The 72,089-nt window shown below is 40.2% G+C and overlaps 1 protein-coding gene across 2 annotated transcripts; it reads right to left on the reverse strand.

The window, feature by feature from the left end:
• Positions 1-50,826: 50,826 nt before the first annotated feature.
• Positions 50,827-55,212, reverse strand: LOC147884054 (pentatricopeptide repeat-containing protein CRR2, chloroplastic-like). Of its 2 annotated transcripts, XR_015543674.1 has the most exons (3): positions 52,561-55,212; positions 52,307-52,420; positions 52,185-52,202 (listed from the first exon to the last, which is right to left on the reverse strand). XR_015543674.1 is itself a non-coding variant. In XM_087398743.1 (2 exons), the coding sequence occupies exons 1-2, from the start codon at positions 55,123-55,125 to the stop codon at positions 52,397-52,399; spliced, it is 2,589 nt and encodes an 862-aa protein (XP_087254869.1). In that variant the 5' UTR covers positions 55,126-55,212; the 3' UTR covers positions 50,827-52,396. The 2 variants fall into 2 exon arrangements, 1 of the variants encoding a protein (XP_087254869.1); XM_087398743.1 differs by having other exon boundaries at positions 50,827-52,420.
• Positions 55,213-72,089: the final 16,877 nt, after the last annotated feature.

The following is a 72,089-nucleotide window of genomic DNA, read 5'->3' on the forward strand; positions in this document are numbered from 1 at the left end:
CAGGAGAATCTCCTCAAAGCAATGCAGATAGTGGTATGCAAGTATCACGAAAGGGAAAAGAGAAAGTAGAGTAGCCCATGGTTGATGTGAATGCAGGTCGCTCTTATGTCGATGGTGAATCCAGTTGCTCAGAACAGAGCCTTAATGATGAGTTGGGTATTCCTCTTGTTGTTACACCTAGAGTAAGGAAGACAAGGGATGTTTTGAGAGCACCTGGTAGTGAGCCTATTTTGCAAAGGTCTACCAGAGTTAAGTATCCTATGGATAGGCTGAAATATGATGGATTTACAGCCATTCACTATGCCTATATGGTCAAAGTGATACACGAACCAGAACCCAGTTCTTTGAGCAAGTCATGGGAAAAGAAAAATGGGAGAAAGCCATGGATGAAGAAATGGATGCCTTGGAAGAAAATGCTACATGGGAATTGGTGCCTTTGCCTAAAGACAAGAATGCAATTGGCTGCAAGTGGGACTATAAGGTGAAGCACAATGCAGATGGTTCTATGAGTAGATACAAGGCAAGATTAGTTGTCAAGGGGTATGAACAGACATATGGCATTGATTATGAAGAAACATTCAGTCCGGTTGCAAGGATGGCAACCATAAGAGCAGTCATTGCTATGGCTGCATCAAAGGGATGGTCTTTACATAAGATGGATGTAAAGAATGCCTTCTTGCATGGTGATTTGCAAGAAGAGGTCTATATGGAGCAGCCACTAGGTTATGTGCATGCTGTTCATCCTGAGTTTGTTTGCAGGTTGAAGAAAGCCTTGTATGGCTTGAAGCAAGCACCTAGAGCATGGTCTGACGAGATAGGATAGTATCTTGTCACTATTGACTTTCAAATTTCCACGGTAGATTTCTCACTTTATGTGAGAAAAACAAAGAAAGGAATTATGCTGCTTGTCATTTATGTTGATGATTTGATCATCACAGGTGATAGTGATGAAGACATCCTTCATGTGAAAATGCTATTGAAGCAGAAGTTTGAGATGAAGGATTTGAGAGAGCTGCACTACTTCTTGGGCATTGAGTTGATTAGATCCACAAGTGGGATATGGCTCTTGCAAAGACGGTATGGATTGGACATGCTGTCCAAATATGAAATGATAGGTTGTAAGCCCATTTCAGTTCCTTTGGAGCAAAATGTGAAGCTGAGCACAGATGCACGTGAGCTTTTGGAAGACCCTACTATGTACAGACGCATAGTAGGAAGTTTGATTTATATGACTATTACCAGGTCAGATTTGAGCTATGCTATTGGGTTGCAGTTTATGCAGGCTCTAAGGAAACCGCATTTGGATGTGGCTAGACGCATACTGAGGTATGTGAAGTCCACATTGCAGTATGGACTATTTTATGAGACTGGGGTTCAGATACAGTTGCATGGATACACTGATGCTGATTGGGCTGGTAGTATTTCTGATAGGCGATCTACCAGTGGATATATGTTCTCTTTTGGGAGTGCTGCAGTCACTTGGAGTAGCAAGAAACAGCCTACAATTGCCTTGTTGAGCACAGAGGCTGAGTATAGGGGTGCAGCAATGGCTGCATGTGAAGTAGCTTGGTTACGTAAGCTACTTTATGATATGCATCAGTTTACAAATGGGCCAGTTGTCATTTATTGTGACAACATGAGCAGTATACACTTGGCAAATAACCCAGTCTATCATGGTAGAACAAAGCATATTGAGGTGCATTATCACTATGTGTGGGAGAAGGTTCCAGTAGGTTTTATTGATCTGGTTTATGTCAGCATAGAGGATCAGGTAGCTGACATATTCACGAAGGCATTGGGTGCAAAGAAGCTGCACAAGTTCAGAACCTGCCTGGTGTGCAAGAATTGGGATTGAGCTCGAGGGGAGTGTTTAGATATCGAGCTCCACTCGTGATATGCCAGGGTGACCGTTGTGCATTTATGTCACCGACTTGTTAGCTACAGATGCGGTTGGTACACCGCCCATGAATAATAGCTAGATGACAACTATCTTTATCTACTCTAGTTAGTGGCTCAGTTAGTATGCCACCTAGGTTAGCTGAGTTTGGTTTGAGACCCACATATAGGGTTCACCTATTCTTTTTGTACTAAGAGAGAGTTCTTTTTGCTTTCACAACTAAGAAGAGGAAAATTGTTTTCAGCCTCCACCTTTGTGTGTATTTCCCCATTGTGTATGTGAGAAAGCTGCAAGTGAGACTCCTTACTTCTCTCCCACTCTCTTCACAGTAGGGGCCATGCATCATGATGTTTTGGCCTTAATAGGAATAAATTCAAATATTGTGATGATAATGCATGTCTAACTATTGATAATGCATGTATTTCTTCCTTTGGAGGGCATCTTTCATTTCCAATACAATACCTTCATATCTATGTGCAATATGCTAGAAATGCATCTTTTGGAGTCATTTCTTCTTGTTGTTGTGCCTTTGACTACAATCTATTTCACATTGTGCATAGAGAATTTCCCTCAAAAGGAATGCATCTTGAGGGATCTCATGATGCAAGGGGTCCATGATTCCTTGAGAAGAAATATGAGTCACCCTCTTTCTAAATATATGTTCATATGAACTTGAGTGCTACATGCATAGATGAGTATGATGGGCACTTTTGCTATGAGAGTTCAATTTCTAGAAAATACATATTAAGCTAGGGAAGGCTCCTATAGGCACATACTATTTGTCAAAATTGCCTATCAAGCAAGTAAGAAAACTAAGTTATCAACAACTCATCTCTTAGATGCAGTGGATGCACATGATCTAGAATACAAAGAATTGCTACAATACCTCATATCTACCACATTACTCAAGCACATACCTTGAGAGCAAAGAAGGAAAATAGTTATAAGATCTCAAAGGCATTGTATCATCAGTGGTGGACAACTCTATGAGAAGAAGCCAATTGATTTCTAAGGAGATGGGTCTTGTCCATCATACATAGCACATTATGCTCAAGGATGCACATCAAGTGGTTGAAAGTGGTCATTTTAGAGCCCAATGTGCTCAAGGAAGAAAGGTTCTAAAATCATGCTTATGGTGGTGTACCCTATTTTTGGATGCTTATCAATATTGCAAGAGGTGTGATACCTATCAAAGAATTGGATATGCCATCTACTTAAACTTTATACGCCCTTAAACACAAGTCAACCATGAGAGCATCAAAAGTAGTAATAATGTCATCCTTCTACAAATTTAGGACGGGCCCTATTAGAGAGCCCTTGGGCTAATGACATGGAAGCATAAGGTGAATAAAACTGAGTATAATATTGGATAGTGGAGGGAAGTAGAATATTGGACACTTTGAATTTCCTATTTCTTTATTCAATGGACCAAATTTTGATGTAGTCCTCCCACTTGCTTCCTCAAATCTCCCATCACCATTTTGAACTATAATAAAGTTGAAAAATTGATTTTCTCAATCATACTTGTACCATTTGTCTTGAAACCAAATCCTCCCATCCAACTACCACACTCTTTTCATCACATGTTTTTCTCTTTCTTCTCTTTCATTTTTGAGTGCCATTTCAAAATTTTCTTGATCCAACCCTAATTTTCAAATTTTCTTATTTTCTTTTGAGTAGGAGGCTCATTTCTCTACTCTATCCACCCTATCATGGGATAGAATTTCATGTCAAAATCTCATCCGTTTTCCCACTGTAACTATGTTTTTGTCCCGTTCCAATTTCATTCTTTCAAAAGTCTCAAGATTTTTGAACGAGATTCACGTTGGCTTTCCTTGATCCATTTTGGGAGCTTCTCTTTCAAATCTCACCACTTCTTCTCCCATCTAAGATTATCCAATCATTTTCACTCGAAAACTCAAGGAAATCAATGCACTAGATAAACCATGAATGATGCAAGGTGTTTTGAGCTAGAAGGAGATATTGGATGGGATTCTTTGAGAAAGGAAGAAATAAGATTGATGGTCAGACACTAGATATTTGCATGCATGAGAATCAATCATTTTTCATCAATCTCTCCACACCTGCCACTTTCCCTACTGCAATCTCTAGGGGGGCATGATTTTGAACCATTTGTGAATGTTTGGGGTAGTTTTCATGGAGGTTGAGGATAGCTTTTGCAATAATGCAAGATAGTAAGAATAATGAGATTTGAAGCTTTATGATGCAACTTTAAAGAAACGGTCAGTTCATAACTTTTTATGTGTAGTTGGGAGGCATTGGAGGAGTACTCGGGCTAGTTTGTGTGGGGAAGGGGAGGCGAGATGGGATTGATGGGTGATTGAGGAGGATTTGTGGTGTGTGTGGGATTGGGGTTAAAAATATCCATGGGTGGGGCGATGGTGTTGAAGACTGAGATGGCGTGGTGACCATCCTCCATCCTCCTCTATGACACAGTGCACTTGTAGCACCTTGTTGAATAAAATAATAATTCCGAGGGGGTGATAGGTCATGGAGTGATAGACAGCTAAATGGCTTTGAGTTTGAACTGCTGCAACCCAACCATAGGTCTGCATCCAATCGATGTTAGCTCATATGCTTTCGAGAGTAGAGACCCATGGGCTCAATTCTTTGGGCTTAGCTAGCTGCATCATGTCATACTCCTATGGAAGATTAGTGGACTCAGTGATTATTCTACACGATGCCTTGAATTCTAAGAGAATGAGGTGGGTGGCTGGAGTCTGAAGATCGGAGGGATAGACTAGAGATAAGATAGCAGGTTGAGGATCTAGTGAAAAGTAGGACATAGCTAGAACAGGATGACAGTGATCGAGATTTCAACGAAGGATGGTAGGGATTGTGTTGGGTGGGAGAGGGGTGGTGAGATCGATGTGAAAGATAAGATTTCATGCACAAAGTGCATCTGCAGGGTCTAGGGCATTGTGCATGGGGATAGTGTGTAGGTGGAAAGCTGTGCGAAGACCAATTTGTACATAGTGAAATCATGTTGCTCTCTGTCTTCTACTAAGTTCATTAATTTGCTCGAATTTTTTTTTTAATTCGAAAAAACACGAAAAATCATGATTTTCTCGATTTAAAATGAATCTAATGATTTTTCCTAATTTATTTGTACGAATATGTTATTCGTACAAATAAAGTTATTCATATGAATAGATGATGTTATTCGTACGAATAAACGTAGTATAAACTTGCAACCATTGCCATTTTTGGTGTTCGTATGAATACATCCACCTGTATTCCTTGCCACTTGAGCCACCTGCTTGCCTACCTACCACCTCTTGCTTGCCTACCTCCATACCTACCTCCTACTTACTTCCATACCTACCAGCTCTCGTCATAGGTACCTTACTGCACCCTTACTTGTGTTATAGTCTTTCGTTAGTAATGAATGTTTCTTTTGTTTTGTTTTGTTGAGGACTGGCACTCATCTCTTTTAAGAGAGTTGTGTGTTGCAGTCTTTTTAAATTCTTTAATATTTATTTTGTATTGTATTTAAGTGTGTAGACATGATGGCACTCATCTCGTTTGTATGTTTACATGACATCATAAATGATGCGATAAGTAATATTTAAATATTGTTTGTATAAGTAAATGATGCAATAAAAATGATGATCCAATTGTCAAATATGATAAATGATGCAATAATTAACGTTTAAATATTATTTGTATAAGTGAATGATGCGATAAAAATGATGGTCCAATTTTAAAATATGATAAATGATGCGACAATAAATATTTAAATATTGTTTAAATATTTAATATTATTTGTGGTTACAAATTAATTCTATCTTGTTGTCATTTTTTAGGCTAAGTGTGAGCATGGAGGGAGAGAACTTAGAGAACATTCTCCCACAAGATCCTCCCCAACCAGAGCAACCTCTAGTCCAAGAGGGCCCACAAGGTGCTTTTGTGCCTCAAGAGACTGATTTAGCAGACCAACTAAATCACGCCAAGGCTTAGGCTATCTTACAAGTGCAAAGAGAGATGCTAGGTATTTTCGCTGCTGGTCCAGTGGATGATAATACCATGCAAGGCGACCCGGTCTCTCTTCGACAAGTACAGAGAGACTGTCCATTAGAGTTCCTAAGAAACACATTGTTTCTTCATTCAGGAAGTGCTAGGAATAAATATGCATAGCCCAAGTTGTCAGAATTGCAGCACAAAACCCTAGCCCACATCCTTCTCCAACAATTCATAGAGGTGGAAGGAATCATCCCCAACAACCAACAAATACCCATGTATTTCATTCAACAGGTGTATGTCTATGACGTCTTGCATTGACGCATGGATTGGAATGACAAGCATCACTTGTCAAGAACAAGAAAGGGACGTCCTGCAGAGTACAAGCGAGCAAGGATAGAGAACAGAGAGACTGTGTCTCAGAGACCTCGTGTGCTAACTCCCCAAGCACACAGTGATCTTGTTGACTTGGCCACATCTGCCATACCTCTCCATCAACAAGGTGTTACCTACTGAGGAGTTACAAGATCGCGTTGCATAACAAACCAAAGAGTTTGAGGATCTACAAGCATGCGTACAGATGTTGGAGAGTCTGAGCTTGCACGCTATAGGCAATCCTATAGAGATTTGGATGCAGTTGAGGATACTGATATTTTTGATTTTGAGGACCTCACTAATATAGATTCGCAGGGTGCAGGACTAAGCACTTAGGGAACAGCAAATGTGGATCCTACTGCATAATTAGGTACATTGTAAACTTCATATATAACTTTATAATACTCTTCTTCTACAATAATGGTTCAAGTGATATAAGTGAGTTAAGTGATTCAAGTGGACTAAGTAATATAAGTAACTTAAGTGATTTAAGTGGACTAAGTGATTTAAGTGGACTAAGTGACTTAAGTGAACTAGGTGATTTAAGTGGACTAAGTGATATAAGTAACTTAAGTGACTTAAGCGATTTAAGTGGACTAAGTGATTTTAGTGATCTAAGTGAACTAAGTGGTATAAGTGATTTAAGTGACTTAAGTGATTTAAGTGAACCAAGTAATTCAAGTGATCTAAGTGAATTAAGTGGTATAAGTGATTTAAGTGGACTAAGTGATTTAAGTGGTATAAGTGATCTAAGTGGACTAGGTGATTTACGTGACTTAAGTGATTTAAGTCGACTAAGTGATCTAAGTGAACTAAGTGCTATAAGTGGTTTTCTATGGATCAGGTGGACTTGTAAAGTTAATGCAAAAATATTAAAATATATCGACGTGAATTAGTGCACATAATAGCTAGATCAACCCTTGAGACTTGAAAATATAAACTTCGATTACGCATATTCAATTATTCTTTCCAACTTTATGATGTTGCCTTGAAAGTATTTGCAAGTTACAAGGTTGTCTCTAACTATTATGTATACCAAAATCATCCACAATCTCAATAGTTACAACACATCACTTGTAACCCACAAGGTTCTAGCTTTCAAGTACAAAAGGAGACGAGATGGATATGAGCATATGTGCTCTTCCATCGATTGACATATTCTCCCATCCATCCCCTCGCATACAACATTATATTTGATATAATTAGAGCTTCATCCACCGCCTCTATCACCTATCATATTCTTCACTCTATATTGCATTCAACACAGGTACAATATCGTCTATCTCTTTGACTTTGCTGTTGACATTGAATGGTATACCATTTTTAACAATGCTTCTGTCCATCTTAAGTGCTCTTCATGCACTTGTTGTCGAAGAAATCCATCCTACATAGAAGATTGTTCTCCCTTTTTTCTCTTCTTTACCTGACAGACATTAGTCGCATCAAAACTCACCTGTGACCCGCTTGCTAGCATATCTACATCACCTTCATGTATGGATACACTCCTCGCATTTATCGGTGCTTCTCCTTCAACCGTCTCATCAACCTCAGTGCTCACATCTTGTTGATTTGCACAATTTCTTATTAGGGTCAGATTAACCACTTTCTTCACTTTCTCTAAATACGATTTGCATGACAGAATAACATCAGACAGAGTGCATGTGCAAGCTCCAACGTCACTGCCTATTCCGAGAAAATGTTTCTTGATGCGAGTAGAACCACCTGTGAACTTGTGTCCACAATATTTACACTACAAGAAAGAAACCGAGGCATGTACTTTTCGTATCTCCGTCACATATGACCAAATCTTGCCGCGCACCATGCTTTTGAAGTTGCCAAAAACAAAATGCAAAAAAACGAATTTGAGTATACAATAAAAACATATTGCAAAATACACATTTTATAAAAACCAACACATCCTTTGAAAAACACGTTCAAGCATGCAATATATTAATTGTCATTCAATCACGCTTTTTATGCAATATATTAATTGTCATTCAATCACGCTTTTTAAAAATAGTTCACATTCTATTGAAAGAATATTAAATATTCATTCAAAAGAAAGTGTAATAATGAGACAACTCTTCTAATAACTTTTGAAACTTTCAATTCGTACACTTTAAAACTCTGTATTCTTTCACATTCTATTCAAAGAATATTACATATTCATTCAAAGAAAGTGTGAAAATACAAACACAAAATAAAATCATATTTCTCACATGAGATCTAGGGAACTCAATGAGGAGATCCTAGAACTCCCACATACAAAAATTCTCACAAGAGATCTAAGGAACTCAACAAGGAGATCTTAGAACTCCCACAAACAAATTTCATAATTTCATAGACACAAAAAGAAGCCCATTTCTCACAAGAGATCTAAGGAACTCAACAAGGAGATCCTAGAACTCCCACATACAAAAATTCTCACAAGAGATCTAAGGAACTCAACAAGGAGATCCTAGAACTCCCACAAATAAATTTCATAGACACAAAAACAAGCTCATTTATCACAAGAGATCTAAGGGACTCACCAAGGAGATCCTAGAACTCCCACGTACAAAAATCTATTCACATGAGATCTAAGAAACTCAACAAGGAGATCTTAGAACTCTCACAAACAAATTTCATAGACACAAAAGCAAGCGTATTTCTCACAAGAGATCTAAGGAACTCAACAAGGAGATCCTCAAACTCTCACAAATAAATTTATCTCACAAGAGATCTAAGAAACTCAACAAGGAGATCCTAGAACTCCCACAAACAAATTTCAAACACATAAATATCTAAAATATTTTCATCACAAGAGATTGAAGGAACTCAATAAAGAGAACCTAGAACTCCCACAAACAAAAGAACAAAGACCAAAACCGAAATCCTCACAAGAGATCTCAGGAACTCAAAATGAGATCCTAAAGCTCCCTAACAAAAAATCCATCTTATTTCAGACCTTCTAGATTCCTTTCACAACCTTGAGGACCTTTCTTCTTCTTTTCCTTTTTTGACCTCTTATGCTCAGCTAGGGAACCAAGCATGAGATAAGAGACATACGCAAACAGTGAGGTTGTCTGCAAAAACGTAGGAATGTATATATCCTAATACAAGTTTATTCATACAGATACTTTATTCGTACGAATACCTATTAGTACAAATAAAAGTTATTCGTACAAATATGTGGGGATGACGTGGCGATTTATATAAAAAACGTGACATGTCACCGTTTTTTAAACCGATTTTTTCTTCCATTCGAATCATTCAAGCGATTTTCTCGATTTTTTCAAAGGACGAATTCAAATTTTTCTAGTTAGGTCTTCTAGTGTGAATTCCTCTGGGCATCTAGAGGTACGAAGCTACTCATTTTTTGTCTATAAGGTGATGGTGAGGGTTTGCTCCTATGAGAGGAGACCCTGTAGCATTTGGATTTGATGTTTGCATCCCTCCTTATGCCTTGCGTATGTTTCCTTGATTTGTTTTAGTCATTCCTCCGTTGTTCTCAGGCCCGATTCTACCTTGTCCAACTGGTTCATCATGGTTTGAACTAGGGATTTGCTTGTAGAGAGCTCATCCTTGATTCCCCCTTGATCTTTGCAATGGTCACCTCTAGGTCCTCGACCATGGTCCTATACTCCTTTGCTCTATCCAGGGCGGCTTGCCCAGTAGCCTGTGCAACGATCATGAGTATGTGGCTCTCATGTGCCCTGACTTGAGCCTGTAGTAGAAAGGAGGATAGTTGGGTGGCATGCTCTTTACTCTACTGCAAAATGGTGCAAAGTACCTAAGGGAGTTGGGACATGGCATCCAATAATTGGAGCTCCATATTGTCTGCCTCCGACAATTGTTCGGTAGACATTAGGCTATAACATCCTGATGCTCGGTACTCAAGTGCATTGAAAAAATGTACGGCTTTTGTTAGCCGTGCCCATGGAGAGGAAGAGGACGGTGACAAAGGAATATGGCTCTTGGGCATGTATAAGGGTTATAGCCTAGGGGGCAAAGGAGGTGGGAGGAACCGATTCTGCCCCAGGGTGGAGGCCAATATTAATTATATCCTCCCCTTGAAACATGTCCACATCAATGGGGGCCTAGATTGTCACCTTGCCTTTGGCTTGACGGTTGGAGGCCTCAAGAAGTCTCTATCTCTCTAGAAATTCCGGCATTTGGTGGTCTTCATATTGCTCCCTCAGATGGCTTTCAAGTGGTTGTTGAGTAGGGTAGCTTAATGGGGTCGCACCCATATGAAGCTTGAGCCTTTTGGGGTCAGACGCCACTATCTCTTCTTCCCCCAAAACTTCCCATGTGGCTTCTTTGTTGGCTAGCCCAAATTTGACCGATGGGCTGCTATTCCAACATGTGGTAGATGATGGGCATGTAGAAAATTGGGTTGCCCAAGACATCTCCATGTGTTTTGGGTCCTCCCTGATCTATGTGTAGAAGTGATTTGCCCAATTTGTGACTTGCAGCTATGCCAACCTTGTGAGCATGTTCGGCACTATAGACTAGTGGTGGTCTGTATGTTTGACCTGTGTCAACAGCTGGATCACTCTTGTTGATTTGTCTAATTTTGGCATTGTGAGCTCTGAGAAGTTGATGAGGCTCTTGCTTTTCTTTCGATCGTAGTTGCAAAGAGGGGCTTGTCTAGCTTCTTCTTGTGTGTATACTTTTTTGGGGCCACTGGTAGGCCGAAGGCTGCGTGCATTACATCCACATTGAGGTGGTGGCAGTGGGGGGTCCCTATTGCATCTCGGAGTATGCACGCATGCAAATTTGAATTGTAAGTGCTGATAAACTCCTCGAGCAGCTTCATATTAAGATGGTAGAGTAGTCGATCTGCTACTAGCTTTAGACTTGCCATTACCAATGATGCTTGCATCTCTGGATCCTTCAGTGCTTGGTAGGCAGCCGCATTGTGATAATAGAGGGTATAATCTTGACCCTCATAATTGTATTTGGAGTGAATGGCACAGTTGTTGAGTTGCTAGAACCAAGCTTTACTAAGCAGAGAGTGTGCCAGTGTCCTGACAACCTTGTATTCTCCCTATGTTAGTGCTGGCATGTGCTTCTTGTATGATCGAGAAGGCGGGGTGGCAGTCACTTTTGTTGGCTCTTGAGAGGTCTATTGGGTAACAATTCCCTCTTTAGTTTGTAGCTCGGCTGCTGCAGGTATGTCGGAACGCATCCTAATTGATGCTAAGGAAACGCTCTGGGACTCAAATGGACCAGTGGGCAATGGATTGACAGGTAATGGTTCTGGGGGTGGAAGCCAAGTTCTCTCTCAAATTCAAAGAAATTTTTTTTGTGGTCCATTGGGAAGAAGGCAGATAAGTGAGTAACGAACGCATTTGTGGAGGAGGAAGAGGCAGAGGACATTCAAATGGAGGCTAGTGGGTAGTGTGGAAGGAGGTAGGAAGCTATAGAAATTTTGGCAGAAAACTAACAAAGTCTGGTTGTTTTTTGTGAAGGTAACAATCCTAGGGGGGGTAAGGGGTCCTTTTATAGTTTTCAGTAGTACACTGATCAGGGGGATAGCATTATGGCAACGACACAATGGGATGACTAAGATGAGGATTTGGAGGCTTGCAGTTATGGCACCAGTTGGTAGGTTGGTAGTATGGCAACAATTCAACGTGATAGAAGTAACGCGATGACTTGACAGGATGGTAGTATGGTGAGTATCCATCGATGGGATGGCCATATGGTGATAATCTAGCCGGATGACACTATGGCGACAATCTGAGATGGAATGGCAGTATAGCAATGATCCAACAGGATGGCAGACTAAGGTGATGGGGTACCAACTAGGCTTGAAAATTGAATTTGGACAATTGTCAGAGTTGTTGAGGGGGCTATCACATGTTGAGGGTGTTGCTTAGGAGAGAAAATAGGGCAGACAGACTTGGCGGTGCATGGAATTGTAAGGTTACATGCAAGGATTCAAAAAATGGAGAAATATATTGATTGTATTTACCTAATGTGATGATCATGAATTTGGGTGGATGCATTGTGGTTACCAAGGACTTGTGAGTTGTTGGTGCATGTGGGTGATATGCCTACCATATAGACTCACCAGACATGGACTTGATGATTGTGCACTTGATGAAGGGTCAATTATGTGGAATGTGTTGGATTTGAATTCCAAACAATAGCATAACTCGTCATCAGCTAGGTAGAGCATATGCTAGTTGTGTTCATCATCCTGGTTGTTAGGTGTGGATCAGCACTGTTGCATTCACATTGATGGACCTCCTTTGGAATAAGGCAGCAGGTTATTATGTGTCTATAATCCAAACAGGGCAGTTTCTTGTGGTATCGTGGCCTTTTACTTGATAGGAGAAGTAGGTCCATGCGACATTGCAGGTGCTGCCCTTAGTACGGTGACTTCCGATGGTGTTTGCATGGGCCTGGAGGAAGGTTCTTGTGTAACTACCCCGCTTTTAGGGGTAGGTTCTTGTGTTGATCCCTCAATGACCTTGGCAACTTTCTCCTTGAGTTGCACTATATGTGGGATCATGATACTCCTTGAGCTCTTGGAATGGCTTTGTTGTGCTAGGCTCGAGGGTAGGTTCTTGTGGGACTGCCTCATGAGTTGACACAGGTTCTTGTGTTACTACCTTACAAATCCGAGTGGTGTGAGTTTGTGTATTCTATGTTGTTGGAAGCTTTGGGACCCAAACATATTGCTCGCCTTGATACTAGGCTTGGGCTTTTAGAAGCTTTGTTTGCAACCCAACGCTTTTGAATCTTCTACTTGTGCAGTATTTAGATTGGTCCTTGCTAGGTGAGGCAATCGATGTTGTTGGACCCTGCTTTTTGATGGAACTGCCTGTGTTGGTATGGGGTGAGGAGGGATCGGGAACCCTTCCATGGCTTTGGGCATCCAAGGTTGTTGTCCTGTTTTGGAGTAGCGTTGTGCACGAAGATGGCCTTGTGCACCCACTATTCATGGAATCTTTGGGTCTTGATCATGGGAATGGGTGTGGGAAGTAGAGGCGAGAGAGTAGTTCATGAAAGGTTTGCCTTTATTGTGATTAGTGCTAGGACTTTGAGCAACATTGGTATGGATCTCCTTATGGGGACCAAGCAAGGGGACATGTGGGAGATCTTTGGAGCTTTACCTTCCTTTAAAACTTCCTTGCCTCTTGAAGGTGGTCGCACTGTAGGGGTAGCAGAATGGTCTTTACAAAGTGGAATTGCTGAGGTTTTCCACTGTACACGAGAGTGTAGTTCATGCTCTCTAGTTGATTTGGCAATTTATGGCATAGCACCAGGTCCTCCCCAGGATCATCTATTCGTCGGTCATCTTTGTGGGAAGAACATAAAAATGAGTCTCTACCACTTGGCAAACAACAGTTAGTTTCATGTCCACATATCCCAATGTACTTAAGACTTGACCATTAATAACCCAAACTGAAGCAACATTAAGGTTTGGGCATTAGGAAAAAAGGGAGCTCATTTTGGGGCCCTGTAAGAAATTTGCTATTTTCTCTTTTATCTCTCTTCTAAAATGTGGAGAAAGCAATAAAATACGGATATTTTTTAGTTCAGGACTACAGGTTGGCCAGTCCAAGGAGGAATAAAAAAGTTCTTTCAAATAATTGAGAAGACATTGCATAAAACTCTCCACATAGATTCTCTCTCCATATAGATTCCACATCTCTTTCAATGGCATTCCGGTGGCCTCTCATAAAGAACCCATCACGCCATCACTAATATGGATTTTTCCAAATATTTGAATGGTTACCGTGAAAGATTAGATGAGTTTTATAAAAAGTAGACAAGATGAAGAACCAACCCTCATGAAATGGTTGCGTGCAACCATTCTGTTGAAGAAGAACCTCAAAAGAAGCAACTACACCATTTGTACATTGATTTAGAAGAACAATATGTACAGCTACAAAAAAGAGGAAAGGTTTCGCTTGTAAATGTTGAGCAAAAGAAAAACATGAGAAGAGCAGGCTCCCAACATATCGACTTATGGTGTGATAGACAGATTTACCCAAAATGTCCGTCGAGAAATTCGAGCCCTCCATTTTCTAATCCGACAATGCTATTGAGGTTTGTGGGTGATGGGAACAATGGAATGTATGGATACATTTCGACTCAACATTCAACTGCGGAAATGTACAAGACATTGTATGTCCGAGAAAGAATGGAGAAAGCACAAGAAATGTCGATAAATTTGGACTAGAAAGAGTAGCTGCAAAGGGAAATCTAAGAGCATTCAAAGACAAAGAATGAGCTACGAAGAGCAAGAATGAAGAGAATGGTTCTTGGAGAGAGACAACGAATTAACTGAATTTGAAACATTGCGGAGTTGAAAGCTAGCATTGGAGGATGTAAGCACAGAGTACAGTGCTGTCTACTTGTCTTATACTGAGATTTTGTGATTTTGTATTGGTTGGTCTCTACTTTGGAGACAATCTTTTTGTAAAATAAAGCTACATGGATTTCACTATCTTTAAAAAATGTGTGTGTGTTTAGATTTGATAGTTCCATCAATAAATGAGCCATACAATTAATTCCACCATTAGGATAAAAAGTTATATATGAGACAAGTACAAAAATATATTTACGACATCTAAGTTGGGAATTGCCAGAAAATTGAGAGTTTGCAAAAATTCTAACAAATTTGAGAATTTATAATCATATTGAGTTTGAAATAGGAACACAAGATTGGAAAATGGTGTCAAATACATCAGGTAGTCCAGGCTCCAAGGTCAAGATCCACTTACCTACCACCATCCAAGAAAAACTAGGTGTTAGAACATCATAGTCTCAATTGGGTAGACAAGTAATGCCTGTAGTCCCTCATGTGTTATTGGTTTACCTAGGAACATAGGCAACCGTCTAGATTCATAAGCATTTTTTTGAAAATACCGTGCCATAAGTACAATTGGTGTCACAAATCTAGCATAAAAGGGATTCATCGCCACTAAAGTGTGTGAGACAATAAGGGGGGTAGTCCACACCCTTACTAGAAAACAATCAAATGGGGGGTACTCCACACCCTTAGGTTGGACCATCACAACATTTAAATTAGGTGATAAACCAAAGAGGAATTTAAAAAACTAAACAACTAAGTCTAAAACAATTGAATAAAAAATCGATAATAGAATGATTTGAATAAAGCAATTAACTAAAGACAATTGCAAGTTAGATTAAATTGAAAATAGCCACATAAATTAAATTGGAAATTGAGGAGGAAGTAATTCCACTAAGAAGAAGGTGAGAAAGAGAGAGAGGAGGGGAAGGGAAGAAGGGAAGGGGATTGAGAAGGAGACGAAGGTGAAGGGGAATCATGGTGGCAAACACCAAAGGCAAACGAGGAGAGCAAGCAAACCTCAATCTCAACACATGAGCAAGAAGCTCAGGGGGGCCACTATGTATGAACCCTATATATTGCATGCATTCAAGATCAATTTCTATACTCCCTTCTTTGTGAATTTTTCATTTATAAAATGCACCCTTTTACTATTCAATCTGTAATTGTTTTTCCAAAATACCTTTTTTTGGCACCCTTCTGTCTATGAAAATGTAAGAACAAATGAAATTAAATATTGTCTTATGTTGAACTCATGGAATAGTCACATAAATTATTGAGTTAACCCCCTGAGGCAAGAAGAGAGCTTACATTTGTCAAAGGTTGCATACAATAATGAAGACCAAAGTCAACTACTTGTCCTTTTATTATACAAGTCACCTTTTGAAGGGAGGGCCAACCCTATTCCTTGTACCACTATCTCTCTCTCCTTTGTTACAACCACTTGGGCCCAGATGGTGGCCAGGCATATTCTCCCAACCTTCCCTCTCTCTTAAAATGGCTCTTGTGTTATCCATATATATGGGATCCTAATGGCTCTTGTGTTATCCCTACCAATTTGGGAGATCTTGGTTGTTGCTACTTCGATCATGAGCCATTTGTGGCTCAAAACCCATAGGGTTTGGATGGTTTAGATCTATCAACATGCTCAATGGTTGTTAACATCTACAAAAGTTCTTTTTTGAGCATCTAATACTCTGGCTCAGCATCTTTGAGCACCTTCTATGTGGTTGATCTCATCCTCTCCACCACTTGTGGATGTAAATGAACCCTCGGCCTTTTGTTTGAAATAATCCTTAAATTTTCTTATTATCAGAGAACGGTAGTGGTTGCATCTCTCTCTATCAAATGAAGGGGGAAAGATGAAGTGTTCCCTTAAGGAATAGAGTACTCACAAAGAGAGATAGGGGCATTATCCAACCATGACCCACCTAGAGTCTTCTTGAAGTTTCTCTCAAGAGAGATCAAAACATCCAATAGGATCCACTGGTGAGGGGAGGTAGCAATCATGACAGGTTTCCCAATTAGATGCATTGCTGAGGGGAGGTAACAATTGTGATAGATAGCCCATGGATAACCCTATCAAGAAACTGAAGAGAGAGAGATTATCAATAGGAAGGAAAGATCTCAAGGTTGATAAATCTATAAAAAGTCTAAATAGAGGGATTATCAATAGAGGAATGAAATATCTCAAGGTTGATTTAAAAGAATGGGTTGTAGAAGATTGGTTAAATCTAGTCTGGTAAAGCATGGGAATCAATGGATGAAAACGAGTGGTCAAAGACTTCTCTAGGGAAAGGCGTGAGTGTGCAAGCATGAGTGTGGGAGGATACTAATAAGGAAGACAAAGGAGAAGGTTGTGGAAAGTTTAGTTATAGCTTTATAAGGGTCCTAAACCCTAAAAAAACTTCAATTAAAAAATTCTTTTGTAAAAAAAAAAAAGAAGAAACAATTAAATCACCACGGTTCTCTCTCTCTCTCTCTCTCTCTCTCTCTTTGTTTTTCTCACGAACTCTATCTCTTTCTTAATCCCTTTGTCTCTTTCTTAATCCTTTTGCCTCTTTGTCACTCCCTCTGTCTCTCCCTTGTGCACTTTCTCTCCCTTCTTTTGTCTACCTATGTTGCAATATTTCTCACCCTTCTTTTGTCTACCTATGTTGCAATATCTCTCACATTGCACACCACCTTTTGTTACTCTCTCTCCCTTCTTTTGTCTCTCTATGTTGCACTATCTCTTCCTCATCCCTCAATTTCTTTCTCACTCTGATTGTCCTCTCTCTCTCTCTCTCTCTCTCTCACACACACACACACACTCCCATCCTTTGACAAGGATACCAATAAAGAGGCTAAAGAAAAATGTAGGACCTTACCTTTTACGACATGATATTTTATGGAGTTTTTTAGGGGCACTAGATTAATTGGTAGCAGATATACAATAGTCCAGATTAATCGATTGTGCCAAGAAGCATTATAATCGGGAATGAAAGATACCTCTATATCTGAATGAATCAATGAGATATATGAGATATATGATATATAGAGGAGTAACCCCAACTATAATATATACTCCTATAAATCCCAATAATTAGTATGGATTAATATACTTAGGATTCGATATGGCCTAAAAGAAAAAATGAGGTGGTAAAGAAATATGCTCGCGAATTAGGAGCATGCAATACTATAGACATATATAGATAAAATTAGAGCACACCTGTATTTCCCATCAAATACACATTGAGGAAGGGAGATATACGCGAGACTTATCTCAAGTAACTATGAGTCAAGGAGATGGGAGTACATTAAATGATGGTGCCATACATAAATCCAAATGGAGTACTGATGAACGGCACATAATTGATGAGGGAAGCTAATTCACCAACTGAGGGGAGATCATCCAAATCGTGGGAGCAGAGATGGTGGCGGCCAAACAATGGCTAAGTGTAACTATGGACAAGTACTAACACTTACCCGTAGTCAGAGCATCCAAGAGTGTCTCTCCGGGTAGAGATTCGAGATATTGATACACTATTCCCAAGACATTGAAGGGGAAAAGGAGGCATGAGTCAGGAGCACACAGACGCTATAGAGATGCAGTAAGTCCACCTGAGGTAGTGGGCTTGCACAATGAAAAGAGGTGTAGGTGAGTACTCCCAATAGGAGAGGTACCATGGACCTCCCACAGGTGATATTCTACCTTAAAAGATGCGAATGGACGAGTGAAACTCGCACTTTTCTCCCTGCATGGATAGGAGGAGACCTTATAAATAACCAGATTGAGGTGGCATAGTAGCGCCTTCCTCAAATTCAGTAGATCTGAGATGAGTAGGTGGCAATGTAGTATTCTCACTGAGGTGGAACGACGAAGCCTCCGTCATGACCAAGAACTTTGTGAAAAGAAGAGGTCTTGAGTGGACGAGCTTAGTATCATTGTTATCTTCACTCTCTCAAAAGGATATGACTACTAGAATAGATAGACTAACAACTCTAGATTGGAAACTCCACATATGGAGAACTCCCAGTGAAGACCTACAGTATCTGAGAGTCGAGATGATTTGCTTGTGGCAAAAAGCCAAGTACATTGTCTATAGCCCGGTCTGCATGGAGAGCTTACATGGTAGAGAACCACGATGGTTCACGTGTGAAGATAGTGGGAGAGAAGGAAGGAGTTTCACTTGCGGCTTTCTCACATACACAATCGGGAATACACACAAAGGTGGAGGCTGAAAATAACTTTTTTTCTTCTTAGTTGTGAAAGCCAAAAGAACTCTAGTACAAAGAAATAGAAGAACCCTATATGTGGGTCTCAACCAAACTCAGCTAACTAAGGTGGCATACATATTGAGCCATGAACTAGAGTACATAATGATAGATGTCATCTAGCTATTATTCATAGGTGCTGTACCAACTGCATCTGCAGCTAACAAGTTGGTGACATAAATGCACAATGGTCACCCTGGCATATCACGAGTGGAGCTCGATATCTCAACACTCCCCCTCGAGCTCAATCCCAATTCCTGCACACCAAGTAGGTCTCTGAACTTGCACAGCTTCTCTGCGCCCAATGCCTTTGTGAATATGTCAGCTACCTGATCCTCTGTGCTGACATAAACTAGATCAATAAGACCTAGTAAAACCTTCTCCCGCACATAGTGATAATGTAACTCAATGTGCTTTGTTCTAGCATGATAGGCTGGGTTATTTGCCAAGTGTATACCGCTCATGTTGTCACAATAAATGACAACTGGTCCATCTGTAGACTGATGCATATCATAAAGTAGCTTATGCAACCAAGCTACCTCACATGCAGCCATTGCTGCACCCCTGTACTCAACCTTTGTGCTCGATAAGGCAATTGTAGGCTGTTGCTTGCTACTCTAAGTGACTGTAGCACTCCCAAATGAGAACACCTATCCACTGGTAGATCGTCTATCAGAAATACTACCAGCCCCAGTGTATCCATGCAACTGTATCTGAACCCCAGTCTCATAAAATAGTCCATACTGCAATGTGGACTTCACAGAGTATGTGTCTAGCCGCATCCAAATATGGTTTCCTTGGAGCCTGCATAAACTGACTTACCAATCCAATAGCACAGCTCAAATTTGGCCTAGTAATAGTCATATAAATCAAACTTCCTACTATGTAGGGTCTTCTAGAAGCTCACCTGCATTTGCGCTCAGCTTCACATTTTGCTCCAAAGGAATTGAAATAGGCTTATAGCCTGTCATCCCATATTTGGATAGCATGTCCAATCCATACTACCTCTGCAAGAGCCGTATCCCACTTGGTGATCTAATCACCTCAATGCCCAAGAAATAACGTAGCTCTCCCAAATCCTTCATCTCAAACTTCTGCCTCAATAGAATTTTCACATGAAGGATATCTTCATCACTATCACCTGTGATGATCAAATCATCAACATAAATGACACGCACCATAATACCTTTCTGTGTTTTTCTCACATAAAGTGAGAAATCTGCCTTGGAAATCTGAAAGCCAATAGTGACAAGATATTGTCCTATCTTGTGAGACCATGCTCTAGGTGCTTGCTTCAAGCCATACAAGGCTTTCTTCAACCTGCAAACAAACTCAGGATGAACATCATGAATATAACCTAGTGGCTGCTCCATAAAGACCTCTTCTTGCAAATCACCATGCAAGAAGGCATTCTTTACATCCATCTGATGTAAAGACCATCCCTTTGATGCAGCCATAGCAATGACTGCTCTTACGATTGCCATCCTTGCAATCGAACTGGATGTTTCTTCATAATCAATGCCATATGTCTGTGCGTACCCCTTGACAACTAATATTGCCTTGTATCTGTTCACAGAACCATCTGCATTGTGCTTCACCTTATAAACCCACTTAGAGCCAATTGCATTCTTTTCTTTAGGCAAAGGCACCAATTCCCATGTAGCATTTTCTTCCAAGGCATCCATTTCTTCATCCATGGCTTTCTCCCATTTTTCTTTTCCCATGGCTTGCTCAAAAGAAGTGGGTTCTAGTTCTTGTATCACTTTGACCATATAAGCATAGTGAATGGCTGTAAATCCATCATATTTTAGCCTATCCATAGGATACCTAGCTCTGGTAGACCTGCGCAAAATAGCCTCACTTCCAGGTGCTCTCAAAACATCCTTGGTCTTCCTTACTCTAGGTGTAACAACAGAAGGAATACCCAACTCATCATCAATGCTCTGTTCTGAGCCACTGGATTCACCATCCACATAAGAGTGACCTGCATTCACATCAAACATGGGCTGATCTACCTTCTCTTTTCCTTTTCATGATACCTGCATACCACTATCTACATTGCTTTGGGGAGATTCTCCTTATCTCAATCTGCTTGTCCATGGAGAAGTATGTGAACCACTGTTAGAGGACACTACAGGTCCACTAATATTTTGTGATTGCTGCTGTCAATTCTATGCAGCATTACCATTTTGTGCATCTACATCATCAATCGCATTTATTGGTTTATACCAGCTGCTCATCTCATCAAAAACAACTCCTCTGCTCACTATAAACTTATGAGTAGAAGGGTTATAGCATCTATACCCTTTCTACTACAGAGAATAACCAATAAAGATGCACTTCTCACCTTTTGGGTCCAACTTGGACCTCAACTCATCTGGCACATGAACATAGGCAATGCAACCAAAAATTTTCAAATGAGAAATATCTAGTTTCCTACCAGTATACATCTCCTCTGGTGTCATGCCATGTATTGCTACAGTGGGAGTCCTGTTCATTATGTAAACTACTGTAGCAACTACTTTAGCCCAATAATAATCTGGTAGGTCTTTTTATTTAGCATGGCCTGAGATACCTCTCCAATATGCCTGTTTTTCCTTTCTGCAAGTCCATTTTGCTGTGGGGTATGAATGCATGAATATTGCTGCTTTATGCCATGCTCCTATAGGAACCTTGCAAACTCATTTGAGAGGTACTCTCCCCCTCCATCTGACCTTAGGCATTTTATTTGCAGGCCTGTTTCTCTTTCAACCATAGCTTTAAAAGCTTTGAAATGACCAAACACTTCACTTTTCTTTTTCATAAAATACACCCAAACTTTTCTGCTGTAGTCATCAATAAAAGTGACAAAATAATGACACCTCCAATAGATGCAGCTTTAGTAGTCCACACATCAGAGTGGATTAATTCCAATGGCTTCTTACTCTCTTGAACATGTCTAGGAAATGGTTTCCTTGCCTGTTTTCAAAATTGACAGGCTTCGCATACGTTATGCATTTTTGCAACCTTGAATTTAGGCGATCCTGCAACAATATTTTGGGCCTGCATTGATTTAAGTCGCTGTACATTAACATGACCAATGCGTTTATGCCAGATATCAATATCTGCAACTACACCGGTCCCATGTTAAAACATTGCTATACTCAATTCATGCATGTCTACATCCAACGTAAACATCCTCTCCTTCTTCTTTCCTTTTGCTATCAAGCGACCATTATTTTTATATCCTCAACAAAGCATCCATGAGGATTAAATCTGACCTGCAAGCCCTGCTCAACCATTTGACCAATAGAAACTAGGTTCTTGGTGATATTCGGGACATGAAATACATCAGAAAGGTATTTCTTTTTCCCATCCTACATAGACAAAGGAATTTCTTCAATCTGCACAATAGGATGTGTACTATCATCACCAGTCTCCACAAATCCTAGTCTTTCCATTTTCCTTGCATCCTGCATTCATTTTGCATGACCTGTCATGTGGTTTGACGCACCTGAGTCAACATACCACACATCATTTCTTTGTTCTACACTTTGTCACAGAATTGGTCATGTGCTGCACCATAAATAGATGCTCATTTCTATCATCACCCTGTCTACTAGAAGATGCATAATTCCCTTGCTGCAATTTTCTATTCATGATGTCATTCTACTTTTTATAGCAGTCTTTAGCCATATGACCCATTTTACCACAGTAGTAGCATTCAACATTGCTGTTTGCATTTTGGCCTCTCTGCCATCCACCATGACCTCTTTGGCTCCCCTTACCTCTAGAGTTACCACGTCCTTCTAGGACTGGTTTTCTTGAGTTTGCTACATATTCTTATTTCTACCACGGCCTCTAGATCGGCCTCCTCTACCTCTACCTCTACCTCTTCCAGCATTTGAGTAGAAGACAGTTTCTTTTGAAGTTCCTCCTGAAGAATATGCACCACCATTTCTCTGCTCCTCAGAAATTAGGAGAGCAATCAACTCCTCAAAATCAGGAAATTTTTCACGGATGGCAATGGATGTCCGAAACTGTGCATAATCCTTTCCTAGACCATTCAAGGTCATAGAAACTAAATCATCATCTTCCACTGGCAACCCAATGGAAGCAAGTGCATCTGCAATCTTCTTCACCTTCATGTGGTAGTCATTGATGCTCATATTTTCTCTCTGCACATTGTGCAACTCCTGCTTGAGCTACATTTTCCTGGCTTGCATATTTGTGCTGTACATTTTTGCCAAAGTGTCCCATGCCTTCTTTGGCGTACTTGCATCTTGAATATGCACAATCATAGAGTCTAAAATACTGATAGACATCCAGTACATAACTTTTCTATCTCTCTCATGCCATCCTTTAAATGCCTGCATTTCCTGTTGATTGGGAACATTAGGAAGAACTGGTTCTTCTTCATTTCCTGTAATGAACTCCCAATAGCCTTTTCCCATAAGGAAATTCGTCATTCTAAACTTCCATGCTCGGAAGTTGTTCTTGTCAAGCTTTTTAGTGACAATCTATGAAAGAGAATCAAACGCCATTACAAAACACTGCAAAATATTCTATCACTGCAAAAAATATAGCTTGCCTCACAAGGGCAAATCTGCAAAACTGACAAAAGTGGTATTTGACCACACAGTCACTTCCTAGTGATGATTTTGCATCAATAGGCAATAAGTATGATTCTATAACTCCCAACATCAAGGAGGTACTTGAGGACAAGCGCATAGAGCTTGTCAAGGTTCATACAGATGATAACCCTGTAGATATGCTGACGAAGAGTCTACCTAGTCAGCGGTTTGAGTATTGTCGTGTATTGATGGGCATTGGATAGTATGCTCACTAGTTATTCTCCCTTAAAGGCACATTGTCCTTTAAGTGGGAGGTTGTGGGGGTTAAAGGTCACTGTGCCTTAACCCCGGTTATGTACAATACTCAAACACATATATAAATGAATGAAAAAGAAGATTAGGGTGGTTTTGCACCCACCAAACTTGTGTGGCTCTCTGTCTCTCTCTCTCCTTCTTCCGTTCTTGCTTCCGTTGAGAGCACTCTCAGAAAACACATTGAATATATACACAAGCAACTATCTTACTGCTAGGAGAAATTTTGAAATCCATGATTCTCCCCTTCCAATGTTGGAGAGGTGCCCTGCATCCATTTGCTTAACTTTGTAACACCCACAATTAATGGGTTGCATTATGGTCAATGAATTTTTCTCATAAAGTTGGGGAATCCATCCTCATGCTCATCCTTGATGTTCTTCAGTATAAAACTATAAACTACCTTGATATCTATCATTTTCTATTTCCATGGTCCCTATTCCAGTACCATATGATGAACAATAGATCTCTTCCTCTCTATTTCCACCCATAAACAAACATAGTAGTCATCTAAAATATTCCTCAGAACTCTCTCTCTCTCTCTCTCTCTCTCTCTCTCTCTCTCTCTCTGTGAAATGTAAGGCCTTGTATGCTCCTCACACCCCCCCATGGGCACCTTGGACTAAGTGGAAATAATGGAAAAAATAAAGTCTAAAGTTTTTGGTAGCCTCATGCCTTGACACATGGCATTGGCTTGGGAGAAATCCCATTAGCTAATGTGCAAATTCTTGTGACCTAAAATACATGGGCTAAGTGAATGCCCTCCTCACATTCTCCTCACATCACTTACAAGATGGTGTGGAATCTATGTACATTGCTATGGGGTAGGGAGTTGGACCCCTCTAGCCAAGGCTTTGTGATGACATGTGGCAACCTCTAGCACTTTCAACATGGTATCAGAGGGGAGTTTGACTTGTGAGAATTGGTGGTGACAACACGTGGTGAATATGAGGTACCTCTCTATGACCTGATCTAAAGTTTGGCATGGGTTGCTACATGCTAGTGGCTACCTCTATGTTGTGTGTTGCAACATGCGCATGTAGCTATCTGTTGTGAGATGTTGGACCTACACACATATAGAGTAAGTGGTTGCTATGATGATTGGAGGCTTCATGACAAATGGGGTACATGCATAGGAGGTGGCATGTGCACTATTAGATCCTAATTTGATGACTCTGATTGGTGGCATGGCCCTTTGTACTGGTTGCATGTGAGTAATATGTAACATGTGAATCGATTAGTGATTGATGTTCACCTTGGTCAAGTCAAGGTGCCAGGACCAAGGAGTCATGTTGAAATGTAGGGCCTTATGTGGTCCTAATATCCCCCCATGATCGTGTGTGTGTGTGTGTGTGTGTGAAGAACACTTATTGCTATGAGGTGTCTAGACCATGACATTGGTGATGATGTAATGCAAGGCCCCTACTTGGGTAGGTGCCTATGACATAGGAGTCCCTATGATGTAGGAGTTATCTCCTTTGATGTAGGAGATGTGCCTATGATTTTATGCCACTCTCTGTCTCTCTCTCTCTCTCTCTCTCTCTCTCTCTCTCTCTCTAAATGAGAGGCTTCTCTCTCACAATCAATAGAACACAATTTTGCCTTCATTCCGTGTCCTCATCTCTTGCCATGATGAATCTCTTCTCTCCCACCACTCTTCAACATGTGGTATCAGAGCCAGGTTGACCTCCTTGAGCCTCCTAGATCCTCATAGATGCCACATCATCATTTTCTTCCTCACTCTCCACCTTCTCTCTCATTTGCCTCCTCTCTTCACGATTTTTGGGAGCTATTTCTCCCTCTGTAGGCAACCATTTCCCAAGCCCTTGCAATTAGAGACTCCCCCAGTTAGGGTGAATTTCCCCACCAAAGCTTTTTTGAAAATTTTAGTTGGCAATATATATCGGGCAGTTTACCAGACGGTCATGGGTTAGATCAGATGGACAACCCTCAGGTATGAGCAACAAGTAATTTTTGTTAGATATTTTATTAGTATATGGATTTGCAAGGACTTTATGCAAAAGTAAAGACCCTAAAATAGAAAGATGTGGCAAACCACAGTAGGGCGATGTTATAAGGATTCTTTGTCTATTTTTGAGCTCAAAAGGTGCAATGAGCATGACAAAATGATCGAAATACCAGTAAAAAATGGCGCACTTCTCCCAGATGTTATAGCACACAATTTCTCCAATGCTCTCTGTAGGTTCTTCTTTGGTATAATCTATCTATATTTTTGTAGTAAAAGGTAGGGAGGAGAGAGAGATGGAGATAGATGATATTTAAAACCATAAGACTACTTTCAACATTTTTTCTTCTCTCAAAGAGAGAGAGAGAGAGAGAGAGAGAGAGAGAGAGGGCAAGAGCGAGAGGGCAAGAGAAAGAGAAGGAGAGAGAGAGAGAGAGAGAGAGAAAGAGAGAGAGAGAGAGAGAGAGAGAGGGAGAGAGAGAGAGGGAGAGGGAGAGAGAGAGAGAGGGAGGGAGAGGGAGGGAGAGGGAGAGAGAGAGAGAGAGAGAGAGAGAGAGAGAGAGAGAGAGAGAGAGAGGGAGGGAGAGGGAGAGGGAGAGAGAGAGAGAGAGAGAGAGAGAGAGAGAGAGAGAGAGAGAGAGAGAGAGAGAGAGAGAGAGAGAGAGATTTTGGAGAGTGGTGGGAGAGAAGAGATGCATCATGGCAAGAGATGAGAACACGGGGTGAGCAAGAGATGAGAACACAAGGTGAAGACACAATTGTGTTCTCTTGATTGTGAGAGAGAAGCCTCTCATTTATGTAGCGAGAGAGGGTGGCCTAAATCATAGGCACCTCTCCTACATCGAAGGAGATAGCTCCTATATCATAGGGACTCCTACATCATAGGCACCTCCCCAAGTGGAGGGTCTCTTAAATACCCCTGTAATGCACATGCTATATGGGGATTTCACATATTGAACATCCAAGGCAAGCCTTGGCATGTCAAGGATTCCAAGAAAGGAATATTTGTTGTTGTTGAATGCACATAGAATTTGACCTAACCCCGAGCAATATTTGAATGACTTGAGATGTGGTCACCTTGGAGCATTGCCACATGGAGATAAATGCTCATGTCTCCCAGGTGAATGTCCTATCCTTCATCATGTGTTGCAAGGGCAAGCAGGTTTGATAGTGTAAGGTTTGTGTTGGAGTCAGTGATCCATCCAAAGGGATACTTTGAGTGGAGCCACATTGAATGCACTCATGGAAAATGCCCACAATGCAACATGAAGTAGAAGAATTTTTTCCCCCTAACAAATTCAATCTAAATAACCCTATCTTTGTAAAATGGAGGAGATTTAAAATAATTGATGTTGAAGAATCAGATAAGAAGAGATGGCTATTGTAGTGTAAGAATACTTGACACCAACTGACACCAACTAGGAGCTTATAGATCAATTCGCTAAATCCATCCCACAATGCATATTTAAATTTCATAACTCAATGGAAAGAAAGCAATTTAGAATGGGACTTTCCAATTTCCGTAACACAATTATCTTTGTGATAGACTTAAATTTGCTAAAGATTACTTGTTTCAAGACAAGATGATATACAAATTGCACATTGGTACAACAAGCAGATAAGAATTTTACTATATGTCATTTGTAGCCGTCTACTTGATTCTATGGGTTTATACAAATCTCCCTATTGATTCAAGGAATTCAAGAAAGTGCACTGTGCGTTTCATTTCATTTCAAACAAGTTGTTCCTTAAAATAAGACAACTTCCCTATTTTTGCACTATGTGCATCATGGGAGATTGTGACAATTGTGAGGACATTACACATATCATCTCTCAACATGGAGATTTTGTAGGAGAGACAACACTACTGCATTGGAAGAGTGGGATGACTTTGCAATTCTTACTGCATTTGAGGAGAATGAGGAATATGATCAATACTACTTTCTGTTGTAGTGTAGCATACCCAAAAAAATATAAGGAAGTTTTCCAAGATCATTGGGGACTTACGTATGAGAAGTGTAATGCGGTGGTTGGAGGTATCTAGTACCAAAAGCATCCAAGAAATGCCAGAATTAAGTTAGAGCTATCAAGTTTCAACTGCAAGTTGTATCTAGAGGAAAAAAGATAGTGAAAGACTATATACTAGATTAGTTGAAAAGAAAACATGAATCCTTTAGCTTTGGGCTAAGGGATATCAGCCCTTGTTCCTCTTAAGAACTATAGTGTATCAGTGCACTATTCATAGTATATGCACATAGAATGATGTTGAGCTTGTATTCTCAACTCAACTTTATGTGATACCCTTCAAAATTTTCATCTTAACCAAACATTATATGGCATATTGCACCTCCTTATAGACTAGCTCATTATAGACAATGAGATCCCTACTCTATCATCATCATTTTCTCAAGGAAGTAATTGATTAACATATCTCTTATCTCTCTTTAGGAGGACAAGAGTCTATACCACCATTATTGCCTCATTATTGATGATATTTTTCTAGATCAATCCATAAACTCTTGAAAGAAACAACTTTCCATTATGTGTATGTGAAGCTAGCCACCATTGAATAATGAGAATCATAAGAAGATTGTATAGGCATAGCCTTGGGTATATGAATCAATCCCAATGATGGAACCCTCTTCCTTTTGTGCTAGGGTGATGGAATGAATGGGAATGGAATTCACACTATTAACTTGGATAGCCCTTTCCTCTATCCTCAATAAGTTTGGTCATGCCTCTAGGCTAGGCTTTGGAGGGTTCTCCCACATAAAACACTCCATGTGTGTAAAAGGGTTTGAAACTACTTGGCATTTGGCTATTTGGACAATATCCAAATTTATAGTTCTCAATATACTCGAGACATTTGGTCTAGGGAAGAAACATTTTCATCATCATCTAATTGGCATACACTAGCATCATCTGTCCTTCTTGGCTTCCACATAATGGGAGGTGGCTTGTGATGAGTAGCAACCAATGTAGCTAGCTATCTAGGTTTGACACATCAACTTATTTAGTAATCAATGCATGGTAATTCTAGGAATGTGGAGAGGGATCGGGTTTCTAAGATGCTAATTCTAGGATTATGCAGAGGAATTGAGTTTTTAAATAGCTAAGAACAATATTAGTATTGGATTTAGGGCGTGCATTCATCATTGTTTGTTGGAGGCGGCCAATATTCTTGTAGTGCATTATACATGATCATGTGGGGCTCCAAAAGCCAAGCATCATAAATGAAATATCGTGGAGATTTCAAGCATGCTCTAGTATGCGGTTAGATGAGGTGCACGAGCTACCATTGTAAACCCATGTTGTACGATCTCATCCATTGACAAATTATAAAAGTGGAACTATTTGAAAGTTGTTATCCTAGAATGTTGTTTGATTGCTTGAATGATTGAGAAGATTTTGGATTATTTTTGTAACAAAACATTGAATTCATGCCTCCATCTAGAGTTCTACAAGAGAGTCACTCTATCCTCCACTTTATAAAGCATGGAGTGCTACTTTCCCAAATTATCAATAGTGTCTAGAAAGCTCATAAATGTGTAATTTTATTGCAACTGATCAGGCGTATCCCACCTATATTTCACATCCCCATGCATATCTTTGTTGTGGTTTCTCTCTATTTGATATGAATTTTGGGCACTTTGCTTGGCTCTTAAACTTTCCTATAGATCTGCCCCACTAGTGCACTAGTTTTCTCATTGTCATTTTGTAGCTAACACATCATGTCATATTTTTGAATGTTTGACACGTTCTACATGTTCCAAATCTATTTATAAAGGGCATTTTTTTTTCTTTTGGACTCAAGATGGTTTTTAATGGACTTGGGCACTTAGTCTCTACATTCTCTACATCCATTTCAATGCTCTTCAACTCAATATACTTTTGAAATTCAATCTTCAACTTTTATTTTGACATTAAAAGTATTTTGGACTGAAAAGGGGCCCTATAAGAGAGTCCTTATGGATATTTGGTAGCATAAGGTGAATAAATCTAAATATAAAATTGGCTTGTGGACGTTGGGATGTGATGTGATTCTCCCACTTTAAAATTCAAATTGCCCAAATTTTGATGCAAGTATCCCACTTATTCCCTCATGTATAAATCACATTTTTGAAGTGTAATCAAGGTTGCAAATTTCTCAACCAAACCTAAGCCAAATCTCTAAAATCAAATCTTCCATGTTCCCCCTTCCCTCTCCCTTAGTTTTGGTTGCCCTTTCACCTCCTCATCTCAAGAACTCTAAATTTTCTTTTAAGAGAAAAGATTCTTTCTTTTGAGTGGTAACCTTATTTCTTTTCCCTCCTCATGGTTGGGTGGAATTTCATGTCACAATCTTGCCATTTTTCATCTTTGTTGTGAGTTATATCCCTTTCCATCTTCATAAAAAAGTTGAATTGTTTTGAGTGAGATATGACTTGCTTGATTTTTTATGGTATTCATGCACAATTTCTCTGTGTCTTCCCCCATCTACATTTTTTTCTCCATTTTATAATGTTTGAGTCAAGATTCACAAGATGATTTACATCTACTTTGAGTTTGTTTCACAATCAATGTGTCTAGAACAATGATTCAACATGCCTCTAGCTTTGAGCAGACACTTGAGTTAGATTATCTGGAAAGAAAATGGAAAGCTTATTGATCTTCAATCCTAAACTTACTCGACCATTAAAACCTATCTACCTTTCCTTTTTCCCATCTTTCAACCTTCAGAAATATTTGGATTCCTTTCCATGAATCTTGTGTTCAATATGGTATAAGCATTTATTTTCTTTTCATTCAGACAAGTTTTAGTGTATTTCATCCCTTTTCAAGCTTGCTTCATGGTACTACAATATTGTGAAATGGATGAATTTGCCAAGAAAAGTAGGCATCAAAAGCTTTGAGTAAGAGCTTGTAGGATTGTTTTAGGCCTCACCTCTGGCCATGATGAAGATTCTATTGTTGTGGAGAACTATTGACAAAAAAAAGCTAGAAGGTACAATACATTGTCCCAAAGTTAATTCAACTAGATTGAATATGACCTTTAAGTGAACCCATAAAGTTGTGGGACAATTTATTCTAGCTACTGCAGAAGCATAATATGATATTACAAGCATAAGTATGAGGGCATAGCAACTCATATTGAAGAATTTGAAACAAGCATGCATTTTAGTCATCAGGACAAACTAAAAGGCCCCACTACCAAGACCAAAATATGTTGGCAAGAACTTGAATTAGTTGGTGAGCCTTTGCATGTTTCTAGTATAGTAAGCATTAAAATGCATGATCAAAAGATGGATAAGTTTGATTTGATAGAGACCAATTTGCCTGAAAAGTATTTTAAGCCATGGTCAAGTTTTATGATATGCCTATGGCAAAATAAAACTTGATGATACTGAGATGGAAAAAGGTCAAAAAATAGAAAGACTTAGTTTAACAATAATAAATAGAACTTTGAACATGGAGATTTTGACAAAACATGTGTGCCATAGGATCTATGGAGCACTCTAAGGTGGATGGAACCTATGTGGAAACATGATGAAGAGAGTGCTCATGACATGTACCTCAAGTCAATTAGGTTCCAAGATAGATTAGCTTGGACTCATAAAGAGAATCTTGAGATAGTGCAAAGTGCTTGATTTATATTACTTCAAATGAACCTCCCTTTTATAGGTGAGGGAACTTACATCCATATGCTTGCTCACATGTGGGATATGTCCTCCATGCCATGTGGCAGCTTGCCCTTTGCTCATACCTTTGCTCTACACGTGCTCATGGTACCACAACTCTCAACACCTCCCCTTGGTGCCATGATCCTTTGGCTACTGCAGGTGGTCAGATGTGAGTTACAAGATCAAATCCTCCCCTGGGTGCCGACATGGCTACTCTCAGGTGGTAAGGTTTGATTTACAAAATATAGGCAAGGTTGGCAAGGTTTTGGTTTCTCAATACATTTCGTTCCTGTCATTCTGATCATGGCTTGATGATGACCATGTAGTTAACCTACTGGTTCTTCAATCTGCAATCTTCTTCCTTGTGTAGCTTCATGCATGATGCTTTGTTCTTCCATGTGCCTTGATGCTTTATGTGTGGATGCCATGCTTCGTGCTATGGTCATCTCATGCACTTGTGCTTTCGGCATGCTTATGACAATGATGTGTGCATTCATGCTTTGCTTTATCATTTGTTGCAAAGGTCTTATCAATTGATTTCTTTCAATATTGGCAGTGTCTAATTGCATATAATGATTCTGATCTGACAGGCACATAGAGTTCGAAAAGACGATCACTTTTTCTTTTTGGAGCGTGGCCAAATTTCTCTTGGATTGCAAGTTATGGCTTATCGAAGCTTTTGTGAAGAAGAGGGTGTCTTGATGATGTGGCATAGGGATTCACATGCTGAATTCCATACTATGCTTACAAACGGACTGTGCTTGGGTGGCACTATGCCATGTGGCAACCTTCTAACCCAAGTTAGTTAACCCAAGGTTACACAAACTTAACCATGATCCAAAAAACCCAGGCAGCTGAACCTAACCATAGTTTAATAACTCAACCAACCCTATCTCACTAGGAGTGGTTCCAAAAATGCCACGTGTCCTAAGGTCTATACCTCAGGGAAGAAAGAGAGAAAGTTGAGGGTTCTCTGCATGACGCACGATGACATCAACAGAGATGCGGGTGCAGGCATCGACATGGCGAATTGGATGAGAAAGAGCGAGGCAAATATTCCATGGAGGCGACTCGAGGCATTGGGAGCTGGCTCTGACGGCAGCTCGTAGATAGCATTGGTTGCTCAAGCAGAGATCGATTGGTCGATTGCTTGGAGCGATGCAATTGCTACTGGCAATAGCTCGATACTGGAGGTCGCTGGCTATCCAAAGCCACTGTTGCTGGGGACTGTTGGAGGAGGCTATGCTTTGCTACTGGTGATGCTCGATCATGAGGCGGGATCTACAGCCTGTGTGCATTGCGAGGAGAGGCACACTGTGGAGGAGGCATCGTAGGTGACCGTCCGTGAAGGCATTTAGAGCAGTCGTGACGCTATGCTGTTGCGCCTGTGGACTGTTGAGCCATTAGATGGAGTCCATCATCATAGTTTGTGGAGGCCCGCAGCTGTCTATTGCTTGATGGAAAGGTCTGGAGCCATCGTGTCTGCTTGCACATAGAAGTTGAGTGTCATTGTAGTTGGTTGGTCGTAGCTATAGTAGTTGCTTAGAGTCATAGTTGGAGTAGATGAAGTAACAAGCTCTATCTCCCCTTTTCTCAAATATTCTCAGGCTTTGTTTCTCAATCGAAGAAGAAGAAATTCTCAGAATTCTCTCGGAATAACTCTCAAACTCTCCCTATATTTCTTCTCAAAGCATCACTCACAATCTCTCAATGGAATGAAGAGAAATCCTCACAAAGAACTCAAGCGATGAACAAAAATATGGACGGAAATTTTCTCAAAGTAGACAAAATTTGCTCTCTCAAGGGACGGAAATTTGTACTCAATCTACAACTAAAACTAACCTAGGAGAAAAACATGAGTTCCTAAGGTGTGCCTACAACTAATCTAGGAATGGGAGCAATCCTAGTGAACTACTAATGAGCTAAACTAGGAAAGCTAAACCAATGCTCTGATATAATATTAAAATTTAGACAAAAAAGAGGCCTAGAAGTAGAAATTTTGAAATCATGTGACCTAGTTGCACCATTCTAGATTTCCTACACCCAGGACTCTTTTTGGTTTGGATTTTTCCTATATACATCCTTGTTGCAGGAAGAGCCATTTGGTTACATTGAAATAGAAAGAAGAAAATCAAGAAAAAAAATAGGGTTTTGATAATTGACCAAATCTCCCAAAAAATTGTGTATATTATTAATCAAAGGATGCTCTTAGACGATCATAAGTTTGAGACCTCAAAGAACCCTCCACCTTTTTTTGAGGCTTCCCTAACCCTATTATTTTTCATGATAGGTCTCTTTTAAGCCTAAAATTTCATATGCAATATTGGATCACCTAAGAGCATACGATTGAAAGAAAAAAGCCTAAATTTATAGGGACTTTTTCCCAAATCTTAAATCCCTCCACCTTTTCTCTGAGGCTTCCCTAACGCTATATTTTTTCATGATAGGTCTCTTTTGAGTCTAAAATTCCATATGCAATATTGAATCACCTAAAAGCATATGATTGTTAGAAAAAAGCCTAAATTTATAGGGACTTTTTCCTAAATCTTAAAACCCTAAATCTAAACTTGGTTATCTTGATTTGTGCTTTATTTTCACCAGTATTGTATAATCACTAATCTAATGATGATGGTGAAAATCTAGACCAAAAAAGGCCCTAGAAGCAAGAATGCATAAACTAGGCCCAGGTTGCACCATTCTAGATTTCTTGCTTGTAGGGCTCTATCTGGTGATCTGGATTTCTTGCTTGTAGGGCTCTAGCTAGCCTGTATTTTTACTTCCATCATAAGATCAAGTGAATGAACACACAATGGTGTACATAAATTACAAACCAAGGTCCAAATTTAGGTTTTAAAATTACCATATGGTGAAATTTAAGCACAAGGGAAAAAAACAAATTCAGAAATCATTTAGGGTTTATGGCACATGGCATAATAAATATGGTATATTTTCTACATTGATGTAACATTGGGAGTATGATGCACCTTCTACATTTGCTTCTGATACTTATCAATAGTTGATTCTAGAATTTTTGTGGCTACATAAGTATGCTATGAGCAAGTGTGGAAGAAGAGGATCTTTTGGTTTCCATTGAATTAACAAAGTGGCTCCACATATATTGGCCTTGCCCCAACAATTTTTGACGAATGGAAAGTTAAAGATTCTAAAGTTTAGGATCCTTAGTGAGATTTTGAAGATGAAGTCTATCCACCACAATGTTGATTGTGTAGTTTTAGTAAAGCATAGTGTTGCTCTATTTTTATTCTTAGACACACAATCTAGACCCCTCTATGGCCTCATAGCCATCATAGTGCTAGCCGGTGTAATAGATCCCCAAGTGATTGAAAATGAATTACTAAACCCTCTCTTCTCAAACAAGCTAAAGAAGGTAGAAGCATTGGAAGAAATAAGCATAGCTAAGGTAATCCGTGCCATTAAAAAGGGTTGATCCATGTAATCTCACTTCTGTTCAATTCAATAAATACTATAATTTTCAAATGATTTATTTCTTTGTTGTTGAATATTATTTCCTTTCTTTAACCTACATCCAAGGAAAATTGAGATTGCAAAGACAAAAGCATAGACTTTAAATCATGCAAATTTTAAATGCTTAATATCATTTCTTTTTTTCAAATTGCATGCAAGTCAGTTGCATGCAATTTAATTGGATATTGCAAAGACAAAGATAGAGACTTCAAATAATGCCTAAAAAGTAACTTTAGTGTACAAGATTGAGAACCCTCCTATTTGTAGAGACATCAAAAAATGCCAAAAAAGTAAATATACAAGAATGAGAACCCTCCAATCTCTAGTTTGACCAAGGTATAGTACATAAACCAACCCTAAGTATCCTTAGCTTGCCTGTACAAGCTACATATGTTTTTTGATCACGATCATCCTATTTTTATGGATGCCAGATAGCTGGTCATCATCCATGAGGTCTACCAAGTAGGCCTCAGATGCATGCTACAAGGTAAGTAGGGAATTCGCCTCTATACGCTAAGGGGCCTCCACGACCTCTTGCCTAAACCACCTAGACATTGTGCATGTTATTCAAGTCTTGCATTAATTCACGTATGAATTTTGTAAAGCTCATGTTTAACATAAGGAAATTGATAGAATGTTGATACTTGTAGATCTCCTAAATTGCCATAATTTCTAGTTTGAGTCTTCTCCATCTCACTAGAGGAGGACCTCTAGGGGACCTCTTTGAGGCTCACTTGCACATTTTTTGCTGGTGGCTGCTAGCGTATAGTTGGGGGTGCTCATGGGGACCTCGTCTCCCCTTCTCTTTTTCCTCCTATTGATAGAGTTTGGATTGGAGACACATTAAAACAATGAAGTGAAAATGAGACCCAATTCCTTTATATAGGGCACAAAACCCTAATTTTTAAAAACAAAATAAAAAAAATGCTAAAAATAGAAAATGATGAACCTTGACTTGAAAACTTGTAAGTGAAAACCTTGAATTGAAAACTTGTTTTAGTATAACTAACCTTGAAAACTTGCAATTGAAAGTCCAAAACATAAAATTGGAAACCTTGGATCAAAAACTTATAATTAACTTGAAAACATTGTAATTAACTTTTGCATATTGAAAATGTAAAATTGAGAACCTTGTAATTAAAAGTTGCATACTAGAAGCATAAAATTGAAAGCATTGTAATTGAAAATATTTCCTTTTGTATTAGAATTCATAGCCTCTGTACATTTATTCTTACTACATATAGCACTAGAGTGTTTATTGTGGATAGACATGAGTTTTGAAACAATCCTATAGGCTCTCAATTGATGCTTCCCAGTGACCACTTTTCTTGGATATTTCATTCAGTGGATGCAATTTCTTGTTACAAAGTCTTGGACCCACAGGAGTATCATCATGAATGATAACACTGTTTGCAATTTCTTAATCTTGTCTTTCAGAGATGTGTTTTGCATCTGAAAGAGAATTGCATTTATAGTGCTCTATCCTAACTGAGCATCTAATGGTTTTCTTCTCTATGCCAGCATACGATTCCTCTATCATAGCCATTTGAACACTTGTAGCTTGCATAGATTATACCAAATGTTTATTGGCAAGCCTCTAACATTGCAACCCTTTTGTCTCTTTTGTTAAGAAAAGGTTGATATTGGGTGTGAAGGCTACATGTTCCATCCTTTGATAATATCTTAACAAACCATTCTCACCCTTACATAGAAACCATATAAAATCTAGTCAACCCATGGAAGTTTGTAGCATAACAAGAATGTGGATCTACTAGATCTATCTTCCCATTTAACCATAGATCCATGTGTTTTTTCTTAATTTCAAAGAGTTCCTAAATCAATTTCATCTTGCTAAGGAGTATTTATTACTCTTTAGAAAATGGTGCAATTTTTGCATCAATTTGAAAATGGATGTCCACCTTTTTCTTATTCCTAGGAACATACATAGCTTTATATACTTTTCACCTAATATCACATAACATTGACATTAGCAAACAACATACAAATGTGACATGTTTCAAAAAAATATCAAATCAAGCAAAAACAAAATCCCAATTGCATACAAAATCTACAGATTTGAAAAAAACACATACTTGGCAGCAAGGAATGGAAAGGTTCAATAGAAAATAGCTCATCTTGAATTTCTATGATGGTTAACCAAATCAATGCTGCTAACATGAAATATATATGTCAGTAACATTAGCACATATAACATCATAAAATAGACATAAGACAGAAATGACCTTGCATTAAAAAAATATAAGAGAACACTTGACTTAAAACAAACTATCTAAGTTTGGTATCAAACATGGATTTAAAAACAATATGAATGTCAATATCAACAACACATATACATGGTAAAATGACAAAAAAACTGATATCAAATACAAAGACAACACATAAATCATAAATTAATTAACTCACATTTAGAAAATTTAGAGGCACCCTTGAATTAGTAAATCAAAAGAAGCGAGTCACATTTAAAGAATACAAACACTGTTAAACTATTGAATGTAAAATAAATTAAAAACTTGTGTACTAGATTCTTCAAACAAAGGGAGAATGTGATCCAACTTGTAATCCTAGTGGCCCCTCTTTTATTCTAGGCAGAAGATAATGGAGCTTGCTATGTTAAAGCGCATGGACCGAGCTCTCCTATGGACCCTAATCTACTCTAATGACAACACTAATCTAAGGTGGATGAATCCTAAGAGTGATCATGATCTATAACTCAAGTCAATTAGGTTCCAAGATAGATTATCTTGGACTCATAAAGAGAATCTTGAGATAGTGCAAAGTGCTTGATTGATATTACTTCAAATGAATGTCCCTTTTATAGGTGAGGGTACTTACATCCATATGCTTGCTCACATGTGGGATATCTTCTCCATGCCATGTGGCAGCTTGCCCTTTACTCATACCTTTGCTCTACATGTGCTCATGGCACCATAACTCTCAACACCTCCCCTTGGTGCCATGATCCTTTGGCTATTGCAAGGCGGTCAGATGTGAGTTATAAGATCAAATCCTCCCCTGGGTGCTTACATGGCTACTCTCAGGTGGTCAGGTTTGATTACAAGAATATAGGCTAAAGGTGGAAAGGCTTTTGCTTCTCAGTACATGTTGTTCTTATCATTTTTCTCATAGCTTGATGATGACTCCACGTAGTTGACCTGCTGGTTCGTCAATCTGCAATCTTCTTCCTTGTGTCCCAACTTCTTGCAATGGTGACACTTCGGTTTGTTCTTTAGTCTGCAGTCACTTTGATAGTGACCCATCCTTTCGCAACGGTAGCACTTCGTTGATGTTTTACTGAACAGTGCTTGTTCTTCATTATAGTTGTTGCATGTTGATGTAGATGTTGATGTCGATGCCTTCAACTCTTTTTCTTTTTCAAGAAGAGAGGATACACATTCCTCAAACTTTGGATCTGGAAAATTCTTCAAAGTGGTTGTCAGTGCACTATATTCTGTAGGCATGCTTCTAAGGAGAATTGCAAGTGCATCTTTTTCCCCTACTTTTGCATTTATGCCCTCTAGTTGGGTCATAATGCTTTTGATTTTGTTGACAAATTGTGCCATGGATTCATTGAAGCCCATGTGCATACCATAGAATTTTGACAAATTGTGCCATGGATTCATTGAAGCCCATGTGCATACCATAGAATTCAATCTTAAGATGGATTTCTTGGTTTTTGGTTTTTGCACCAAACACTATGTTCAACTCATCCCATGCATCCCTGGCATGATCCTTGGAGTCTATATGATGAATTATGTTTGGACCCAAGTGCAATCCAATGAGTGATAGTGCTGCTTCGTCTTTTTCCTTCCACACATCATTTTGTATTGTGGGTATGTCTTCTTTTACAATCTTCCAAAGCTTTTGATGCATCAGGAGATACCTCATTTGTGTAGACCAAGTATGAAATCCTTTCTCAGTGAACTTCTCAACAGTTGGGGTGCATATTGCCATTGCAAAGGTCTTACCAGTTGATGATACTTTCAAATCTAGTAGTGTCTAATTGCATATAGAAAATCTGAGTTGACATGTGCATAGAGCTTTAAAAAATTGGTTATTTTTTCCGTTTTGGAGTGTGTGCAAATTCCTCTTAGATTACAAGTTATGCCTTGTCGAAGTTTCTGTGAAAAAGAGAAGGCCTTTGCTAATGTGGCACAGGAATTCACATGTAAAATTCCATACTATGCTTAGCAAGGGCCTTTGTGCTTAGCTGGCACTGTGGTGACCTTTTAACCCAACTTAGTTAACCCAAGGTAAAAAATTTAACCATGGTTATCTTTTGACCTAACCATGGAGGTAACCCAAGGTCAATCTTGACCTAAGCTTGAGTGGCTTATCTACCACATGTCTTCTCCTTTGGCTACCACATGTCCTAAGGTCCAACCTCTGATGTCGATGCGTTGCGGATTCGTCTCCGTTCTTTCGGTTGATGCGCTATGGATTCGTCTTCCTTTGCTATCGACAGTCATTGGCAGAAGGTCTTCGGTAGCCCGTGATGTAGTCTTGGGCCTGTGCGCTTTGTGAAGGAAGGCTTGCTGATGGAGAAGGGACGTTGTGGGAGCTTGACAGTCGTATACCAAGGCATTGAAGCTGAATGCCATGCCTAGAACGCTGTCGTACATTTGCAGAGTTCTATAGGTGCTTCTATTAGTTATGATGGAGGCTGCAATTTGTAGGAGAGCCAAACGTGGGCGAGGCTTTTGGAGCGGGCATTGATTACTACTGCAGAGTTGCTTGGAAGGCGTCAGAGTGCTGGCTATGGTGAGTTTGTAAGAGCGTCATTTGTTGGGAGCTGCCCATCATTAAAGACTTTGTGAGGCAGCTGAAGTCGTGGTTACTGTAGGTCATTTAGGCTTGCCAATCGAATCGTTGTAGACGCTATGGTGTTGCTCATTGTGGTTGCCTTGTGTTAGATGCTTGCCTCCTAGTCTCCCTTGATGTAGTAGGTAGTCTGCTTGTTGTGGTTGCAGTGTGAGCTAAGTCGAGGAGCAGTCGGGCTATAGATAGCTTCCTAGGGCCACAGTTGGTAGAGTAAACTCCTCTCTGCTAACACCAAGAGAGACTCTCTCTCTCTCTCTTAGCATAAACCTTATAGAAATGAACCTTTCTCAGGAAGAATGGAAATTCCTCGCAAGAATCACTCAAGAAAAAGGATGAACACTTAAACAAGCATAACTTGAGCTCCAGGAAGTAGAATCCTGAGTTTTCTAATCCGAAACGGAGAGGAGAGGAAGATCTATTAGATGAGCTAGATGTAGAACGGAAATGCCTCAAGGAAAGGGCATGTGCCTTGACACAAGCAAGGGCTTAGGAGCACCTGATGCTCTGATACCATGTTAAAGCGCATGGACCGAGCTCTCCTATGGACCCTAATCAGTGCCTCCAAACATCTCAAAATCTATTTTAAACAATCTTTTGCAAAAAACTATAGATGGCAAGAGTGTATGTGTTTGAAACTAGTTCCAAAGTAACTATACTTAAAATTCTTTTGAAACCAAGTAATGGATTGTAAATATATCCAAAAGAATATCACATGCAATAAGACACATAAATACCAAATAAAATCAACTTTTATTTAGAGAATGAATTTATTAAATTCCAATAAATACAAGTAAAATTACATTTATAAACCAAAAACATTATGAAACTATTCATTCCAAAACAAAATCAAAATATATAATTGAAACCTACGAAATTCTTGAAGCAAGCATCTTCAAAGGTGGCACCTAATCCATTAGCTTCTTCTCTTAAGTGAACTCCATTGTGATGTAGGATGTACTGCATGGAGCTTACTTCATAACAAATTAAATTCTCCCAAACATCTTAAAATCTATTTCAAGGAACTTCTTTAGTGTTTCAATATTTTCTCTTGTTAGAAAGACTCTAACCTTCACAAATGTTTCAAAATAATGGCCCCTAGAGATAGCAGTATAAGGAAAGTGATTAGTGTTGAGAAATGGATGAAAGAAGGATTGATTCTCATGCATAAGCAAGTCTAATTCCTGAAAGTCAATCTTCTATCTTCCTTTCTCAAAGTATCTCATCTAGTAGCTCCTTCTAAAATCAAAGCACCTTCCATCATTCATGGTTTATTCAATGCCTTGAGTTTTGAAATACAATGATTTGAAACTAAAAGAGAATCTTAGATGAGAGAACAAGTGGCAAGATTTGAAAGAGAAGCAACCAAAATGGAACAAGAAGAAGGTAGGGTGCATCTCATTCAAAAAATTTGAATGAAAGATTGAGAATTTTAAAAGAATGAAAGTGAAATGAAAGGGAAATAAAGGTAGAGAAGGAAATTGATGAGATTTTGACATAAATGTCCATCCAATGAGAGGGAAAAGAGGGAACGAAGCTTCTTGCTCAAAAGAAATAAAGAACTTTGAAAATAGGGTTGGACAAACAAAAGATGTGAAATGGCACTTAGAAATGAGAGAGAGGGAAGATAAAACATGAGAATGAGAGGGTTGTGGTAGTTGGTTTGGTAGATTTGGTTTTAGGCCAAATGGTGCAAGTTTGATTGAGAAACTAGTTTTCCAATGTGGTTATTGTGAAGAACATGATGGGAGCGTTGAGGTAGTAAGTGGATGGTCGACATTAAATTTTGGTCCATTGAATAAAGGGGAAAAAAAAAGGCCATTTCCAATATTTATTGCCCTCCACAAGATAATATTATACTCAATTTTATTTACCTTTTCCTTCCATGTCACTAACTGAAAGACACTCTTACAAAGCCACTTTTTGAGTCCAAACTTTTGTAATGTCCCTCTCATTCATATTGGGGATTCAATTTTTTATTCATGGGAGAGGATAAGTGGACCCCTAGGCGTTTTGATCTCATGGTGAGAGACAAGATGTTTCAAATGATGGAGGAGTGGTTGGGACCTCAAGGGGGGATATGTGGATTACTCATAGGGGGATATCTAGATCTTTCCATTAGATTTCTTCCCAGATAGATGAGGACGCGGGGCCAAGCAATAGCTATGCTTTGGTGGAGGCCAAAGGTTTAGCTTAAGCAAGTTACACGATAGAGTTACAATAGTGCACTAGTTGGCTTGGTGCAAAAGTTTCCTTCATGTTGTAGTGGGTATTGGAGGTAGGCATCAAGCTTGTTCCAGGTGGTAGCACCTTTTCCTCCGAATTCTTTGTAGACGATAATTCAAATATTATACAGGCTGATTAAGATAATCTTCAGAACTCTCTGAGCATCTATGACAAATCTGCAACCATATTAGATTCCCACATTAATGTGGCTAACTCAAATGTACTTTTCCTAAGCTGGGAGGAGCCTCTTGAATGGATTTCTAGATGTGTATTATCGCTTATTCAGATTGGTACAATATTCAGATACCTGGGTTGTCGAATGGGCCTAGGAGTTTCCAAAAGCAGTTGTGGGGAACACATTGCTAGAGGCTTACTCATGTAAGAAACCTATCGTACAACATTTGAGAGTTTTTGTTCTAACGCATGGGTGTATGTCCACAGAGATACCCAAAAAGCAAACTAGATGCAAAGAGTAAGAAATGTAGGTTTGTCAGATACAGTTACGAATCTCAAGCTTATCCACTATACAACAAAGAAACAAAGAAGGTGTTGGTCAATAGGGATGTAGTTCAAGTCCTAGCATTTGGCATGCTGTCACATGGATGAGGACTGATCCCTTCAAAACACCCTTTTAAGTCACAAAAATCCATAGTTTTCATTCAATCTCTCACCCATAAGAGGGCCTTATTATCAAACCCCCCCCCCCCTGCTTCTCCCCATGAGTTGGACCATGGTGAGTTGGAAAATCCATGAGCTTCATGATTGGGCATGGGGCTATGGTAAAACAAGCACTTTATTTTTTCTTGATTAAAAAACACATGTGCTCACCAGTATCAGACTGTGACTCCACCTTCTCTCAGGGAGGCATCTTGAGGTTTGGTCCCTTGTAGTAGGTATGAGTCTATATTTCTATTTCCCAATGTTGAAAAATGTGAGCTCAGCGGCATGATGAGATGTGGATGAGAGGAAGCACAACGGTGAGGTCCTTAGAGCAATAAGAGAAGTAGTGTGTTCTCTCTTTGATGTGGTCTATTTTTTGTAGAAGAAAATGGAAGAAAAGATCATGAGCTCCTTTCCCAACAAGGTCCTCGCCCATGGTGTATTGTGATGGATTTCTTGTTATAATATTAGAGCCTTCTGGCAACATCCAAGAGTCGGAGCTTAGTTTTTCTAGAAATTTGTTCTTGCTTGCTACTATTGTTTTCTTTCTTTTTGAGGCACCTATGTGCTAGCCCTCTTTTTGGAAACTAGTAGTTCATATCCATTTGTATTTTCACTATTATAGTGACATTTAAAGCATACAAATCTTGTATTAAGGTTGATCTCTTAGCTGCCTTAATGCAATGCAATAGCAAAGCAGCCAAGCAATTCAAATATCTTAGAGCTTTAACATCCTCGAGGGTTAACCTAGAATATATTAAGTACCACGTGATTTCAAATGAAAGGGTTTTTTAATTAAAAAATTTAAAGTAAATTTACAAAAATACATTTACAAAAGGGATGTTTTACAACCAATTTTAAAAAAGCCCCATAAGTTTATAAAGAAAAAGGTGTACTATAATTCATGAAAAAAAAAATTGGTAAGGGGCTTTTTTAATACCTTCTAAACACACGTTATACATGGGATTTCATAGTACTGCACCCCTAAGGTAACATCATGGCACTAAACTAAAGCTAGTAGCCTAGTAGCAAATAACATAAGAAACATGGTCATGAGTAAGCAATGCATAGAGCAATCCAACACAATAGACTAAGAGTAGCTCAATGCAAGAGCCGAAAAGAGTACAAAGGGTAGAAGAAGCATGAATACAGAAGCAACACATATGTGAGTAGCATAAGATAGCAGAAGTGAAGGCACAAGTGACAATTAAGCAGTAAAAGCAGCAAGCTTATAGCCTAGTAAGGTAAGAACAAGTGCAACAAAGAGCAAAGTAGCATTGAATAAGGCAAGTAGTGAAAGCCAGCAGAGAATGGGGTAGCAAAATCTGAGAGGTCACATAAGAAAAAAAAAGGATGTCAAGCAAGCAAGGTCAAACAATGTGACTATTGATGAATTCACAAAGTTGGAAATACATCAAAAATAGCCTACAATAAGAAAAATTATATTTTTGTCACATTTTAGTGCCTTTTGAGGTGTGTTGCCTAGTTCTGGTGCATACTATCCATGTTGGATGATAAATAGTTGGACAGTTTTGGAAAGTTGGAAGGTTGAGGGATTAGTTAAGGATCCTAAGGTTGAGGAGGATGGCATAAGGCTACTAGAATACGAGAAGCCTTCATGTTAGAGTGCTAGAGTAGGATGGCATAAGGCTACTAGAATATGAGAAGCCTTCATGCCAAAGTGCCCTGCTAGATGCATATGCTGCGAGTTTTTCTTGTTGGATGCATACTTGATTGGTGATAGTTTTTTTGTGGGAAGATATTGCTAGAATTCTTAATGTGACACATGATGCATGATACAAAAATTGAACCACAAATATGGAAGTTTTCTAGATGCAAAGTTTCTTGATAGGAAAGGTTTTTATGAAGCAATTATTGGCAAGAATGAGGAACCACAAATTCTCAAAAAAAAGGAAACATAGGACCAAATCAAAGCACAACATATATAGGAGTGACAGATGAAGTTCCTGAAGGGGCAAATTGATGTATGAGTGTGTGTACCTATGGGCTTGGAGTCCTATGCAAGAGGTGTGTGAGTGTAGGTGTGCTAGAAGGTTTGAGTTAGGTGTGTCAGGTTGGTGTGATGAGTGAGTGATCATAGGAGGTGATTGATTGAGATAATCAGGGAGATGATTGTGGATCTGGGATCTACCTACGTGGAGGTAGTTGCCTATATATGTAACCACTCTATGAATAAACAACTACATTTGTGTCTCATTGCTTCTACATGGATTTACACTTGGTATCAGAGCCACTTAGCCTCCATGAGCCTCCTTGATTTCTCTTGGATTCCACTAAGATTCTCCTAGATTCTTCATCTTCCCCTAATGAAGATTTTCTCTCCTTCCTTCCTTCTTGAATTTCCTTAGGCTTGTTCTCCGCCTATAGGCCACCATTTCCCTAGCCCTTTATACTGTATCTTCCCCTCACTAGGGCGCACGTCCACCTTGAAGGAATTGTGAAGTTAGTGCTCCTACAACACGTGCCGATAATATATACAATCCACACAATTTCTTCAAATGCAACTTGCTGGAGATACATTTCGGTAATTACTCTTAGAGGAAGTTAGGCGACACCAAGAGCTATCCACAACTCAAATCTAAAGGCAAATGCTCTTGTAATTGAGGCGTACTGATGAAAAAACCAGTCGACTTTGGAGCTTCTAGCTATGGCGACCTGATGCGACATTTCACCCAAGCTTGGTACTTGGTCTTCTCTAGTCCTATATCTTTCATTGTGCAACAAAAGCCCTCAAAGAGTTGCTCTCATCTGGTTGAATTTCATCCTCCAAGTTTACATTTACTCTACAAGCATTTCTAGTGTATTTTTTGGAGTTTTTTATGCTACACTAAATGCTTGAGGAGTAAGACACTCAGTTCAGAGATCATTCTTCCAAAAATGAATTCAAAGTATGTCATTTCAGTTCAGAGAATGTTAGTTCAGTTGATGCTAATCTCTTGACAACATGCCAACCTCAAGTTCTCAAAGCTCTTCCAAAGTCAAGAAGACTACAAAGACAAAGTACAAGGTGAAAAAGACTCCAGTTAAGAGGTTGTAGGAGAAGCCAACTAGTTATGATTATGCCAAACAATTAGGTTTTTCAGAATTCTTATCTTGCAATTTACATCTATATGGTGAAGGTGATTTTTTTGTTCAGAAAGATTGACCTTTTGTAAAGGGATTAAACACTGCCATTAATTTGGTAAGACCTTCCTAAATGGCTTCCAAACTGAAAAATAGATAAGTTTGAAGGAGAGGGGTTCCACACTTGGCAAACAAAACTAAAGTCCATTCTCAGAAAAAAGGGAATATGGAAGGTAGCAAATGGCAAAGAAACTAAACCTACAACTAGAGAAGGAGAAGCTTCATGGCTTCCAAAAGATGAAAAAGCTCTTGCTATAATTGCTCTTGGTCTGAGTGATTCCTTTATTCATCACATTGATAGATGTGAGACTGCTCATGTTGCATGGACTCATCTCGAGCATGTGTTAGGAGCACAGGGAAGATGCTCTAAGTATAGCTTGCTTATCAAGTTTTTTGACTTAAGATTGGATAGCGGGGAGACCATCTCTTCACATCTAAATTCAATGAAGAGCATTTTGACACAGTTATCTGGCATCAAGTTTAATCTTGATGAAGATATTGTCATTGCCATCTTACTTAGAAGTCTCAATGAAGAATATGGCACTATTGTAACCACACTCACCAACATTCCAGAGATAAGTCTGGTAGAAATTGAAGCATCACTCTTGGAGGAGGAGAGAAAGATCAAACAAAGAAGTGACTACAAAGAAGGGGCATATTTTGCCAGAAGCAACTTAAGCAACTTCAAGGGAAAGAGCAAAATGAAATGTTACTTTTGTGGCAAACCTGGACACTTTAAAAAGGAATGTTATGCCAAAAAGAGATGTTCAGCCAATCTTGTTGAGGCAGCAGAAACTGAAGAAGAAGAAGAACCAAAGAATGTCAAAACTCAAGCTCTCACTGCTTACAACACCCAAGTCAAATCTGACTAGGGTAAGGATCCATATGTTTTCTGAGTTATGTGTGTATAAGGTCAATAATGGTTCTCTCCCATGGATAGTCCATCCTTAAATGATTGTTAGTCTTTTGAGATTTTTTCTTGTTGGACTCATTGGGCTTTACATACATAGTTTGTGTCCATCTCCCAGTTGTAAACCAAGAATCCTATGAGTGAGTCACAGGTTGGGGCCATGAGTGTTGCCACATAATAGTGGGCAAGCCATGGAGCATCCCATGTACTACTGCTAAGGGATGAGGTCATCAATTTGTGAGGGGGAATGAAGGGGAAAATTGATGTGTGAGTGTGTGTGCCTATGGGCTTGGAGTCCTGTGCAAGAAGTGTGTGAGTGTAGGTGTGCTAGAAGGTTCGAGTTAGGTGTGTCAGGTTGGTGTGATGAGTGAGTGATCATAGGAGGTGATTGATTGAGATAATCAGGGAGATGATTGTGGATCTGGGATCTACCTACATGGAGGCAATTGCCTATATATGTAACCACTCTATGAATAAACAACTACATTTGTGTCTCATTGCTTCTACATGGATTTACAGTTCCTTTCAATTTGCATCAGTGATACAATAATTTATCATGTCAAAAATGTGGATATACCAAAGGAAGAGTGGGATACATTAATGAAATTATATGGCACAAATTTGGGAAGGATATAGAGGTGCTAGGATATATAGACACAGATTGGGCAGGATGTCTGTATGAATGTAGATCTACAAGTGGGTATGCATTCAGCCTTGGACGTGGTATGGTGCATTGGATCAGTAAAAAGCAACCCATTGTTGCATTATCTAGCATGGAAGCTAAGTAAAGAGGAGCAGTAATGGTTCCATGTGAAGGGCTTGGTTAAATAAGTTGATGGATGACTTGGGTCACAAGGTGGAAGGAGCAGTCATAGTGTGTTGTGACAACATGAGCAATATCAAGCTAGCAAAACATCTAGTCTATCATGCATGAACAAAGCATATTGAGCTACATTATTGCTTTGTTCAAGAGAAGGTGATTGCAAGACAAATGGATTTCCTGTAGGGTATTCTAGCTTGCATGAGAGGAGGTCCATAGAGCAACTTATCGACACACACATCATGCATATCCATGTGACGTGGAATAAAATGCTCACTATGATGGAGGATTTTAGGACAGAAGAATTATGACTATGATGCTGCAAAAGATTAGTGTGTGCTCTCTTTTGTGTGGGCTATTTTTATAGAAGAAAAGAGCATGATCTCCTTCCCCAATATGGTCTTTGTCCATTACTTATTGTGATTGATTTCTTGTTACCTCGGCCTCGGCCCCGTATGTGTTTGATCAAGGTGAGATTATCATAAGGCAATACGGATTTGTTTATGGATGTGTGACTCCAAGGTCAAAATCCTAAACCTATGTGTAGCGGCGTCTTGCTTTCTGAAGGCAGCTGTCTAAGAGCCTCCTAGACACTGGCTCTTGGGTTGTTGAAGTTAACTTCAACAACCTAAAGTTAGAGGAGGACAAGTAGGGTAGAACCTCCTTTTCAAGAATGCCCATGGTAGAGAGGAGCATGTGAGCATTCCATCTTTGCAATTAGTGGTTATCACTTGTGGAGAGAGTTGGAGTTCTCCAGACTTCCTGATAGCCTTCACTTCTACTTCGGCTAGTGGCAAAAACATGATGGCATGCTAGATTGTCTTGATAGGTTCAATGTGGGGGATTGGGTAATGCACATAGGGGGCTCTACAGGTATTTTGGCAGATATGATGATGTCAGATCACCCCTCGATTTTGCTTCACTTAGAGCAACCACAGTGTGGACTCCCACAGAAGGGGGTCTACATTCTTGATGCTTTACTCTAAGAGGAGGTGCTCCTACATGCCATTACAGAGATCTGGTAGTAGCCAAAGAGTCCTCCAAAGGGTGGTTGGGCCACTTGGGTGGTAGACGTGGTTTAGAGGAGCAGTATGAGGAGCTTGTGTCCTCGGCTCTTTGCTAGTGGCATGCTTTGCAAGAGTGCAAGAGAGCACTACAATAGTATATGGCTTCCATAAAGCACCTCAAGGAGCAGGACCATGTCTCATAATGGCTGGCAAACCCTTGCAAGACCACGAGGGTGGAGTTTTAGGCCCTGAAGTCCCGTCGAATTGTGCATCAGGTAGTCCTTGCTGTGCTGGGATGTAGCTTCATAATTTTAGAGATGCGGGTGAGCAGGTGCACTCACACCTAATAGGATATCCTAGAGATGACCATAGACTTCTATTGGCAATTGTTTTAGTCTAAGGAGTTCCTCTAGGTCCTAGCAACACGAGAGGTAGTCTAAAAAACTATCCCCACAAGCCCAAACTCCAAGCTCCCCCCTGCTAAGTCTCCAGTAGCTCCCTCAAAAAATGGGTGCCCAAGGGACGTATTATCACATAGGTTCAGGCACTGTCAACAAAGCAAGGGGCTCACTAGCCCCAAGGTCTCCTTGGATAGGGGGAATAGAAGGATTCTAACTCCTATTTTTCCAAGAACCCTTTTGATGCACTAGTAGACAAGGAAACGGGGGAAATGGACTAAAGAGAATGGAGGGGGTTGTTGTTGACTCAGGATGTGGTCAAGGGAATTTGAAGATGAAATAAATAGAGATGTCATGGTAACTGAGTTACTTAGAGAGGATGACTCTTCTTTTGACTCTAAAAGAAGAGCTACCTGAGCAAAACACAGGTGAGAAAGATTTTACTGTGCAAGGGATGGCTTTTACCACTGTGCAAAACAAAAGAAGACAATCTCAAGTTGAGGGGACAGCTCCTCAAATGATTAGCCCGAATCCCATGGCTAAAATGAATGGTAAGCAAGCCCATATCTTTGCTAACTCTTAATATTAGGGGTCTAAATGATCCTGGCAGAGGGGGAAGAGCTAGAGAGCCAAAACCCTCTCCCACTTTTCTGGCATTACAAGAGATTAAAGTATGTGGCGGACTTTTAGAAACTAGACACCATATAGTAGAAGCCAATGTTTTTTCACCAATCATGACAAAGCAACAGGAGGTACAGCCTTAGCAATGCTCTCTTGCTTTAAGGAGGCAGTTTTACAAGAAATTTATGATAGTCACCATAGATGGGTTGCTTTAAAATATGATTTGAAGGGATGAAAATTCTCAGTCATTTCCATATATGCTGCTAATGGTGCTCACAGCAGAATATTGCAACATAAAGAGACAAGGTAGAGAAGAAGATCTGTGTGTGTGTGTGTGTGTGTGTGTGTGTTTTGACCTAGCAACAATCTATCCTACTATACTACTGGATCAAAGTAAACCAAACACAACCATATGCTATTATACCTAGATGAATCAAGGAACATTCCCAAACTCATCCTCTAAAAACACAACATAGTGCAATTTCAATCTCACAATAGTCACTCATAAGATTGAACACCATAAACTCCATCACGCATAGCAGGTTCTAGCTACTATGACATCGCCACTGACGTCATTAGCGCCCAACAATGGGTGTAGACCATAGTATAAAAGTATGCTCTCACACATACAAATCCACACACCCACACATACTTGAGCATCCATTTATACTAAGTCTTCATACTGAGTTTCTGTCGGCACTCCGGAGGTGAAGGGCAAACTCAGCCATGACGAAGGCTAGCACTACAGGAGAAGGCTAACCAAAAAGTAGTCCAAATCTCTTCATTCAAGCTACAACTGCTTGTGAAGTCTAAACGATTTCATTTTAGTCTCTCCCAAACGAGCTTCTAAATCTAAATCTAGCTGATAGGGCAACGCACCATTTAATATAGAAAGAATTATCGCAATACCAGTAAGCCGCAACTTGGATGAAAACTTCACAAGGTGAAATTTGCATGTCCGCTAATACGGCAAAAGCATACACCTAGATGAATCCAGGAACATTCCCAAACTCATCCTCTAAAAACACAACATAGTGCAGTTTCAATCTCACGATAGTCACTCATAAGATTGAACACCATAAACTCCATCACGCATAGCAGGGACTAGCTACTATGACATCCTGTTGCCCTTTAAGATCACAAGTGAGAGTAATCCATTACTATTTAGTCCCTTCTGACAAAGTGTCAAAGTGGGAATCAACTTCAATACTTACATAAAATGTACAACAATAGACTATCACACATCACGGCCATCTTGACACGTACTGTCACAGAAAAAAATCAAGAGAAAAATATTGAGTCTTCTTCCTCTAACCTCTCTGATACCAGATGATGAAAGAAATTGCGAAGATGAATACAAATCACAACATAATTGCGCTTTATTTAGTTCAAATTTTGCTGAAAGTCTTTCAGCCCGACCAAGCTTATTGAGCATGCAATGCAAACCGCTGTTCAGCTGTCTTCACTAGTTACAAAGGGCCATATCAACCATTCTAAGAGCATCAAAGGCCACCTGCCATATGGCTTGCTACTTGCATGCCTTGGCATGAGCGTTTGTGATGTAGTCCAGTCTACATGTCCATCTCGCTCGCCCATTGAGGTCATTGGAAATGAAAGGTCCACCTGCTCGAGCTCCGCCTCGCTTGCTCAATCCAAGCAAGCTCTTTCAGGCTACTTCTCTTTTGCTCATGGTGCCGATACACAACCAGTTTACTTCCAGAACTAGAATCATGTACAGTCGAAGCAATGTTTGGATCTCTCTTGGGACTCAAAAGAGCCACAGACTCCCAGTGCAACAGCTCTCACTGAAAACATCCAGCTCGCAAAAAGACCAATTCTGGCAAGAAAGCTCCCTTTGGTGTATTGATCTAGGAATTCATTGTCGGGTGCTCATGTGTTGACTCCAGCGCTCAGTTGAGACTCGTATGAATTCATGTGTTGACTCCAGTGCTCAGTTGAGACTCGTATGAATTCATTTGGAGCCCACAACAAACTGACTTTGAACCCACAAGGTAATGACCAGTAAGTACTTCTACGTGCAGATCATAGTAAACCTTCATAACCTCACTCGATCTGATATTCACTCCTCTGGCAACTCATCCTGGTTGATACGCAACTGCTAGCCACTAGATGAAATAAACCCACTGATGCAATCCACCAGGCTTAAGGACAATCAACATCTGATATATAGCATTCGACACAGTATATAGCCCTAATTTCCTTCTTCACGAAAACTTGCAACTGTTGACTGCCTTTCCACCTTCCTTCCTCAACCAGCTCCACCTGTGAACATCTCTATGCCATGTGGCATACAACCTTATAACTAAGGCCTTCAGCATTACCATTACCTGTTCTCAGGCCTTGTTTAACACCCATGCCTCTTGTGTTTCACAATAAAAACCGTGACTCGCAGTATTTGACCATTGATTGCGCTATCATGCATTACCTCAAACCAATATATATTTTCAGACATGAGAGTCTGTACTTTCACATTGTGCATATTGTCACATTACAATAAACCATCCATGATCCCTGAGAAGAGAGATTCATCCAACTTCATGTAGCTAAATTAGCCACATGAAACAATGTGGAAGTGAAACTTACTCCTGACTCCCTTCATTACCTGGCAATACAGCAGACCACCTTTCTACTGGGATTTCTTCTTACCCTGTTTGCTTGATCTTTTCTTCATGTGAGATCTTAAAAGAGCTGTAGAACTTCATATCCAGCGGAAACAAGCAATTCAGTCCTCCGACTTCCAGGGCTGTTTCTTACTACACTGCAAGAAGACAGAGAATGTCCAATGGAATGACAGGAAAATGCAATGGAATAATTCGCACTACATAAGAGAGTCCAGCAGAGCCAAGATAAGGCGAAGGTTACATTTCAAATAAGGTGATAGTTGGAGCCTGTCAACTCATTTTTTCTGCAATCAAAATAGAACTTTTTGTTTGTGCAGATTTCGGGACCGCTTCAGCCTATGGCATTGCTTCTAAACTGCAGCAAGTTCACCAGTAGTCTCCACATGAGCACACACCATGCTGAAACTGATGAAAGCAACTGGCATCCCTAACAATAATCTTTCGCTGTAGAAGCTTGGAAATAAACTTCATAGCCGAATGGCAGTCAGAACAAACCTGCAGGTTCTTTGTGATGCGCAGAACGGCTCCAGGAGGTGTAGAGATGAGGCCAAAAGCCAATGCCAGCTTCTCACTGTGGTAGCAGAGCATGTCTTCTTTGGCGTCCTCTTCCACATTGTGTAGAACAGGCTTTGTCTCAGGCCTATAACCTTCCTCTTTCATACGCCTATTCAACATCAGCAATTCGGCATGTATTTCTTCAATTCGAGGGTGTGACATCTCTCCTGCAGTAAATTCGTGAATCCTTTTCTCAATCTCAATATAGCTGTACCCTGGCACTTTTTTGACACCACCGCCCTTCATCAACTTTCTAATATTTGCTACCTCAACCCACCTGCCAGCTGCAGCATGGATGTTTGATAGCAGCACATATGGGCAAGGATTCTCTGGATCCAACTCTAAAACATGATTGGCGGCACGTACTCCACGCTCCACATCACCATGGATTCTGCACACAGCAAGTAAGCTTAACCATGCTGAAGCAAGATATTCAGATGGCACATCCCTGATGAAGTTCTCTGCTTCATCCATCTGTCCTGCTCTACCTAGAAGGTCAACCATGCACTCATAATGGTCCATTGCCGGTGTTAAGCCATGGACTTTCTCTATACATGAAAAGTAATATTTGCCAGTATCTACCAGCCCTGTATGACTGCATGCTGTGAGAATATGAATGAAGGTAATCTCATCTGGCTTAACCTTTTCAGACTCCATTTCATTGAAAAGTTCAAGGGCCTTCTTGCCATGCCCATTCTGGGTGTATGCTGCAATCATGGCATTCCAGGAAACCGTATTCCGATCATGAAGCTTTACAAACACAATCCACGCATCATCAACCCTACCGCACTTGCCATACATGTTCAGCAGGGCAGTTCCTACAACAATGTCTGCCTCAAACCCACGGTCAACAATGCTAGCATGTATCTCATAGGCCTCTTCCAGGGCTGCCAGGGTGGCACATGCACTAAGAATACTGATAAAGGTTACCTCACTTGGTTGAACTCCTTCATCCTGCAATTCACCAAAAAGTTCTAACGCTTCCTTACTACCTGCATTCTGTGTGCAGGCTGTGATCATAGCGTTCCAAGACCAAATATCTCGCTCAGACAATTCGACAAACACATTCCTTGCATCATCCAGACTCCCACACTTGCCATACATATTGACAAGGGCATTTCCCACAGTCATATCTGACTCTAATTTACTGGCAAGGATGACTGCATGAATCTCCTGTCCTTCTGTTAGGGCTTCAAGGCTGTCACATGCACCAAGAGCACAAATGAAGGCAATCTTGTCTGGCTTGGTGCCTTCAACCTGCATTTGCACAAAAAGTTCCAGGGCCTCCTTGCCATAACCATTCTGGGCATAAGCCGTAATCATGGCACTCCAAAGCGCCACATCTCGCTGTAGTATTTTGTCAAATACAGTCCTTGCAGTGTCTACACTCCCACATTTTCCGTACATATTGACAAGAGCAGCTCCAACGGTGGCATCTATATCACATGCATTGTCTGCAATGGTTCTGTGGATCCTTTGACCCTCTGCCAGGACTTCCTGACTGGTGCACGCATTAAGAATGCAGATGAAGGTTACTTTATTTGGTTGGACTGCTTCTGGCTGCATTTGGGAATATAATTGCAAGGCCTGTTGGACGCGGCCATTCTGTATGCTTACTGAAATTATAGCATTCCACGATACCACATTCCGCATAGGCATTTTTTCAAAGACTCTTTTGGCATGGACAAAGCTACTACACTTGCCATACATACTGACAAGTGCACTTCCCACAGCAACATCTGATTCGAATCCGTTGTCAACAATGCTAACGTGGATCTTCTGACCCTCTGCAATAACTTCTTCCGTACAGCATGCATCCAGAACGCAAATGAAGGTGGCTTTATTTGGCTTCACGCTTCCAGGTTGCATTTGATAAAAAAGTTCAAGGGCCTCCTTCTGATGCCCATTCTGTGTGCAGGCTGCGATCATGGCATTCCAAGAGACCACATCCCGTTGTGGCATTTCATCGAATAGGCTTCTTGCGTCAGTGACATTTCCATTCTGAGCATACGCAACCATCAATATAGTCCAGGAATACAAATTCCGATCAGGTATCTTGTCAAAGATTGTGCGAGCGAGTTCCAGTTTGCCGAAGTTACCATACATTTGAACAAGGAGGTTTCCAAGAAACCTGTCCTGATCAAATCCCAATCGGATAAGTTGGGCATGCAAACGATGGCCTGCATGCAGAGCCTTGGTTTGGCTGCAACGGCGCAAGTGAAAGGCGTAAGTCTGGATGTCCGAGTGGTCAAGGGACTCACAAGGTCCTGCGGTGGGCGAAGTACCGAGGCTCTCCCCATATTCTGTGCGCTGGAAAGAAACCCGTTCGGCAGACTCAATGTCAAGCGGGTGGACTAAGGTTGCAGCGATGGGGAGGTGCAATCGAGGGCGAGAGATGGAGAGGGGATTGAAAAGGCCATAGGAGGGGAGCAGGGGGTGTGAAGGGATGCCGATTTTCTGAGGGAGAGCAAGAAGCGAGGAAAAGGAAGGTGCAGAGACTTCCATAGCTCCTCAGAGCCAAGTTAAGTTACAGGGACGAAGGCAACGGGAATGGGCGCCCCGAAGGCTCATTCCCCCCACTCAGAATTTGATCAGCTCGCTGCCCACTTGAGAGCGATCGTTGCGACACCAAAAATCCCGGAACGGCCTCCGCCAGATATGCCAGATCGTTGTGATTATAAGGAGAGAGAGTTGATTATAAGGAGAGAGCAGAGGAGAGAGAGACTCCCTCCCCGTGGCCGTCAACGAGTAAGGGGAGGGGCCCTCGTTCCCAGCCAAAATGCCATGTGCACACCCTTGTTGTTCCTCTCTCAACGAGGTGGCGGTAGAGACTGTTCCCTCGGGAAGAATCCCGAAAAGGACGCTCCACGGCTCATTCCCAGCCAGATTGCGATGAACGTCCTCGTTGCTCAATCACTGTCCAGTTTATGCCCATTCTTGGCGGCCGCTCACAACTCCGTCCGTGAGACGTAGGCGATGAGTGGCCAAGGCTCGTAGATAGTTCCCACGATGCCATGCTCGCTCCAAATCTACAACTCCGAGACCCACACAACAACCCGTGGACCAGCTCATCCAACCTGCGATACCCTGCATGGATTGGCTGCAAATCACCAAGCCTCGGATTGCCCTAGTGGAGAGGGCTATTTTCTCGTTCGCAAGAGGGAGCATATATGCCAAACTGTAATCAGCGATGACCTAGGGCGGAAATGACTCAAGAATGAGCTCTTAGAGCGCATTCCTACTCAACACCCACATAGCAGGCAGTAGCTGGAGAGGCAGTAGCTGGAGATGGCATTTCTGAGCTACTTGGGAGAATACTTTGCAGCAATGGGAAAGGAAGAAAGTACGTTGGAGCATTGGGAGGCTTAGTACTCTCTTCCTTTCCCATTGCTGCAAAGTATTCTCTAACAAGCACCAAGCATTCGTTCCAACAACAAATACAAAGATGAGCATTAAGAACGTCACGTAGTTGCAATCGTTACTTTGTGATTCTATGTTTCTTTGTCTTTTTTGTAGTTGGGTTTTTTCCCACCCTTGCATGCCCAATCCAATGAAGCAGTTGGCCCACATATGTAGAGATCTTCCACAAACAATGACACCAACATCGATAGCTTGGGAAACTCCAACATTCTCAAAAGAAAGAAACTTTGGGTAGTAGTTACATTACATAGCAAGCTTCTTATAGAAGATTATTCCACACAACCTAGCGTTGATTAAGGTAGACAATTCATTTTGATGCGCGGTTCGAAAATGGATGATTGTTCACTATTGCAGTGGGTTGTCGAGCAGTGAAAATGAGTTGGAATTGCCGATTTGGTGATGATCCAATTTGTAGAATGATTCATAGATCAAGTAGTAGCAAGCTTAGCATGGTGATCATTCCATGCTCTCTTAATCATTTGCTGGCGCCACTTTTCAATCGTTTGCTGGCACCACTTTTCAAACCACCAGCATATCAAATTTGCATCATGAATGGAGGTTGAAGCAAGGGATGTATGTTTGTTGTCTTATGAGACTCAGAAGTTGTCTCTCCCAATAAGTCAATCATAGAAAAATACTTATCAGCTGAAGTTGAACGTAGGCATAGACGGAAGGGACAAAGGTGCTTAAAATTTTCAAGAATGCGACAGGCGAAGCACATAGAGATCTAAGGTGTAGTTTAGAGAATGTGATAGTCGAAGCACATAGAGATCTGAAGCACTTGGCCATTTGTGGACATGGCTACTGACACTTTAGTGCTGCAATGTTCTCTCATCGTGCAATGAGTGATCACAACCTTCCTCTAAAGCCTCCGAATGTAGGAAGCTTGTAGCTTCGATATGCACATCAAGAAGCATTTCAGAATTTTTGGCATGCTCAGACGGCTTGCAATTTCGAGAGTTTTCGTGTTCAATCTATTCAAGATGATCAAACACATCAAGTTTTTGGAGGATTGTCTCTAGGAAGGTTTGCCACCCTGTGGCCATCTTCTTTTCTCTCATCTCCGCTACTCGCTATCATGCAACCTTGCTCTTCAACGACCAAGCATGCCTTCTAACCATCTTCTTTTCTCTCATGTCAAACTCCGCTACTCGCTATCGTGCAACCTCCTCTAAATTAACATGCAACATTGCCATTCCATCAGCTTTACATTAATTACATGGGGATGTGGGGCTGATAATACATAATCACTAGCAACTTTAGTTCCCACACTATTGTCATGCATGGCATGCAATCTCTACACTTCTTTGGATCTCGTTGGTCTATCTCTCCACTTTACACTAGCGCTCCCTTAAATTTAGAGTTTGCCACTTAATTAACAATAACCCTTAGGTTAATTCGAGTTGTCACCCTCACTGCACACACTCATACTAATACTAATATGATTTTTCCAAGATCGTGGTGGTGACCTATTCACATTGATGAATTTCTAGAAATGAGAGCTTGTTTATGTCTCAAAAGTAGATCTAAGCTTTCCCAATGATTGAGGTTGTGAGCTCAAATTTCTCAATGCAAATATGATAGGCATAGTTATCCTCTAGGCCTCCTCAAAAGACTTCCATAATGATAGGCATAGTTATCCTCTAGGCCTCCTCAAAGACTTCCATAATGATATCGATCTTATATTCCTTGATAGCATTGCACTCATCTCTAGTAGCTCTATTCCCCCACTTTGACATCAATCTTTGAAATGCATCACAATGAAATGTCTCAATCAAAAAGGCCTTAATTTTAATCAATGATTACATTGTGTAAAACCCTATCATAGTAGAAAGAAACCATAGCACCATCATGGATCCCCATCTCTTGATGTGTATTTTATCTCTAGTTAATGTTTTTGATTATACAAACTTTATGATGAAATAGTTATCATACACTCATCGTACACAATTGCTTCAAACCATGACAACTGCCTTTATAGATATTTCAACACTAGATTTAACATGTGTGTGCAATATGTGTAGAGAATACACATTTATTCTATTGCAAGTGCAAGTACTAATGAAATACAAAGAAGAAAAAGAAATTGAGAGTTGCAAACACAATAAATAGAAGCTTTATTCCACCATCTAAGTGAAGGACTACATCATGGACTAAGCTGCTCTTCAATGGACAAGCATCGAGCATATTTCTTGAGGTGGAAGGTTGTCGAGCTATAGAGATTCACACCATGGATCACAAGGCATCTACCAAGCTAGAGGAAAAACTAGAGGGATGCTTATCTCCTCAAACAACTCCACCAAATCACCCATGACTACCATGCAAAGTGACACTTGTCCCCCCTATCTACTACACCCAACTACAGTTTGCTATCCTCAACACAACCCTCAAACTGAGGATGGGTGATCCAAAATCACCTATCAACAAACTCACAAGGAGCCAAATCCAAGGCTTTTGTATACAAGACGATAGTCAGAATACATGAATACCCACCAAGTGACAAAACAAAGCCAAAAATTCTCCAAGATGCACTACTCTGATAAACCCACATTTGACCAAATCTGAGGAAGCAATCAAAGGACTGAACAATCAATGTGACTAGGACTAAACACATGACATGACACTCTAACTAATGATTTGAACCCTAGTGGGCTTGTTTGGCCTTATTATACAACGTGCAATCTTGACTTAGAAGGCGAAACCATCGTAGTCGTAGTCATTTACATCACACAAACCTGCAACGACTTGCTCCTCCACTGCATGCATCTGCTCCTTCATCTTGGTTGACTCTCGGTTATGTTTCTCTATATATTCACATTTTTGGTAGCAGTAGTCTTCACGATGGCTAGGCTTTCCACAATAACCGCTACACTCGAGCTCAGTTGGGTACTTGTCTTTCTTCATTTCCTTGTTTGTTCCAGTAGGTACCTTGGCAATATAGGCACGTTCCATATCGTAGGGCTTGTCCATCTTCTGTCATCTTTCATCATCTAGGAGGGTGGGGATCATTTCATTCAAAGATAGCCCACAATTCACACACAATATTTTGACTATGCCACCATATGTACTAGAAAGGAGAAGCGCTTTGATATTATTGATCAACCTTCACTTTTAGAGCAAGCAGTTGGTTCAAGATAGCTCACATGCAACTTAGATTCTCACCGAGAGAAGAGGTGTCACTTGGTTTTAGATTAAAGAACTCTTGCTTTAGAATCTCCTTTGAATTTTTGAGGTGTGACCGGAACAACACATCGATTGCAAGCCAATTCTCTATTGCACTAGCTGGTCAAGTCGAATTTTGCTCCTAGTGCTCAACCGACAATCCCAAGAGCCTTTTGATTTTGACAGTCCCACATTGCTTTCTACTTGTTCGATTCAGTACTTGTCTCTTCCTCTATTCCTGACAAGATTGGCCATAAACCTTTTTCCATTAGATAGAGTCTAGTTTAGAGCTACCATGCAGGGAATTTGCTGCCATTAAATGTCACTAGTCTCACTAACTCATGTTTTGATTTTATCTTTAAAGCTGCTCTGATACCAAGTATAGAGAATACACATTTATTCTATTGCATGCAAGTACTAATGATAATACAAAAGAAGCAAAAGAAACTAAGAGTTGCAAATACAATGAACAAAAGCTTTATTCCACCAACTAAGTGAAGAACTACATCATAGACTAAGCTGCTCTTCAATGGACAAGCATCGAGCCATATTTCATGAGATGGAAGTTGAGAGCTGCAGAGATTTGTGCCATGGATCATGAGGCATCTAGTAGGCTAGAGGCAAAACTAGAGGGATGCTTATCTCCTCAAACAACTCCACCAACTCACTTACATTACCATTCAAAGTATTCTCCATGCAAAGTGACACTTGTCCCCCCCATCTACTACACCCACAACCAGAGTTTGCTATCTCAACAATATGTGTGTAGCATATAGGTGCACATAAATTCCCAACTCTCTCTTTACTATCCTACTAGCACTCTTACAGCTCTTTGCATCATCCATGATAATCTCCATAACTTTTCCTAAGTCTATTTCTCTTGTGTATTTTTCCAATATATGTGCTATGCAATCTTCCATATAGTTTTTGCCAATATACTTGTTACATAGTCTCGCTTATACACCCTTACAGCTCTTATCAATATAGTTGCTATGTAGTCTCCCTCATACTTCCTACCAATTTAGTTGATATGTACTCACCTAGCTTTCATTTTTTGAATACTCTCACTGACTTGTTAGACACTCTCACAATATATCTTACTAGGTTGTGGGAGGAACACATAGAGAAGGTGCGGTTGATACTAGAGTTAGGGGGGCAAAGTTAGATTATACTAAGGTGACACAATGACAATCTGAATTTTGGTGTAGCTAGTGGAGCATAGGTGGATGCTAACCAATCCATGTTAGAGGCTATGGTGCCTCAAGAGATTTAGGCAGTAGCATAAGGGATCCGACCATAGACCTGAGCATTGTGGTTAGAGGGGATCTCCAAAGGATCTATCACAACTAGAGACAGGAATGACAAGGCCAAGGCTTGGGGGAAGAGGCAGATGTCACCTCCAAAGAAACTAGAAAGACGTGATGCTAAGTTAGTCTTAATTAGGGTTTGGATTTTGTTGGGCCCATCACTTCAGCCATTATGGTATGAAGTGATTAGAGGCCAAGGTAGCCTCAACCTGAACAGCCCAAGTGGTGGCACACTTCTTATATGGTCAAATGATTTCTCCGTTTAAGTGTCCAGTGGAATTGATGAGTGACAGAGGCTCCCGTTTCATCAATGATGTTATCACTGAGTTAGTCACCCAGATTCAAATGGTTCACAAGACATCCATTCCATATTATCCTTAGCAATGGCTTGTCAAAATGCAGTAACCAAACCTTTGGTGGAATCATGACCAAACTTTGCCTTAGTTGTTTGAAAGATTGGGATGAGTTACTCCCAGCTGCTTTGTTCACTTACATGACCACCTACAAGGCTAGTACAAGGTATTCCCTACTCAATGCATTGGTGTATGGCCTTGAAGCAGTCCTACCTTATGAGTTTCACATGGAAGCCACTCGAGTGATTGCATAAATGGATGATGACTTGGAGGCATGCACATTTGAGAGATTATGGGATGTGGAAGCCTTGGAAGAACATCATTGGGAGTGGCAACCTTGTCACCCCCTTTCACTCTAGTTGCCCTAGTGAAAACTTTGTCACCCCCTTGTCACTCTTGACAGCATTATTAGCCCCTTTCACTTTGGTCATCCTAAGTGACAACTTTGTCACCTTGTTGTCACTATTCTTACCTTGATCACCCTTGTCACTCTTGTCATCTAGCAACAACCTTGTCACCCTGATTACCCTTATCACTCTTGTCATCTCGATGACAACCTTGTTACCCCATTGTCATTCTATCATTGTTGTCACTCTTGTCACCTCATTGGTAGCCTTGTCACCCTGGTCATCCCTCTAACAACCTTGTCACCCTTGTGTGACACCCATAACAACCTTGTCACCCAAGAAATCTTTGGTACACCTTTGTCATCCTTGTATACTTTTGCTATTTTTGGACACACTCACTATTTTTGCCTAGCTCTTGCTATTTTTTGCCACAATCGCTATTTTTTTACCACAATGGCTATTTTTGGCCATCTCTTCCTATTTTGGGCCACCATAGCTATTGTTGGCCAATCCTCAGCTAATTTTAGCACCTTCACTATTTTTAGGCCACCCTCACTATTTCAAGCACCACTCCCTCCCTTTGCATCATTTTGCAGCCCATGTGCCTCCTCTAGTGATCGCCATCTTGCCCCCTTCTAGATGGTGTGGGCCTCCTCTAGTGATCGCCATCTTGCCCCCTTCTAGTGCCATCTCTCCCCCTCCCCCCTCCTTGCATTGCCAACCTCTCTCTCCTCTCCTCCCACCTCACCTACAACCCTCCTCCTCCCCTCATCTATTGAATCGCTTCCTGTTGAGATATCGAGCTCCACTCATGATATGCCAGGGTGACCATTGTGCATTTATGTCACCGACCTGTTAGCTGCAGATGCAGTTGGTACACTGCCCTTGAATAATAGCTAGATGTTAGCTATCTTTATGTATACTAGTTAGTGGCTTAGTTAATATGCCACCTAGGTTAGCTGAGTTTGGTTTGAGACCCACATATAGGGTTCACCTATTCCTTTTGTAGTAAGAGAGAGTTCTTTTGGCTTTCACAACTAAGAAGAGGAAAACTCTTTTCAGCCTCCACCTTTGTGTGTATTCCCCCATTGTGCATGTGAGAAAGTTGTGAGACTCCTTACTTCTCTCCCACTCTCTTCACATGGTATCAGAGCTCGATTCATGGTAAGGAGCTCAAGAAAGCAAACCAAGTTCATAGTGTCTTGGTAAGAGGATCAGTGTTGCTTTCCTTTTTCGAGTTTGGGAGCAAATCTCTGCAGGTACCACAGCTAGAAAGTGCAAGAGTGCACTGTCTCAGATTAGGAAGCCCTTCGCGGTGTGGCGAGAGGGCAGTATATGCTGCGGGTAAGGGCAAAGCCCGTAGTGACATTATTTTTTTTATTAGCAGCCATTTCAGGGCCCGTTTTGGTGGCAGAAGTTTTCCGCAGGCACTCAGAAAAGTGCCCTATTTTTTGCTGTGCAACCATTGTTCCGCAGGTCGGTGAAAAGTTACCGCAAAAATTGCATGATATGCCTGTGCACAGAGATATTGGGAGTGACAGAATCATTCTTATTGCCTGTTGATGCAAAATCGTCACTAGGAAGTGACTGTGTGGTCAAATACCACTTTCGTCAGTTTTGCAGATTTGCCCTTGTGAGGTAGAAGTTGTGTTTTTTGCAGTGTTCTGTAATGGTGTCTGATGCTCTTTCATAGATAGTCACTAAAAAGCTTGACAAGAACAACTTCCAAGCATGGAAGTTTAGATTAATGAATTTCCTTAAGGAAAAAGGCTATTAGGAGTTCATTACTGGAGCTGAACAAAACCAGTTATTCCTAATGTTCCCAATCAACAGGAGTTGCAGGCATTTAAAGGCTGGCATGAGAGAGCCAAAAAAGTTATGTACTGGCTGTCTCAGTATTTCAGATTCTATGATTGTGCATATTCCGGATGCAAGCACACCGAAGGAGGCATGGGATACTTTGACAAAAATGTAAAGCACAAATATGCAAGCCACGAAAATGCAGCTCAAGCAAGAGTTGCATAATGTGCAGAGAGAAAATATGAGCATCAATGACTACCACATGAAGGTGAAGAAGATTGCAGATGCACTTGCTTCTATTGGGTCACCAGTGGAAGATGATGATTTAGTTTCTGTGACCTTGAATGGTCTAGGAAAGGATTATGCATAATTCCGTACATCCATTGCCGTCCGTGAGAATTTTCCTGATTTTGAGGAGTTGATTGCTCTTCTAATTTCTGAAGAGCAGAGAAATGGTGGTACATATTCTTTAGGAGGAACTTCAAAAGAAACTATCTTCTACTCAAATGCTGGAAGAGGTAGAGACAGAGGTAGAGCAGGCCGATCTGGAGGCCGTGGCAGAAATCAAAATATGCATCAAATTCAAGAAAACCAGTCCTATGGAGGAGGACGTGGTAACTTTAGAGGCAGGGGGAGCCAAAGAGTCGTGGTGGATGGCAGAGAGGCCAAAATGCAAACAACAATGTTGAATGCTACTACTATGGTAAAATGGGTCATATGGTTAAAGACTACTATAAAAAGCAGAATGACATCATGACTGGAAAATTGCAGCAAGGCAATTATGCATCCTCTAGTAGACAGGGTGATGACAGAAATGAGCATTTGTTTATGGTGTAGCACATGACCAATTCTGTGAGAAGTGCAGAAGAAAGCAATGATGTGTGGTATGTTGACTCAGGTGCATCAAACCACATGACAGGTCATGCAGAATGGATGCAGGATAATGGATGCAGGATGTAAGGAAAATGGAAAGACCAAGATTTGTGGAGACTGGTGATGATACTGCACATCCTATTGTGCATATTGGTAAAATTACTTTGTCTATGCAGGATGGGAAAAAGAAATACCTGTCTGATGTATTTCATGTCCCGAATATCACCAAGAACCTAGTTTCTGTTGGTCAAATGGTTGAGCAGGGCTTGCAGGTCAGATTTAATCCTCATGGATGCTTTGTTGAGGATATGAAAAATAAAGGTCGCTTGATAGCAAAAGGGAAGAAGAAGGGCAGGATGTTTACGTTGGATGTGGACATGCCTCAATTGAGTGCAGCAATGTTTGCACATGGGACCGGTGTAGTTGCAAATATTGATATCTGGCATAAATGCATTGGCCATGTTAATGTACAGTGACTTAAATTAATGCAAGCCCAAAATATTGTTGCAGGATTGCCTAAGTTCAAGGTTGCAGAAATGCATAAGGTATGTGAAGCCTGTCAATTTGGAAAATAGGCAAAGAAACCATTTCCTAGACATGTTCAAGAGAGTAAAAGGCCATTGGAATTAATCCACTCTAATGTGTGGACTACTAAAGCTACATCTATTGGAGGCTGTCATTATTTTGTCACTTTTATTGATGACTACAGCAGAAAAGTTTGGGTGTATTTTATGAAAAAGAAAAGTGAAGTGTTTGGGCATTTCAAAGCTTTTAAAGCTATGGTTGAGAAAGAAACAGGCCTGCAAATAAAATGCCTAAGGTTAGATGGAGGGGGAGAGTACCTCTCAAATGAGTTTACAAGGTTCCTACAAGAGCATGGCATAAAGCAGCAATATTCATGCAGTCATACCCCACAGCAAAATGGACTTGTAGAAAGGAAAAACAGGCATATTGGAGAGGTATCTCGTGCCATGCTCAACGAAAAAGCCCTGCTAGATTATTATTGGGCTATAGCAGTTGCTACAACAGTCTACATAATGAACAGGACTCCCATTGTAGCAATACATGGCATGATGCTAGAGGAGAGGTATACTGGTAGGAAACCAGGCATTTCTCATTTGAAATTTTTTGGTTGCATTGCCTATGTTCATGTGCTAGATGAGTTGAGATCCAAAAGCTAAGAAGTGCATCTTTATTGGTCATTCTCTGTAGCAGAAATGGTATAGATGCTATAACCCTTCTACTCGTAAGTTTACAGTAAGCAGAGATGTTTTTGATGAGATGAGTAGCTGGTATAAACCAGTAAATGTGATTGATGATGTAGATGCACAAAATCGTAATGCTGCATAGAATTCACAGCAGCAATCACAAAATATTAATGGACCTGTAGTGTCCTCTAGTAGTGGTTCACATACTTTGCCATGGACAGGCAGATTGAGATCAGGAGGATCTCCTCAAAGCAATGCAAATAGTGGTATTCAAGTATCACAAAAGGGAAAAGAGAAAGTAGATCAGCCCATGTTTGATGTGAATGCAGGTCAGTCTTATGTGGATGGTGAATCCAGTGGCTCAGAACAGAGCCTTGATGATGAGTTGGATATTCCTTATGTTGTTACACCTGGAGTAAGGAAGACAAGGGATATTTTGAGAGCACCTGGTAGTGAGCCTATTTTGCATAGGTCTACCAGAGTTATCCTGTGGATAGGCTGAAATATGATGGATTTATAGCCATTCACTATGCCTATATGGTCAAAGTGATACATGAACCAGAACCCACTTCTTTTGAGCAAGCCATGGGAAAAGAAAAATGGGAGAAAGCCATGGATGAAGAAATAGATGCCTTGGAAGCAAATGTTATATGGGAATTGGTGCCTTTGCCTAAAGACAAGAATGCAATTGGCTGCAAATGGGTTTATAAGGTGAAGCACAATGCAGATGGTTCTGTGAACAGATACAAGGCAAGATTAGTTGTCAAGGGGTATGCACAGACATATGGCATTGATTATAAAGAAATATTCAGTCGGGTTGCAAGGATAGCAACCGTAAGAGCAATCATTGCTATGGCTGCATCAAAGGGATGGTCTTTACATCGGATGGATGTAAAGAATGCTTTCTTGCATGGTGATTTGCAAGAAGAGGTCTATATGGAGCAACCACCAGGTTATGTTCATGTTGTTCATCCTAAGTTTGTTTGCAGGTTGAAGAAAGCCTTGTATGGCTTGAAGCAAGCACCCAGAGCATGGTCTAACAAGATAGGATAATATCTTGTCACTATTGGCTTTCAAATTTCCAAGGAAGATTTCTCACTTTATGTGAGAAAAACAGAGAAAGGCATTATGCTGCTTGTCATTTATGTTGATGATTTGATCATCACAAGTGATAGTGATGAAGATATCCTTCATGTGAAAATGCAATTGAAGCAAAAGTTTGAGATGAAGGAGTTACTTCTTGGGCATTGAGGTGATTAGATCCACAAGTGGGATATGGCTCTTGCAGAGGCAGTATGGATTGGACATGCTGTCCAAATATGGGATGACAGGCTGTAAGCCTATTTCAATTCCTTTGGAGCAGAATGTGAAGTTGAGCGCAGATGCCAGTGAGCTTTTGGAACACCCTACTATGTACAGATGCAAAGTAGGAAGTTTGATTTATATGACTATTACCAGGCCAGATTTGAGCTATGCTATTGGGTTGGTAAGTCAGTTTATGCAAGCTCCAAGGAGACTACATTTGGATGTGGCTAGATGCATACTGAGGTATGTGAAGTCCACATTGCAGTATGGACTATTTTATGAGACTAGGGTTCAGATACAATTGCATGGATACACTGATGCTGATTGGGCTAGTAGTATTTCTGATAGATGATCTACCAATGGATATGTGTTCTCTTTTGGGAGTGCTGCAGTCACTTGGAGCAGCAAGAAACAACCTACAGTTGCCTTGTCGAGCACAGAGGCTGAGTACAAGGGTGCAGCAATGGCTGCATGTGAGGTAGCTTGGTTGCGTAAGCTACTTTATGATATGCATCAGTCTACAGATGGGCCAGTTGTCATTTATTGTGACAACATGAGCAGTATATACACTTGGCAAATAACCCAGTCTATCATGCTAGAACAAAGCACATTGAGGTGCATTATCACTATGTGCGGGAGAAGGTTCTAGTAGGTTTTATTGATCTAGTTTATGTCAGCACAGAGGATCAGGTAGCTGACATATTCACGAAGGCATTGGGTGTAGAGAAGCTGCGCAAGTTCAGAGACCTGCTTGGTGTGTAGGAATTGGGATTGAGCTCGAGGGGGAGTGTTGAGATATCGAGCTCCACTCGTGATATGCCAGGGTGACCGTTGTGCATTTATGTCACCGACTTGTTAGCTACAGATGCGGTTGGTACACCGCCCATGAATAATAGCTGGATGACAGCTATCTTTATGTACTCTAGTTAGTGGCTCAGTTAGTATGCCACCTAGGTCAGCTGAATTAGGTTTGAGACCCACATATAGGGTTCACCTATTCCTTTTGTACTGAGAGAGAGTTCTTTTGGCTTTCACAACTAAGAAGAGGAAAACTATTTTCAGCCTCCACCTTTGTGTGTATTCCCCCATTGTGTGTGAGAAACCTGCAAGTGAGACTCCTTACTTCTCTCCCACTCTCTTCATACTTCCCCCTCCCCTCCCTTGCACTATCGCCTCCCCCTAACCTCTATAGCACAACCCCCTCCCCCCCTCACCTCTACAACCCCCTCCCCCTAGGGTCTATAGTGCCACTCCCTCTTAGGAATTGCCCTACCCTCCTCCCTAAGATCTCCTCTTCTTCACCCCCTTGCCTCTCCTCTCAAGCTATCGCCCTTTGCCCCTCCTCTCCATATGCCACCCTCACCTCTCCTCTCACACTACCTCCCTCACCCCTCCTCTTTGTGCATGCCACACTCATCTCTCCTCTCACACTACCTCCCTCACCCTTCCTCTTGGTGTGACACCCCCTCTTCCCTATCTCTTGCATCGCCCCTCTCACCTTGACACCCCCCCTTGCCTCTCCTTTGACATTGCCCCTCACCTCTCCTACCACCCCTCGTCTCTCTCTCTCTCTCTCTGTGTGTGGCACCCTTCCTCACCTCTCCTATGCACATCCTACTCTACCTCACATATTGGGCTCGATCACTCAAGGGCTTCGAGGCTTTGATCTTAATTTCATATTGGTTATAAATTCTTCTCAATACAGATTCTACAGTGACCATCGCTGCCACTACCACTCCTTCAGTCAGGCAGCAGGCTCCTTGCCTTTCTCTATTGTAATGCTCAGCCCTTGCCAGTGTGGTTATACCTCCTTGTGATACTAGATAGGAGCACCTGACAGAGTTACCACCTGATTAGGTCCTAGTGTTTTTGTAGCTTCTCCCTTACCCCTTCTAGTAGTTGATTGCCCTCCCCTTCATGAGAATAATATGCTGGACCATCATATAGCATCTTCATCTAGGTAGTATTTCTCAATTGGGGCAGAGGCAGTCGATAGAGCGAGCGAGGAAAAGCGAGCGGGCCCAAAAAAGCGAGCGAGCTTTTCCACAATTTCCTTATCGAGGTATTCAACATAGCTTTGTGGAAACCACTATTTGGGAAAATTGTCGAAAATAAAACTTATGTCACTATGTGTAACTATACCAATATTGCGAATTATAGTCTACCTTAACTTCCAATTGGAGCCATACTCACATTATGCAACAATAGTATGTGGTTTGAAAGAAACCGAATTTCCACTCCAAAGCGGATTCCATTACTAATACAACAATTCTTTTGCATTTGAAATGGGTCTTATTATCAAACTCCTTCAATAATCAAAACAAATGCGTTGCTTGATATGTTGAACTTAGTAACATAAACATCACTTCACCCATATGTGGGGAAAAAAAACTTTCTGTAGACTTCATAGCATGGGATTGCATCAACACTTATGACATTCAAAATGGTTCTTCTTATTAAAAGTGTTATCAACCATGAAAGAAAATGTTTAAACAATAGCTCCCATGTCCATGAAGCCAATCATGTGCACCATGAGCCAAATAATGCCTATCACATGCATTTTCTACATAATACTACCTTTGCAAGGGTTCACGAGTCTTTCCACCTTACATGTAAGAGCCACACCTACAAATATCATCTTCTAACATATCAAGTGGGCTCCGTTCTCTCCTCTTTGCCCTTTGTGCACTTGTTAAGATGGAGATACATAAATGTTCTTTCTATAACTGTGAAGAAGTGCAGCCAATTTGGAGCAATATCAAGACAACACCAATGTGCCCTATAGCTTCTCTTGGAAGCAAGCTCTTATTGTTTGATCAAGAAAATCTAAATTTTTATCTCATACCTAAATTTTTAACTCATTTGAGCAATATTAATCAAGCACATATGAAGCAAGAAAAATGGTTTCATGTTTGATTGATAAAAAGTACCAAGTCGGCCTTTTATAGTCATCCCTGAGGACATGCTTAGAATTTTTTTTTGGGTCAAAAAAAAGAAGCTTACAAGTAGTGCCATGCCTTGCTAAAAAAAGTGTAATAACCTCCCCTAAGCTTTTCCCCAACTCTATGTAATGTTAACATATACATAAACAAAGATTTCCTACTTTTTGGGGAAAAAAATTCAAGTGGAAAATTAAGGCTAAATGTTATTACATTTCTAGATTATTGTCGACTAGATTAGTATATGCATGCCATGTGTGTGTGTGTTTCATTTTATGTTGCTTCATAGGTCATAATTTCCATCCCCACATTTCAATAAAATTTCAAGGGTGCTTGGGAGTCACAATGAGGAAGTGTGGTGTGGACTATGCAGGGTTGGCATGAATACCACCAATGGCAATCGGCTTAAGATCTTTTCATTTTATTATCTTTATGCTAAGTCTTATGGTAAATAAAACCTTTAATTCATTTCTTGTGTCCTCTCTATATAAGGATACTATCATCTTTGGTGTCATTGTAGAGAGAGAGAGAGAGATCTTTGCTATGCATGTGATTGAACTGTAATCCACATATTAAGATTTTGACATTTTGGATTACTAAAAGGTAAGTTTTCTTCTCTATTGGTTTTTTTTAAAATTATGTAGTTACCAAAGTGCATGTCATGTATATGATTTTTCAAGTTGGTTTCATTAAGAAGCTAAACTTTTATATTGGTGTCAAAAGTTTGTATGCCCCAATAAAAATAAATGTTTTAAATATGCACCAGGATTTAAAACTTTTATGCAAAAAATTTAAAGTTTCGCCAGGAAGTTTACATTTTTTCCTTCAAAATTCAAAAGAAAATATATAAAAAGGTGTTGCATTGTACTAATATTGTGAAACTAAAAAAGTGATCTTGAAAACTTCTTCCAATATTTTATATTAATACATAAGCATAGCTTCGATAAAAGAATCCCTCCATATACTATGAACGCCAAGCGCTATGTACTAAATGAAAATTGCTATGAATCTAAGGAAGGGCACGTTCTTGGTCTTCTAATTTTTGGAGAGGAAGCATGCCAACTCTCCCTCCATGTAAACATGTGGTTATGTGCTATGAATCAAAGGAAGGGCACATTCCTTGGTCTTCTACTTTTTGGAGAGGAAGGATGCCAACTCTCCCTCCATGCAGACATGTGGTTATGTGGGTTCCTCTCTATATAATGATACTATCCTCTTTGGGGTGTCATTGAAAAGAGAGAGAGAGAGAGAGGGAGAGAGAGAGAGAGAGAGAGAGAGAGAGAGAGAGAGAGAGAGAGAGAGAGAGTTTTTTGCTATGTAGATGATTGAACTATGATCCACATCTTAAGATCTTGACATTTTGCATTACTAAAAGGTAAGTTTTTGAAGTTTTCTTCCCTATAATTTTGTTTTTCTTTTAATTAAGTAGTTACCAAAGTGCATATTATGGATATGATTTTTTCAAGTTGGTTTCATTAAGAAGATAAACTTTTACTTCGGTGTCAAAAGTTTGTATGCCCTAATAAAAATATATGTTTAAAACATTCGCTAGGATTTAAAACTTTTATGCAAAAAAAATTAAAGTTTTGCCAGGAAGTTTACATTTTTTCCTTCAAAATTCAAAAGAAAATATATAAAAAGGTACTGCATTCTACTAATATTGTGAAACTAAAAGAATGATCTTGAAAACTTTTGCAAAGATTTTATATTAATATATAAGCATAGCTTCGATAAAAAAATATTTGCATATACTATGAATGCCGAGCGCTATGTGCTAAATGCAAATTGCTATGAATCTAAGGAAGGGCACATTCCTTGGTCTTCTAATTTTTGGAGAGGAAGCATGCCAACTCTCCCTCCACAAAAACATGTGGTTATGTACTTAGAGTCAAATGCAAACTGCTATTTGACTATCTAATACAACAACTTCTTCTCTCATTTGCATATACTATGAAATACAAAGAGCTTTGTGCCCAAGAAAGGGCATATTCCTTTGGAGGTTCCTTGGTTAGATAATTTTTGGGGAGACAATGTGCTAACTCTCACCCCACATGAACGTGTGGTTATATGTGCTAAACACGCTTTGACATTTTACAAAATGCTTTAATACTTTCCAATTATCTAACACAACAACGTCTACTATCATTTTTAATATTCTTAGTTTGAAGCTCACTTTTGCAAGTTACTATGTGTTGCTTGCACATTGATGTTTAAGAAGGGCACTTTCCTTGGTCTAATGAATTTTGAAGAGGAATTGTGCCGACTCTTCCCCCACACAAATGTGTAGTTGTGTGCTAAATGCAAGGTGCTATGTGAAAAATACAAATGCTTTCTAATTGTCTAACACAACAACATCTACTCTCATTTTCAATATCCAACTCTTGCAAAATTCTATGTGTTGAAGGCAAATTGCTGTGTGCCCAAGGAAGGGCACTTCCTCTCCCCCCTCGGCCCCACTCACACAAAAGTGTGGCTATTAACGAGAGCTCACAAGTGGTGTGGGCACTGCCTACTAATATAGAAATGCTTTTGGATGCAAAGGAGTTCAAAGCAAATGGTTTTTTTAGTACGCTGGAAAATTTATACTAGGATGATATCCATAAAAGACAGTTTTATAAAACAACTACACTTTGAAATTTATAATGAGAATCCAACTCTCCACTATAGCATTCTCTTAGGAGATGCATGTAAAGTGACATGTGCAGGAATGCAAAACGCTTTCTAATTATCTAACACAATAATATATCCTCTCATT

This window comes from Dipteris shenzhenensis, chromosome 27, assembly GCF_047967505.1.
Source record: "Dipteris shenzhenensis isolate YYH24624 ecotype China chromosome 27, Dip_SZ_1.0, whole genome shotgun sequence".
Lineage (NCBI taxonomy): Eukaryota > Viridiplantae > Streptophyta > Polypodiopsida > Gleicheniales > Dipteridaceae > Dipteris > Dipteris shenzhenensis.

What these genes read in the sequence shown, in the direction of transcription:
- LOC147884054 (XM_087398743.1), bottom strand. Translation starts at nt 55,125, where the DNA reads ATGGAAGTCTCTGCACCTTCCTTTTCCTCGCTTCTTGCTCTCCCTCAG. An exon ending in GCATCACAAAGAACCTGCAG is followed by an intron (nt 52,421 to 52,560) that starts GTTTGTTCTGAC and finishes AACTTGCTGCAG; the next exon opens with TTTAGAAGCAATGCCATAGG.